Source organism: Camelus dromedarius, chromosome 26, assembly GCF_036321535.1.
Source record: "Camelus dromedarius isolate mCamDro1 chromosome 26, mCamDro1.pat, whole genome shotgun sequence".
Classification (NCBI taxonomy): domain Eukaryota; kingdom Metazoa; phylum Chordata; class Mammalia; order Artiodactyla; family Camelidae; genus Camelus; species Camelus dromedarius.
In genome coordinates this window covers 28,956,772-29,025,489 of record NC_087461.1, presented here as the reverse complement: position 1 = coordinate 29,025,489, position 68,718 = coordinate 28,956,772, and the positions used below count along the sequence as shown (strand labels likewise).

The 68,718-nt window shown below is 41.0% G+C and overlaps 1 protein-coding gene and 1 long non-coding RNA gene across 2 annotated transcripts; both read left to right on the top strand.

The window, feature by feature from the left end:
* The first annotated feature begins 9,054 nt into the window (after positions 1-9,054).
* Positions 9,055-30,751, top strand: LOC135319388 (serine/arginine repetitive matrix protein 2-like). The gene is made up of 13 exons (XM_064479351.1): positions 9,055-9,082; positions 9,171-10,627; positions 12,125-12,200; positions 12,482-12,601; positions 12,707-12,788; positions 14,079-14,144; positions 14,943-15,006; positions 16,326-16,393; positions 18,356-18,557; positions 19,836-19,943; positions 21,810-21,924; positions 22,310-22,372; positions 24,237-30,751. The coding sequence occupies exons 1-3, from the start codon at positions 9,055-9,057 to the stop codon at positions 12,131-12,133; spliced, it is 1,494 nt and encodes a 497-aa protein (XP_064335421.1). The 3' UTR covers positions 12,134-12,200; positions 12,482-12,601; positions 12,707-12,788; positions 14,079-14,144; positions 14,943-15,006; positions 16,326-16,393; positions 18,356-18,557; positions 19,836-19,943; positions 21,810-21,924; positions 22,310-22,372; positions 24,237-30,751.
* A 4,165-nt stretch (positions 30,752-34,916) lies between these two features.
* Positions 34,917-43,761, top strand: LOC135319418 (uncharacterized). Its single transcript, XR_010378005.1, has 3 exons — positions 34,917-35,325; positions 42,748-42,900; positions 43,658-43,761. It is a non-coding gene; the product is annotated as an uncharacterized LOC135319418 (long non-coding RNA).
* Positions 43,762-68,718: the final 24,957 nt, after the last annotated feature.

Genomic DNA, 68,718 nt, shown 5'->3' with positions numbered 1-68,718 from the left:
ACATCCCTGAAGTTTTAAACAGTCTAGACGTGTTTGCTTAAAGGTTGAGCAAAGGTTGAGAGGTTGACTTCTCAAGTATCTGCATATATTTTATTTACTACAAATATAAAAATTTCTTGTATAACAGAAACAGAATAGAAAGTGGTTCCTCAAAAATATGTTGGTGTATATTTGTAAAATATCTACCATTTATTGGACTATTACACTGTTCTGCACATATTTTAATTTTTCAAGAATTCAGATTTGAGGAGGAGGGTAGAGTTCAGTGGTAGAGTGCATGCCTAGCATGCATGAGGTCCTACTTTCAATCCCGGACCTCCATTATACAAACAAACAAACAGACCAAATTACCTTGTTCCCCACTCACCTCAAAAAAGATTGTGTTAAAAAAAATTCAAAATTTACATTGACACTAACAGGGAACTATTATCATGTTCAATTTCCTGTTGAAGAAAATGAGTTTCAGGGAGGCTTCCCCAGCTCATTTCAGATGACAAATGTCGGGGTAGGACTAGATCTGAGCTCAGGTCCACCGAATTATTCTGCTGTCCCACACAGTTTAAACCATGGCTTCTTTCAAAGCATGCTTGAGTATTCAGCAGTAGAATGTGGGTTTCTTTTACTGTGTGGCTTACTCTGAAAACAGTAAAAGCACATAAAATTATGAAAAAGAGGAAAGAAAACATACATTGCTTTTTTGTAATTTTTTTAAACTACTCTATATCATTGTCCTCCTCATCCTCTTTTCTATTGTCCTTTCTTACTTAATGGCTTCAAACTTTCTTATGCCCCTTCTTCATGTACTTTTTCATACTGTGCTTTGTTTCTTTGTGGCATAAGCCTTTATTCTTAGATCTACAGTCTTATAGTACATTTGTGAAAATATCTTATCTTTTTAAGAGAAAAATATATAATATATATATGATCATAGAATAGCAAACTTTATAGGACTCCTAAATCTATAATTTTATACAAATATTTTTGTCATTTTTAAGCTTATAATCAAAATCTCCATGTGAATAGTATGTTTGCAAATACACAGACACCAAATATAAAATTATATAATTTGGAATTTTTATATATTAAAAGCTATGGAAATAAGCCAGAAGCAAAGTGCTTATAATTGTTGTCATGGCAGAGAGAAAGTTATGTAGTTTACATAGCCTCAGAGCATCTGTTATCTGAATATGAACCAAAAACACTCTTTAAAAGATCCTGGGCACATTAATGGAATCATGATTTCCCCTAAAAGTAAATAAACCTATAGATTAATATTACAGGAAACTGTGTAAGAGGATATAGTAAAATATTTATTCAATGTTATTTAAAAAAAATACTACTTCTGTTCTACAACGTGAGGACATCCAAGTATCAAGAATTTGAGTGGAAAGAACAAAGGAAGAAAAAGAAATAAGTAGAAAAAAGGCTTGCAGTCAATTTTCCTAGAAGCAGTACCTTTTTCCTGGGCTTGGCACTTTATAAAATACAATTGTCTATGCCTGCTCTTCAAATAGAATCATTTATAAACATTGTGCAAATCTATATTATAAATTTCATAGCTCCTGCCAAAATTAAGGATATTTTCTTACTTTGAAAAACACCTCATTTAATTGTTTTAACTGCAAAATTAATGAAATTCAGAACATCTAAGAAAAATTACAAAACAAATGACTAACATATTTTATAGCACCTCCTATTCAAGAGATGGAATCTGCATCTCAGTTCTGTGAATCTGGGCTTGTCTATGACTTGCTTTGACCCAGAGAACCTGACAGAAGTAATGGTTATCTTTTTAAGTTGTTAAGTTTCCAGGTGTTTCTTTCATTCAACACAAAATAACTGATACAACACTGACCAACAGGAATTGGACAAAATTATTTCAATAAATTTTCCCTGACAAATTAAATATCAAGTGATATCTAGATATTAAGTTCACTATTCATGCCCCCTGCCAGAATGTGGCTTTCTTCACCTGTCTAGAAATTCTAGAGACCCTGAGCTGTGGTTGCTTCTTTCTTAGAAAGGATGGATGAGAGTGGACTAGCCTGCTTATTGGTCTTGTCCTCTGTCAGCCACATCTGAAGGTAGCTGCTCATCTAAAGGTGGGATTCTGCACTGTTCCTATTTATTATTTTCTCCAGAGCAGAAACTGTGGACCTATGGTTACATGTGATCACAATCCATGGAAGGACACATCACCATGGTCTTTTAAATAGATATAAAATGTCAACAGCCCTGGCTTATTAACACATACAGGTCCTTAATAAAGGCTTAGGTAAAGATTGATCTTTGAGCTTCAAAAATGAAACAAAGAGCTATTGGAGGTCATCAATGAGAGGATGTGACTTCAGCTGACTCATGAGCTGGACCCACCAATCAGAGGCTCCTCAACCCCTCCCCTGCCCTTGCCATGTACCTTCTGACCACCTTTCCCACAGCTGGAGCTGTTTTCAAGGACACAGCCTTGAGAGAGCAATGTATGATGCAGACCATCTGGAAAGTACATGTGACTGAATCCAGTAAAGGCCTGCAAATAAACTTTTAAGATTCTGGTGGGCAGGTTCAGAAGTCTATTTGTCCCACAGCCACCCAAGACAAACCTCATATGTAACTTCCCATGCTTATTAAACCTGCCACCTACCAGTCTGGAGTGGTTTGCCTCTTTCTTCAGGCTCTCTTTGCCCTCCATGCATGGGGTCAGTTTTTGAAACAACAAGAGCAGCTTCATTTCTCTAATGTGGCTATTAGCAGAAACCATAGATTGAATAAAGCACATCTGGTTACTACCTCCATCTACCTTAGAGGGTGGAGGAAGAGGGTAAAGGATAAAGGGCTCCTGACTTGAGTCCATGATGTTTGTAGAGAGGAGATTGCTCACTGCTTGGTAGTGAGTTCTTGAGTGCAGTATCTCAGCTTTACTACTTCAGACAAAGGCAGTGATTTTCGTAGGGAATGGGTGACAGCTGCGGCACTGATTCCACCAGGTATCCAAGGAAGAGAGGCTGAAGGATTATGCTTTCAAGTGGCCAGGTGGGTTGCTCAGAGTTTTTTATTTATTTATTTATTTTTTTAAGCAGTAGGTCTCCACCTGGAGTAATTCTTCCCTGGGACATTTGGTAAGATCTGCAAAGATTTTTGATTGTCATACTAGGAGTGCAATGCTATTGCAATCTCGTCTAAGATGCTGCTAAATGTCATAAAATGTACAAGTCAGCATCCCTCCTCACTCCCCCCTACCACAGACACACACACAAGCACAATTCCGTCCAAAATGGCAATAATGCCAAAGTCCAGAAACCCTGGTCTAGAGGAGCCAGGCCTTCCTTCCCAGATCAGGAGCACACAGGTAGTTTTTGCTCTCAGTCTTTCAAATTGTGTAATTAAATCCCAATGACACTTCTATAATTGAAACAGAATGGTTGTGCTTAAATTTAAACTACTCTATTATAACGAAATAATGTTATCCTATTTAAAATTTACAGGGAACAGATTTCAAATGATTTAGGGAAGAATCTGTTATTCAAAGGGAAACAATAGGCCCAGGTCCCCAGTGTGGGATTCCATGAAACAATCTACATAATACATTTACCATTTAATATAATAAACCCTCCCTTATTATACAATTTTAGTTTTATAAAGAAGCTTTCATGTACCTTGTTATTAACAATAGTCCCAAATCACTGCTTTAAAAACTCATCTGTTACCGAAGTTGTAAATGAATCATTTCCTTGTGATGTCAGGGATCTTGGGGCCCATAAAAGGAATTTTTTTAGTGTCTATCAGAGTACACTACAAAACAGATATCATTAAGCATATGAAAAGCAATATAATGCCCTTGCTTTTTGAGAAGACTTAGAAGAAAACACTTATTTAATGAGATCCTCACACTAAACATTATACAAAGATATGTGTAGCTTAATTAGGATTAAATTTAAGCCTTGTTTAAGTTGTAATTTAAATTATGCTTTTATGTTAACTTTTTTAAAAATTTATTTATGTGTATTTCTGAAATTTATTTGGATGGATATTTAGTTATATCATATTTACTCCTCTCATTCTTTCTAAAATAGAATCTAAAATAGGTTGAGGTTTGTTTATCATCTGAAAGTTAACACTCAAACTATAGATGATTTTTAGCTCCTTACGCCGTTCATTATTTCCTCCATTGTGAACTGGCCAAATGCTGTAGTTATTTAGAAGTCTTTTCCATTGTCTCCTGGAGAGAGTGAAAAGAAAAAGAAATGGGATAGGAGAAATTAGCCTAACGCATTGACTTTAAGAAGAAATAAATGTGAAATCTGTTATTGTACAGATTTGCAGTTGGATAACTATTGTATGAAGTGACAGAAAACCAATTTTTATAGAAGTTTTATACCATTAAATGTATACTTAATTTTTTTGAAATTCTTGTTTTTGCCTTTGTTACTTACAGATCAAAATTTAAAATGAGTGCTTTTTGTTATTTTTCCTTCTCCATGAAAGTCATTTTGATAATTAGTCCATTTATTACTGTGTTCCTTGATTTTAAGTTATTTCTGCTTCTTCATTACCTTGATTACATTATCTTATACAGTGACCCAAAAAACTGCTCTTACCCCTTTTATTTACTGATTGATAAGGCAGTGAATATAGTTAGCAGAAATTTTGTAAAAACTGAAGTGTCTCATGCATGTGGAAGAATTTAATTTTATTTTTCTTGAATCTATATCCTGACATTGATGTTGTCATTCAAAACTGCTTTAAGCATTGCTTTCTAAATTCTTACATTTATTCAACAAATATTGAATACATATAACACATCAGAATGTCCTTAGACAAAGGGATATAATGATTAAAACAAAATATGCCTGCCTCCATGAAACTTGCATTATAGCATCCTCTATCCTTCTGATTATGGTGTTTCTCTTGATTCTTTCTCAATCTATGCATTCATCTTTTTAACAAATATTTATGGTGTTCTTATGTGCTTGGCTTTGTTCTACATGTTTGGTACATAATGGTGAGATGATTACTATCTTCGTGGTTTTTAAATTAGAATGGGGAAATGAATATTATATAATAAAGGCAGACATGAATACAAAATAATGACATTTTAAGTACTAAGAAAGAGACAAGTGCTTTGTAAGAAAACAATCTGGGTAGCAGATTCTTGTATAGAATATGCAGCCCAATATTGTCCTTAAAGAACTAAATCAACCTGAGAGCTGAGTGAAGAGAAGGAAATAGCCATGCCCAAGAATTCAAATTCATGTTTTTCTGATAGAATATCATCACATTTAAGTACTGAGATGGGTAAAAGTCACAGTCTTCAGTACACCAGAGTCCAGTGCAACTGAAATTCAGTGAATAAAAGGAGAGAAAGATATTAGAAGATGCTGGGTGGTGGCCCTGATGCTGAAGATCAAGAAGGTGTTTTTTGGAAATATAATTATCAGGAATTGGTGATTTTTTGTTTGTGAGGACTAAGGAATACAGAAGTATCAAGGATGGCCCCTAAAATCTGAGCTTAAGCAGCAAAATAGGGGACATAGTTTATGGAAGGAGTGAGATGAGTTTGCAAAATGTGTTAGAGACACCCTTTCTGGCACTAAAGCAGAGATGTCAGGTGGAAAGCTGAGTATAGGTCAAACTTCAGAGGAGGTGATCAGATTGAAGTTAGAGGTATAATGAGAGATATCTTGGGCTGCAATTATAAGTCATAAAAACAGGTTCCCCAAAGAGTGTCTAGAGAAGATATTTCCAGTATAGATTCAATAGCAAGGTTTGAGTAGAGGAATAAAATCTGGGAGCATGCACTAGGAAGTGGAGATACAGAAAAAATAGAACAAAGCTTTGACTTCTAGGGGATTAAGGTCAAGCTGAAGAGATATACAAGTATCTGAATAGTTATATGATAAAGGTATGTACTAGCTACTAATGGAGCACAATGGAGGAAACATTTAATTCTACTGAGGGTAGTTCAGAGGAGTTACAGAAGGATAATATGGAGCAATTCTGAAAAATCTTCAAAATAAATAACAAGCTAATAGGACACAGGGAAGAACATTCTGAGCAAAGGATTTGAGATTAAAAAATTCAAAGCATTTGAACAATTGTAAATAGTTCAGCTTAATTACACGGTTATAGCTTGTTTCACAATTCAAGATTTAGGTTAACCTTCACTGATGTACCTTTCCACCTGCATTTTACATTCCTGTAGTAATTAACAAATTATATTGCTTTTGCCCTCTCATTGTCTGCATTAATATTTTCTCTCCTGACTTGTCTTTAATCTGCACACTAAAAAGAGGAGCATAATTCGTTTTTATAAGCAAATGCTCATGCAGTTCTATGCAAAGAGCAGATGGCCTACAAATGTATCATTTTCTAAACAACTGTATTCTTGTCCCTTTGTCCTTGGTGGAGATGGAGGTAAAACTTTTAATTAGTGTGAAAACCAAAATAACTGTATCCAAAATATTACAACATATCATTCTATCCTATCTGTGATGCCCTGATGTAAATAAAACAATTCAATGATCTGAAATTAACCTGTAATTAAAGTGTTGAGAATCAATCAGTACAATTTAAGTTTCATTAAATTCCAACACACTCAAAATTGAATCAATTTATTAAGCTTACTTATTTCCCAGCCCCAACAGACACAATAATACCAACATGTAACAAGTTCAGACATATAAACAGCTTCACTATTCCACTTACAGAAGTGAGACTACAACTTCCCAACTAGAATAAGGTACACTCTAAATGCAAATTAAAAGCAAGACAAGACACTCTAAATTGGAGATCTGCTTGCTGTTGGTGAGAATGCCTTGAAGTATTGTTCTTGATCTATATGCAAAAGTATAGGGACACACACTTGTCAAAAGAGAATACAAAGTTCAATCTAACTGATCCATATTGTGCAGATTTTCCCTTCATTCAGTTCAAATTTAAAATGTATAAATTATTTTGATCAGAATTCAGCAATAAAATCTTAACTCAAAAACAAAAACAACAGAAGTGTCTTGTTCACACAATGCCTGTGTGTCTTTGAAAAAAGAAAACTACCTGGAAGCAATCGTCTCTGTACCTCTCTGCCAATTTTGATTAACAGATTCCCTCTTCTTGACTTGGAGCAACTCTCTTAGAATCATAAATTGTGAAAATGAATTGCACATTAAAAGTTCTGGCACCTGAGGAACTTGAGTTTTCCAAATTATGTTTTTCAAGACATTTAACTAAATGCAACTATTGTGTAAGGAGATGGTAGTTGTCAATATGAACACTTCAATAGAGTAGAAGTAGTCATGTTGAATTTTTTGCATTCAATTATTCATTCTATTTTATGTGATAAAACATAATCTATGAATTATTTGTTAACTATCAGAATTAAATTTGTCAGTTTTTTTTTTTTTTGGTAAAACCACTACCAAAAACAGCAATGACTAAACATGCTTTTATAAGTATCAAGCAACCAATGCAGTTTAACACATGATCCATTAGAACCTCTCTTTTCAAAGCCTGGAGTTCTTTGACAGGTGGAAAAAATGTACATACTGTATACATTACAGAAGAGATCTTACAAAATTCTATCAATAAATATCCACAAAACTATTGCATGTCACTGCTAAAATTCAGTTTCACTATTCTGTTGAAAAAATTCTATTGGTTACATATCTCATTTAAGTGTTGGAAAGAATACTCCATGACTTCTAAGAAATGATGGACAATCTGAATTAAATAGCTAATTAACTTAAAATCAAAACTATAAGTTACATATTTGATAAAAGTAATCTATATGTGTGCTTATCACACTAATATAATTTAGAATAAGATGGCTATAATTGTGGAAGACTAGATCTACAGAGGTAGTAAAATGGTCCTGCTAGCTAGTAAATCTGATTATTAAAATCAGGAAGGAATAAGAAGAAAGTAGGGAAGAGAGGGAGAGAGGAAGATGAGAGGGAGTGAAAGAGAAAAAGGAGGGAAGGAAGGAAGGAAGGATTTGTAGTCAAACTGTTACATGTCAGGCCCTAAAATAAATTCTTTCCTTAATTCCATGAATTCACTTATTACACAATATTAACAAACTACTTAAAGAATGAATCAAAACCATATAAGATATTATTTCTCATGTAATGGAAAAAATAATACGATGAAGCAAATTAAATCTAATAGTGTTAAAATATTCAAAGCCTTTCTAATGATAAAAACTTTAAATATAAAGTATTCTACTTCAAAAATGCTTTCAGAGATGTTATCAATGGTGAGAGGAAGTATATATCATATATAGTTTTCTGTTTATGAATTTGATTATATTATAGCAATGGAACAGTGTAATATTAAATTTAAAAAATGCATATCAATTGAAGATATAAATTAACCTCAAATTTGGGTTGTAAATAATTTTATATTTAGCTTTCAGTTTTCTTTATGTTTTTATATAATTTCAGGAAAATAATTATCATACATAAATGTACAGATCTGAGTCTTTATCTAATATGTCTCAATCTCAAGAGTTCTAAAACTCCTCAATTTCCTTCTTTCCTTTCTTCTTTTCTCCCTTCTTTCCTATTCCTTTATTGGTAATTTGGGGTATAAAAGTTAATTGTTGGCAATATTTTATCAGAACTTATAATGTGAATGAAGGATGAAAGATATATACATATATACACAGACACATATAGTGATGATCCAACTTGGAATAAATATTTCCATATTTCTATGAAAAATTGTGAATGAATTTAACGATAGTATGTTATTCCTTAACATTTTTCATAATATACAGTATATGTACTTACAACTTTATACTGTGAACTTAATTGTTTAATATCTACCTTCATGCATGGAAGAGTTTTTATGTTATTATAAAGCATACTTTAATAATGTGATAAAGGAGAATTACATGGTGTTAAGAAATTATGTTAATGTAATGGGCTTTATGAATTCACAAATTAGCTGAGCACTGAGAGTGATTGGAATTAGATAGGCAAATCTCTTGAGGGGAGTAGGGCATTGATGTGTAAAAGATTATTTCTGAGAGTGAGAATAGCATGTGTATGGCCCTGTAGCATGAGGGAACATAGTAAGTACGAGGATTGTAAGACGTATATCTATGGTAATGATCATGAAGGTGAACAAGGAGTGATTTGAGGCAACTAACAAGGGTAAGGCCAAATATATAACAGTCAGCATATTACAGCAGGCTGTCCGGCGAGCCGGCCCTCCGCCCGCGCCGCGGGGTGGGCAAGCGCCCCGCGGGGGTCTCGGGCTCCCAGCCCACTGCCCCGCCTCCCTGCCACCCGCTAGGCGTCGTCCGGGGACGCCCCTCGCCGAGAGAGACCCTCAATCACAAGTCACCCCGCCCTCCCCACCCTCCTCGCCGTGCCACGCAACCCCGCCCCCGAACCGCCCTCCCGATCTCCGTGCAGTACCCCTCGCCCCTCGCCGGGAAGAATGCAGTGACTCCAGCAGCCCTGGCGTCTCTTTGGGCCCAAGGGGCGGGCGCGGCAGCCATTGGCGGAGGCCGCTGCCTCCGGCTGTCAATCCCGCGGCACGGCCCCGCCCCACCGGCGGAGCGTGGCAGGACGCAGGGCCGCGGGGGCTGTCGGGACGGCTCCAAGATGGCCGCGCGCTTGGGGTCCGCACCTGCTGGCGGCCCCGAGCCCCGTTCACTGCCACCGCTGCTGACCAGAGCCGCCGGTCGGCCCGGCGACTCCGGGGGCTGACCCCGCGGGGCGGGAGGCCGCCATGGCGACCCTGGAAAAGCTGGCGAAGGCCTTCGAGTCCCTCAAGTCCTTCCAGCGGCCGCCACCGCCGCCGCCTCAGCCGGCACCGCAACCGCCGCCGCCTCAGCCCTCTCAGCCGGACCCGCGGCCTCAACCGCCACCGCCGCCCGCCCAGCCCCCTCAGCCGGCACCGCGGCCTCAACCGCCACCGCCGCCCGCCCAGCCCCCTCAGCCGGCACCGCAGCCGTCGCCGCCTCAGCCGGTACCGCCGCCGCCTCAGCCCCTTCAGCCGGCACCGCAGCCGCCGCAGCCTCAGCCCCCTCAGCCGGCACCGCAGCCGACGCCGCCTCAGCCGGTACCGCCGCCGCCTCAGCCCCTTCAGCCGGCACCGCAGCCGCCGCCGCCTCAGCCGTCTCAGCCGCCGCCGCCTCAGCCGGTACCGCCGCCTCAGCCGGTACCGCCGCCGCCGCCGCCTCAGCCGGTACCGCCGCCGCTGCAGCCCCCTCAGACGGCACGGCCGCCGCCGCCGCCTCAGCCCCTTCAGCCGGTACCGCCGCCGCCTCAGCCCTCTCAGCCGGTACCGCTGCCTCAGCCGGTACCGCCGCCGCCTCAGCCCCTTCAGCCGGCACCGCAGCCGCCGCCGCCTCAGCCGGTACCGCCGCCTCAGCCGGTACCGCCGCCTCAGCCGGTACCGCCGCCGCTGCAGCCCCCTCAGACGGCACGGCCGCCGCCGCCGCCTCAGCCCCTTCAGCCGGTACCGCCGCCGCCTCAGCCCTCTCAGCCGGTACCGCTGCCTCAGCCGGTACCGCCGCCGCCTCAGCCCCTTCAGCCAGTACCGCCGCCGCCTCAGCCGGCACCGCAGCCTCAACCGCCACCGCCGCCCGCCCAGCCGTGGGTCAGGAGCCGCTGCACAGAAGGTGAGTCCCTGCGGGCCCCTCCCCAGCCCTGCGCGGGTCTCCGTCCCTCCCTTGGCCTCCCCTGTAGGCCCCTGAAGGCCCCGAGGCGGTCCGGGCCCTAGGCCTCTGCTTTCCAGGCTGCGAAACTCGGGAAGGAACGGGGCTGTGTTGTGATCCGAGGCCGCGCGTCCCGTTCAGCTTCTTCTAGGCCACTCCCACCCCTCTCCTCCTCCGGGCCAGGTGTAACATTTTGTCTTCCCTTTTCAACTGACGGTTTAAAACAGTGTTTCAGATAACTGTCAAAACACTATGCATGCAAAACCCTAGGTTAACTTAAGGGAAGGAGTAGGAGAGAAGGGGGAAAGGAGCGAAGTTCACCGGTCACTTCTGTGGGGGTGGGTTAGATGGTCACAGGGGTGAACGCTTAACTGCTACATGGCCCCCTGCACTTACCATCATAGTCGTTACTGTTACTAACCCCGGACAGCACTGGTGTTAAGGAGGCATGACCACGGAACAGGTGCTCATTGAGCTTAATTTTACACAAACAGTAAGATTTCCAAGGAATCAAGACAGGCAGTAAACGCCAGCTGCAGAGGACAGCTTGTGCAGGGTTGGGAAACAGCATGGCATGATCAGAACTTTAGTTTGACTGGCTTGAAATGTAGAGGGAAAGGGAAACTTCACACTGATGAATCAGAGAGGAGATAGCTGTTTTTATTAAACTAAAATGGTTAAATGAGACTTGTTGGTTAATGATTTGCCTTAGCAATGTGAATTTGGATTCTGCAAGTATTTTATAAGTTCTGTAAGAAGCTTGTTTTAAAATTTCAGAACTCTTAACGTATTAGAAGTTCAGTTTTATTTTATAAGAATTTTTTTTAAAAAGTCTTTATTTAACTCAACTAGAATGGAGTTCCTTTAACATAGGAGACTTTATTATCTCATGTATTAATACCCGCTAGAGGTACACAATGACAAATGTGATTTATAAACAGACACATACAGACACAAGTAAAACAGAGCATGTAGCTTCAGTAACAGTTTAAGAGAAAAGTCAGAAACAGAAATTTTCCCTGGTCAAAATATCAAAAAAAGCACCTGGGGCTTATATCCCTTAATTGACTTGAGCTCTAAATGGACAAATACACATTTTTTTAAAAAAAAATTGCTAAGAGCAAGATTCTTTTTCACGTTGAATAATAATTTTGAAGTTTAAATAAATACCAACAATAGAGCTATGAGGGAGGAAAAATATAAAATACTGATTTTTTTTTTTAACTTCACCGTAAGGTGCATTCTTAAATACATAGGAGAGAACTGTCATGATTTGCGCAACTCACTTGCAAATAGTTCAACAGTATTAACGATGATTGAATTTAGGTGGTGGGCATATGGGAATTTATCATCCTATTAAACAGTTTTCTGTACTTCTGAGACTTAAAACAAAACATTGAAAGGAACCTGTTAGACATAATGCTGTATGTGAAGTAATTTGTTCCCTTTGTGAAATTCTAGGAAGGTTAAAATAACATCAAGAAAATCACAAGCATTTACGATGTAATCAGAACTACCTGAGGATCTGTGAAACTTGGTGAGTTGGTGAATTTTTTAAAATGTCTTAAAACATTTTGTTTTTACAAAGATTACAGGAGTAAGAGAAGATAAATTTTAATAAACTCTTAATATTTTTTTCCTGGTTGATGTGATATAATTAAATGTGGGGAAAAAAAGGTAAATTCTAAAAGGAGACACTACCTTGATGGTTTTCTATGGAGGAAACTCAAGCAGGAGGAAGTTTAATTTAAAAACATAAATTACTGCTCTTTGTAATACATTCTAAGTTGTCATTCTTTTGAATGCCTTCCTTTCCAGACAGGTGTGTTATTCTGGGAGATCATCAGGACTTCTGGGTATTTGGAGGTATTGACCTAACCAGTGGAACTGCTGATTTATAAGAAGTTGTCCAGAATTTTGGAAAACTGATTAGTAGAGGTAAATAATGTTTCCTTGGCAAGTGATGACAGAAAGTTACTTGAGTGAATTTTCCTTTGTTTTTAGGCAGATGTACCTAACCATGTATGTTAACAATGATTACAGGCTGGAGACCGAGAAGAACTACCATTTTTGCCGGCTGGGATGAAGAAAAAATTGGACTTCTGGGTTCCACAAATGGGCTGAGGTAACTAAGACAGAAAACGTATCTTCTTGGTCAACATGTAACTCAGGGTAATCACAGATGTGTTCCATTACCTGATATTGTTTTAATTTGGATAAATACTCAAGAAAATTTAAGAAATAGAGTTTGTTTTTGCTTTTACATCAGTTTGGCAAAACAGAACAACCTCTTAATTATTAAGTACAAACCAATTTTTTCATTATTTTTAAAATATTTTAGTTTCTGTTTATATTTGTTTTGTGATAAGTAAAATCTGTAAGCTCAGAAAATAGTCAAACCTAGGAAGCTGCTTCTGACAAGTGAATTAGCTTATTGAAAATCTGATATAGATCCTTGGCATTAATTTTCAAGTTTTTACAGTTTCCTTGGATTTCTTCTATCTAGGAAAACAACATGCTCTTTTAAGATGACTATGATTATAGTCTCTCCTTTATGGATTCCATACTAAATTGTAACCATACGTATATGTTACCATTTACAAAAGTGCCTGATTGGGAAGTATAATACATTGATTTTGTAAATTGAATTACTCTAAAATTTCAAGGATTTACTTTTAATTCAATTATGATTAATTTTCATTTGTCACTGGCTCTTAATGCTTTATTTTAAAGTGTCTCTCATAGGCCCCCTTCTTTCATCTTCTTCCCTTAGGCTCTCTGTCCAGTAACTCTAAGTTCTTACATGTTCAAGGTAGGCTTGTGTATTTTTTTAAAGGCAGGTGCACCAAAAAGCACTTTCCTGTGACTATCCTCTGTTTTGTTCATCATTTATGAGTCCAAATTTTATAGAATTGGTTTAAAGAATATCATATCTTTCTTATCATTGTGTCTGGTTTTTAAAATGCTTTCCTTCTGACTCATTTCCGCATACTTTAAAATAATAATATGAATCAAATAAGTATGGGAATAAAATCACAGTTACTTGTATCGCATTTGATTCCATTTATATTGCAAAGTCTTATTATTATGTTGGTGTTATGAACATGCATTTCATTATACACTTATTTACATGAATCAGATCTTATTCATTAAGGTCATTTACTTTTAGAAATATGTAATTTCTTGTGAATACATGTATATAGAAATACATGTGTCTTTCTATAATTTAAGCAGCTTAGAATACAGACAAAATAAATCCAAGATACAAGATAATATGCCTTGCATTAATTTAAATTCATTTGAGTTAAAAGACAATTTGAATATTGTTTCCCATTTTCTACTAGCTTCTTGATCATATTCAGCAGCACATTTACCTTTACATAAAGTTAAGAAATCTTTTTTATTTCTACTGTAGCTCTGTCATAATGGAAACTCTGCAGTAGAATCAGCTGTCATCTATCCCATGTGGCCAAGTGCAGAGGTGAGAATTCTCATTTGTGGGATGACCACTCACAGCTTTAAATGTTTTTACTGTAACTGCTCTTATAAGGTAGCAAGCTAGAGAGAGAGAGAGAAACAGAGAGAAGAAAAGAGCTCTCTCCGCATATTCCCATGTGTATGATGGCATTAGTCTTCTTCTGCTGTATTTTTCTAGAATGTGTGTGCGTGTGTGCATGTATGTGTGAGAGAGAAATGTCTTGTCTTTGTCCTAATAGCCACTCTTCTCTCCCTCTAGTTTTTTCTCTATCCTCCCCTCCTTTTTCTTTTTCATCAATATCTTCTCTTTCAAAAAATTCTTGATAAATCAAATTTCCAACTTCCTCACTTTTAATATGGTAAAGTTACTTGGATCCCCAACGTCAAGGGATCTCATACTTTAATGTCTGTAAGGATTGCCAGGGACACCTTTTAAAAATACAGATTTCCAGGCCTTACTTTGAGCAGTTCTCTTCCAGTAGATCCAGGGTGAGGCTGAGCATCTCCGAGCCTTACCCCTTCATATTATGGTGCAGGGGATCAGGGACAGTTTTCCTCTGGGTCTCCCTGCTGTTGCTATGAACAGTGGCTACAGCATCACTAATATTTTTCTTTCTTGTTTTAATTGCATTAATATTAAGCAGTTAATGGCATTTTCTTAAAATTATGGTCAAAGGCATAGGCATTTGATTTATAATGGTATCTGCAAACCACTCTTTTACTGAATTAATTTGTTTGTTTTGCTTGTATTTCCACAATTGTAAATGCCATGAGTTAAGTGACTGCTTTGCTTCAACTACAGGAGAATGTGAAAACACTCCAGGAGAGAGAGGTTGCATATATCAATGCAGACTCATACACAGAAGGTAAATTTTATTTCAGATTGTCATTAAATAGTATACCAGTATTTAAGTCTATCAACTCCAACTCATAAACTAGGATTATCCTCTTTCTATGAGATGCCTCAATAATACCTCCATTTCTCCATTTTACCAGAGAGAACATTATTATGATTCAAATGAATCAGTATGATTCATAACTAAGCTATTGATCCTAATTTCTTTAGTATATTTACCATTGGCCTATCTTGGATTACTACTTAAAACTTTAGTACTTTTGACATTCTTCCTGTGGAGCTATTTTTAAAAGTTGGGCTAAAGTATTTCATACAGAAATAGTTCCTGTATGTATTGGAACAACTCTGAAATAAGCACCCACTACAGACTTCCTTTTGACCCTGACATGTGGAATGTGCATCTGTAGGCTTTCATCGTGTTATGGTCATTTCTAGGTAAGTGTCACAGGACACATGTTAGTTACTGACACGCTCTAGTTTAATGTCTTGATATTGAATTGAATGAATGAATAAAAATGTGAACATTATGGCCTTACCACTTCCTTTGCCAAAGACCCCTAGGTACTGCTGCCGTAATGAGCAATGGCCCTTACTGTTACTGCAGGAGCTGCGGCCTTAGCAGCAGAGTCTGCCTCTGCAGTCTCCTATCCCGAGTGTGTGCTGCAGCCTCTCTGGCTCCTGAAGAGTTATTTCCACCTTGTGTTTTAGTTTTAGCCAGACTGTCTGTCTGTCTATTTATCTACCTACCTATCTATCTATTCTAAAATTTTATTTATTTGTTTTTACTGAAGTACATTTGATTTGTAATATTAGTTTCAGGTGTACAGCGAAGTTACACAGTTATATACATATACATATACATTGTTTTTAGATTCTTTTCCATTATAGATTATAAGATACTGAATATAATTCCCTGTGCTATACAGTAGGTCCTTGTTGTTTATCTGTTTCATATATAATAGTGTATATCTGTTAGTCCTGAACTCCTAACATCTCTCTTCCCTTCCCCTTTTCCCCTTGGGTGACCATAGTTTCTTTTCTATGTCGTGAATGTATTTCTGGTTTGTAAATAAGTTCATTTGTATCATTTTTTTGTTTGTTTACATTCCACATATAAGTGATATAATTTGATATTTGCCTTTCTCTGTCTGACATACTTCACTGAATATGATAATCTGTAGGGTCCAACCTATTTTTAATTCTCCAGGAATGATGCCTTCAATTTGAAATCTGTTATATCTTGTTTATAATTAGAAAATAAAGTTAGAATTAAATACAGGCTTGAAGTCCATTTGGAGGTATTAAAATACTCTCTTATTTATTTTGCAGGCAATTATACTCTCAGAGTTGACTGTACACCCCTTCTTTTCCAGTTGGTATATAAACTGACAAAAGAGGTATGTAAGTAGATCTGTCATAATGTTTTTTGATGAGTGGATAAATCAATAACTTTTGTTTTCTAAATTACTAAAATTTAAACTGGTGACAGACATAGCTGATTTGTATAAATAACAAATCAGAATGAGCTTTAATACACTACTTATGTGACATAACTATGAGAACAGTAGTGCTAGTCTCTGTTCTAGTAATAGTTCCTAATAATTGTATACATTTGTTAAAATGTGCAGGGTCTATTGTTTCATGGGGCAGAGTCTCTTTGATATAACAGAAAGAATACTGAGCTGGGATGGGGAAGCCTTGGCTGTGAAGATTGCCTTGGCTATTCATTCATTCAGTCATTCATTCAGCAAGTATTTATTGTGTGGTTACTATGTATCAGGTCCTATGAAATGAATTCTAGCAGCTACAGTGATAAAAGCACAAGGTTTCTGAATCCAAATACTTTATAATCTAGATAGGCCACAGACCTGTAAATGAGGACTCATACTTCACTTGAATATTGGATACTATATACAGTGGAGGACAGTTGTGGAAGAGAGAAGTTAAAACCCTGGGGTAGCTGGTGAGGTTGGAAAGCATTAGAAGGTGTTTACAGAAGGATTAGTGGTTAGGCTGTAAAATGGAAGGATGTGAAAGTGGGGAGAAGGTTTCTCCTCAGAGGACACAGGACCTAATAAAGACATGGATGTGTGAAAGAACTTTTCCTGACCTCTGGGTAATGCAATATAACCTAAATGTAAGGTGTTGGTGAAAAAGCTGGCAAGAAATGGGGCCTGACACATAGGCCTAAGTGTTCATAAATCTGGTGATGGAGAAATTAAAGAATCTTTAACAAGGTTGTATATTATCATTTTTATTCATTAGAAAAATTACTCTGTATCAGTGCAGTGAATAGGTTAAGCTGTAGTAAGTCTAAAAGCAAAATGGAAATAATTCCACATAATTATTTAGCGCAGAGGAATTTATAAATACTAGTTATTGATGTAAAAAGTACTCTGAAAATGCTAATGCACTCTGAATCTCTAAAAATTATGTGATCTACTCATTGAGTATATGTGTGCTTCATTTAAATAACCCCCCATTATAGAATTTAACTGTAAAAATATTTCTTTCAAGTAGGTATCACTTAGATGACAGTGGGAAGTAGATGTCACATCTCTGTGGTCCTGTTTCCCAATCGCCCTTCATCTTGCCCTGTCCTTTTCACTGTTAGTGTCTTTAACATCTCATCCTCCCAAGTGAGCATCCTCCCATGCCCATCACAACTCCCACCATACTGGGAAGCTTAGGTCCTTGATCCTTTTATTGAAATGTCCCATAAAAACATCTTATCTAAAAGCATGCTGTAAAGACAACCCTTGTTGGGGAATCCTTCTCAGGAGATACATTTACACTCTGTCCTACAGAGGAGGCTCCTGCCTTTATAGGAGGGGTAGTAAGAATTTTAGGGCCAAGAAGGAGAAGCTTAGGTCTATCCCCTTTGTACATTTATTTAATAAGTATTAAATGTGTAAGTGGTTACCATAGTGACAGGATAACTCAAACATAGATTCTGCTATTAGTGTGTTACCTGTGTAGCCAGGAGAGACTATGATCAGGAATTTTCAAATCCAAGATAGAGGTTAAAATCACCAAAGTGAATACAGATAAAAGTGTGGGAAGCAAAAAATAAATATCTTAGTTTATTATTTTACATGTTGGAATTAAACAGCCTGCTTAATGGGAAATTGCAAGTTTTTTTCCCATTTTAAAGCCTCTTTTATGTTAATTTGAATTTAATTTTCATGCCACTTTATATACAATATATTTGTCTTTCAGAGTTTTTGTTTTAGGTAGTTTTTTATTAACAGTTTAACTGGGAAATTAAAATGTATCTTTAGAAGTTACATTATCAGGATGAACTAATTAATTGTCCAGAAGAGAAGAGTGAGATTTTATAATCTTGTTTGATTTGTTAGTGGAAGAATGAGACATCATTCATCTGGAGAAATGCTATTGGTTGCTGAGGGCTCAATCCCGAACTGGATGATTTGATTTAGAGACATTTGGCCCATTGGCTTCACCACCAATTTGTCCATCTCTGAGTGAAGGTGGGAATCCTATTTTCTACAAATGTTCTTTGCTAAACACGTGAGCCTTGTTCCACCTTTGGAGCCTTGTGTAAGTTGGTTTACCTTTCTGCACCTGAATATTCTCATATATAAAATCGGTTTGACCAAGAAAATAATTATGAAACTGCTCCAGTGTGGTGCCTCAGCATCTGGTGCAAGGTCAGGGTGGTGGACACTGAATAGGCAAAGCTCTAGCTTCCACACATGACCCCACCTCTTCCTCAACTGAGTAGTGTCTGTTGTATTTCTTTTATATAGAAGAAGGTTCCACTGCTGTATCCTTCCCCCACCCTTAAAAAATTAAGAAACCACTGGACTAGACCACCTCTAAGGTCCCCACTTAGCTCTAAACTTTTCACTACTATATATATATATATAGTATATATATATATTAAATGAGGTTTACAAGGAGTAGTTGTGGCTGATAATCACAAAAACTGTATTTGAAATCTGAAAGCTTGGGTTCTGCTTCTGATTCAGACCTTTTTAAAAAAATTTCTTACTTTTAGCAAGTCATTTAACTACTTCTTAGCTTCAGTTTTCTGCTCTTTGAGGGCACAGAATTAGATTCTTGAAATAGTCTGTATTCTTCAGGTTTCTAGTGTGTTTTAGAAATATTTGTTAGGGGAGCTAGAACAGACAGGGCTTCCACTTCAGCAGTGCAGTTATGTTTTTACCTTTTTAGAATTAGAGATTGAGAAATCATTTCATTTGAAAACAAAATGATTCCATTTATTTTTTATGAAAAGTTTAAAATCCACAGGATTAGATTATAAATTGCCCTTTATTTCTGAAATTTAATATATTTATTTATACAGATTAAGTGGTACAATGAAGACTGCAGTACAGAATTTCTTTCTCTTATAGTGTGTTAGTTTTCTTTGCTTCACGAAGGAGCTGTATGAAGCTTGTTAATAACAACACAGTATATCTTTGATAGAGTTCAACTTTTCTTCTTTTTTCCTTTTTCTTCTTAGTCTTTCCAAATTAGGATAATTGTGGTCTCTGACTTTTTTCCAGTTACATTTTTAAAATATACTTTTATTTTTTACATTCTACAATCACTTTAGACTTTTGGAATTAATATAAGATAGAGACAGGTAGGCAGACAAAACCAAACACTAAATGATAGTATTTTCTTCTAGGAAGTTAAATTTTGGTTATAATTTTGCCAGGGGGCGAAAAAAAAACTTCCTAAGACAGTGGAAACTACTGATAACTTTTAAAAACTAAGTCAGTTTATGCGAGTCATGCCTCCTTTCATAAGCATGTCATTATTAACAGGAAGTTTGTTGGCTGTGATTTATTCTGTGTTCCTATTTTACAGGTTTATTTAACGCTTTTGGTGAAAATCATGACAGCCACATAGATTTTAAGGAGATATCCTGTGGGTTATCAGCTTGTTGCAGAGGACCTCTGGCTGAAAGACAGAAATGTAAGTGAGTTAAACATCACAAAATTTGGAAGCTATACAGAGAAAAAAATTAGCATCCATTCATGTAAAAAATCATCTGATTAAAGCTTGAATTTTCATCCCTTTGGCAAATAGCAATCTCTTGCTGAGGTTTTACTGAGGTCAGTGTAAAGGTTCAATCATCTGTTCTTTTTTACTGTGGAGTAATTTAAGATCTTTGTTATTAATAATGGTTGATTTTCCAGATGAATGTACAATTCATGATAAATGAACTACATCATTCATGATGTGTTTGAAAATGTTAAGCATATAGAAAATATTTTCTGGTAGTCTATATAGAAAATTTGTCTTGCTTAACTTGAATTCCAACTTATTTTCTAGCACTGTGTATATTGATATTTTATTAGCAAAATTAAATTTATGATAAAACAATTTTATTAAATACTAAATTTATCTTTTAAACCTAGCTAAAATATTATAGCATAATTTATAAGCATATTACATTAATAAATCTTAAACATATTTGGTTAGGAAAATGCAGCAGTTTACATTTAATTGGAACCTAATTCTTATATATTCACTAGGGTCATTATCTCTGCATCTTTGTAAAATACAGCTTCACAAATACTGCATATTTTGGGTATGATACTTAATAGTTCAATATTCTTTAGTAATGTTGTACTGTGATGCACTCAGTTAATTTAATAGCATAATTGTTACACGGGTGTGTGAAGTAGATAATTATTTAATCTTAAAACTTTAGATTTCTTTTATCTTCCCTGATAGTATACCATTACTCTAACCTGGCTTTGTGATAGATTATTTGTTCACATTAAAGTTCTGGTATTAAAGAGGCTGAAGTCTTTGTTTCTCAATTGAGGTTAATTATTGTCTTAAATTTTTTTTTAAATTTATTTTTTGCCAGTGGACTAGTGGAAGTTAACCAACTAGACTAACTAGCAATTTTGCTGATATTGATGTTAATTAGCCAAGTGCTGATATTTTGGATTTTTAGCTTGTTGTATATAAACTTCATTGAAGATTTGAAATTGTTAGGCAAAAATATTGGGTGCACATTAATTACATTGGAGAGACAAAATCTTTATACAGTCATCTCTCATTATCTGCTGAGGATTGGTTCTGAGACCCCCTCAGATACCAAATCCATGGATGCTCAAGTCCTTATGTAAAATGGCATAGTATTTGCATATAACCTATGCACATCATCCTGTATACTTTAAATCATCTCTAGGTTACTTGTAATACCTAATACAATGTAGTTATTTGTAAATACAATGTAAATGATATGTAAATAGTTGTCAGTGCATAGCAAATTCAAGTTTTGCTTTTGAGAACTTTCTGGGAAAGTTATATATATATATATATTTTTATATATATATATTGTTTTGATCTATTGTTTATACCTGTGAATGCAGAACCAATGGATACAGGGGGCTGACTGTACCAGCTTTTTGTTGATTCTTAATGTAGATGGAATATTTTCAGCATTGTAAGAATCAACTCTGAAGTGATCAGTTTTAAATATTAGAAATTAATTTAAAAGCTTGAATTACCTTCTCAAAATCTGTGAGATATTGTATAGTAACTTGGCCCTTTTTCAGTTTGCAAGAAATTTAACTTTAGATTTAGGTGAAGGATAGAGTTCTTTAAGCTGGCTAATGCTATAAGGAGAGAGACTTGTGAAGTGTACAGGAATTCCTACAAGTTCAAAGGACTTTAAGGGCACAGTGTCCTCCAAATAAGAACTTAATCCAGAATGTAGTTGTTTGAGGAACTAAGTAATTTTACTAGGGCAGCTTGTAATAAAATGTATTATACTTCAGAATATGAAAGTAATTTCTCTCCATAAGAGTTCCTTTTCTTTAGTTTGCTTCAAGGTATTTGATGTTGACGGTGATGGAGTTCTTTCTAGGGTTGAACTGAGAGACACGTGGTTGCACATTTAGAGGTCTGGAAGGACAACTGCACCGATGATACCCTGGTAAAGTCTGATTGCATACATCTTCTTGCATGTAAACTTCCAACAGGAACATAGAGTGAAGAATTTTTTAAAAGAGGTTGAGAAAAAGATTTCTTACTACTTCTAGGTTCTATATTATGCTACTCAAAATATTCATAGCCAAAGATGCAAAATTGGGAAGAGAATTTGCCTTAGAAAATTTAATTAACTGAATGTATTATGTAAAAAAAAATGAAACCACTGGAAAATTGTCATAAATTTTTAAGGTAAACAAGCAATCTATTTCTGTAATTAAAAAAAAAAAAAAGAAAAACCTTGACCGAAAATACTTTATACTTCAGCTACTGGCTAATAAAAATGATACCTTCTCTATCCTAACTACTGATTTGGGTTTCTGGTTTTAAAGGAATTACTTGTGGATCTATCCTACATTGTGGAAGACACATAGAATGCACATGACACCACAAAGGTGAGTCTAGCAGAGACTAATTTATTCTTTTCTAAAAATACATTATATTCTGAATTGGTGTACATACCTTACATATACATACTTGAATCTCTTCTACATCATCCCTGCTAAATGCTTATTTGGACCTGTGGTTACAATACCTCCAAGTTGTCCCTAAGGAAAGCCCATTCCACCTTTAAACAACTCCATTAAGTGTTATTTACATAAAAACATTATATTTTATAAGCTAGGCATTTTATAAAAGTTAAGTAGAGACAGCCCTTGCCATCTGTAGTTTATAATCTTTACTTCTCCTATTTTGATACATTATGGTAAGACAAAACTTATATTGAGCAAAAGAAGCCACAGAATAAAAGAACACATTGTACAATTCAATTTATATGAAGTTCTAGAACAGAGACAGAACTAATGTTAATAAATGTTAAAATAGTGATTTTGGAGATGGGTGATTTAACTGGGAAGGACCATAGGATATCTGGGAGATGGAAATTATTTTTTATCTCAATCTGGGTGGTGTATATTGTTTAAAAAAATTTATTTTTCAATAATATTGGTGAGGGTCTGTCCTAAGTTCTTTAATAGCAGCCACAATAATTGTATAATAGCAGAAACGAGCATGTAATTTACAAAGAATAAAGCCTTGAATTTTTTTAGTTTCACAACATTTATTAAAGATACTATAATAGGTTTGTCTTAATGTCTATGTATCCCTGTGAAACTGAAGATAATCCATATATGTGAGACACATATGAGTTAATTTGACCCTTTCTATTCAAATGTTGACATGTACCAAGTAGCAGATGGTAGGATGTAGACCATAGTGGTCTTATACAGGCTTAGAAAAATAAGTAACATTTTTTTTAATCACAAATCCAGAAGAAATCATCATAGTCTTATTAACTGACACTCAATAGAAATAAATTACCCATATTCACTGGTGACTAGACTGTGACAATATTACCCATTATTTTGTACCATTACATTGGTATTAATATACTTTAATGGAAGTTGCATCATGAAAGCCAGTAAGTACCATCACAGTGCTTTAAAATCTTTTCTTATAATAAATGGTATTATATATTGAATGAATACATGAATATCATTAATAATAAATACTATTAAGTATCATTAAATAATAAATCATTAGATAATAAAAGTATAATTAAGTAATAAAAGCTAAGAACATTATTATTCATCTAGGATTGTTAAGGTGATTGTTTAAAACATGAAGTAAGAAACATTTGGTTATATTTTTGCCTCCCAAGAAATATTGTCTACTGTATATAAATGTAATTTTTGGTACACTTTGACACCAAAAAAAAAAATACTGCTTTACTCAACTTGTGAAAGTAATGTTAAATTTTATTTTGAGGAAATGTTAATATAGATACTCATTTATTATATATATTTAGTTCTTTTAAATCTCTTAAGAAGTCTAATAATATTGCCAGATGTTTTAAAGAAGATCTTAGAAAATTGTTAGGGTTAAAGGGCATAATCCAGAGAGTTTGGAAAAATGCTTTCAAAGTTAGTAAATAATCCTTTTTCTCTACCCAGAACCTTTTGTGGGTTCTGTTAGTAAACTTCAACTTGAACCAGAAGATACTGTGAGTTATTTCCCAGGTCTTACTGGAGGAAGATTTTTGGTGATAAATTGCCCACGTTATGACTCACTACTTCAGAGTTTGGTTACTTTTGAACTTATTTTTGCTGGCCTACTTTTAGATGAACACATAGCATCTACATTAAATCATTAGTTTTCTTTCAGGCAAATGACCATTGCAAGTTTAATAAAACAGATTTTATTCAAATAATATAAGAAAATGAAGATTTAAGATGTTCTTAAATATTGTTTCTCTTTCAGAATGGCCATCTTAACTCTAGAAGAATATCAGATCTGGAGTATGAAAAATGTTCTTGCCAATGAGTTTTTGAATCTACTTTTCCAGGTATGTTTAAGGTAAATGACAGAGACCGAGGGCAGTGGTACCAGTAGTTCTACATCTTTTCCATTATGTAGTAGTTAGACAACTAGACTACAAACCATATATTGTTGAAAGAACTGCATTAACCTGTACACCACCTGCAGATGGTAAGTTAGAGCGTGCGTGCTTCTCAGAGTCACAATGTGCATGATAGGAAAGTAGAGTATAGCTGATAATGTTTATCTTAATAACTCATGATAGAGCAGATTGTAAACACATAGAAAAGAATTTAAAATGTAAAAGCCATTATAATTTGCTATTTTTCTTTACTTTTTTTTTTTTTTAAGACCCTTCCTAACAAGTAAGGCAGTGTGGACAGAGACATAGATCATAAGTTGGCAGCTGTAAATTTTTCACAAAGTATACAATCTTTCCAGTTAGGAGGTTATTTTAGATGCAAAGCTGTTTGTTAATTTTCTTTTTTTTCTTTCTTTCTTTCTTTTTTTTCTTTTTTTTAATTTAATTCTTTAGAAGGCCCAAAAAAGATTGAAGGAGAAAGGAGGAAAGAAAAGCTGTCAGGGGTGAACATGAAATCATAAAACTTGCCAGATTTTAACTATTTTCCCAGTTAAAGTAGTTCTCTTTGCTCCAATTTAAAGAAACAACTCATAGTTTCCCATTTTTCATAGTTCTTCATAAATATATGTTGATTTAATAGTATTTTACAGGGGGGAGGGGTGTGAGTAGGGACAGACTGGAAGTTCAAGATTTGTAAATACTGACTATATATAGAATAAACAAGTTTATACTGTATAGCACAGGGAAATATATTCAAGATTTTGTAGTAGCTCATGGTGAAAAAATATGAAAACAAATATACGTATATTCATAAAGGACTGAAAAATTGTGCTGTACACCGGAAATTGACACAACATTGTAAACGGACTATAACTCAGTAAAAAAATAAAAATAAAGATAAAACTGTTAGAACACTATAAAAAAAGTAGTATTTTAGATTTTTCTTATTTTATTCTCCTTTTCTTATAAAAGCACCCCTATGAAGATCAATAAGGCTTGATATCTTTATATCTATCATGATCCTCCATTGTAAATACAGAGTAACCTGCCTGTGACACAGCTATGTTAGAATAAATGAAAGTTGAACTCTTCCTGACAGCTAATAACTAATGTATATTTAAAGCATATGAAATCTGATAAGCCTATGATACCCATTTAAATCAATCAGTTGCTCTACTGTCAGTTATCAGCCAGGATCTAAGTTGATGTCTTTATAAAACATAAATACATATAAAAATAATATAAACCTACTGTAAACAGAAATGACTTGCTTAGTAATATGAAAATGGTGCAGCTATTTTTTATCTCATTTAAAATGATGTCCTCAATTACTTTAAGTTATCATTAATTATATAAACATTTTGACCACTTAAGTTTGTGTCTGAGTCATCTTGCAGCTCTTACATAGCAAAGCATTTTGAACTTTTATATTGCCTTTCCTATTTTCTCATGCTTATCAGGGACTTGCATAGGCACTATTTTTTCTATGACTCTATAAACAGATGTATGCCTGAGATTTTCTTTTGTGTCTCAGTGTCTCTAGCATTATATTACTGACAGATTTTTTGTTGGTTATCAATCTAATTTTTTTCTTGGTATATATAGTCCTTTCAAATATATATATATGTAGTCAGTTTACACTGTTGTGTCAATTTCTGGTGTACAGCACAATGCTTCATTCATACATGAACATACATATATTAATTTTCATACTCTTTTTCACCATAAGTTACTACAAAACAGTATTGGATATAGTTCCCTGAGCTATACAGTATGAACTTGTTTATAAATTGGGAGTTTGATTTGCAGGTACTAAATATTAACATTACATTTTATGATGCTCACTTTATCCCATATTCAGACATGCTTTTAAAACTTTATGTTCACTTAATATATAAGTAAGCAGACTTACTCTAAATTGTTTTATTTTCTGTCTGTTTCTAAAATAGAATTAGCTAGTAAATTCAGTGATAAAAGCTTGAATTATACTTTTATTTTATTTGCCAAGATCCCACTCCTGGCTGACCATTTTGGGTATTTAAGTATAAAGTAAGTAAATGTCAGTAGAATTAGGAAACCATTCCTGTGGTAATATTATTTTCAGTCCTTTCAAATAAACTCAGTGCCCAATATTTTGCAGAGGAAGCATTCTAAACATGATCAGGATCTTCTATCTTGTACGTTTGTCAGAAAGTGTCAAATGTTAAACAGTTTTATAAACAGAATAGTGCACCACACTGACCCCTACCTATATCCATGCTCTAATCCTGAAATCTGTGAATATGTTATTTTACATGGCAAAGGGGATTTTGCAGATGTATCAGGTTAAGGACTCTGAGACAGGGAGATTAGCCTGGATTATCTACATGGGCCTAGTCTAACAACCGGAGTCCTTAAAAATTGAAAATCTTTCCCAGCTGTGGTCAGAAAGATATGAATTTGGAAGAGGGATTAGAAAGCTGTAAAGCTGTTAGCTTTGAAGATAGAGGAAGGGCCATGGGTAAAGAAGTGTGGGTGAACTCTAGAAGCTGAAAAAGACAAGGAAATACATTCTTCCTTTGACCTACAGAAGGGCATAGTGCTGCTGACATCTTGATTTTTAGCCAAGTGATACCTGTTCCTGACGACCTACAGAACCATAAAATAGTAAGTTTGTGTTGCTTTAAGCTGCAAAATTTGTGATAATTTGTTACAGCAGTGATAAAAATAAGTATAGGGGAGATAATCCAAATTTATGGATTGGAGGGCTCAACATTTTAAAGATGTCAGTTCCCCTTCAACTGATTCAAAGATTTATATGTGCACATCAAAATCCCCAACAGTTAATTGTTGTTACTGTTTTTTTGTAGAACTTGACAAGCTGATTCTAAATACATAGAGAAGCGTGAAGGGCCAATAGCCAAGATGATATTAAAGAACAATATTAAAGGACTTATTATAAAACAATATTGTCTATGTGATAACTACCTAAAGTTAGACATATAGACCAATGGAACAGTATTGAATTAAACCCTGTACCATACATGAACAGTAATTTTAGATAGATTATAAATCTAATAAATTTGAAACATAAAGCAAAGCATCTGGGGGAGGGTAAAGCTCAGGTGGAATGTGTGCTTAGCATGCATAAGGTCTTGGGTTCAACTCCCAGTACCTCCATTAAAATAAATAACCTAATCCCCCACCAAAATAAAGCATCTAGAAAATAGTGTAGGAGATATTTTAATGACTTTGAAGTGGCAAAGAGTTCTTAAACAGGACACAGCACTAAACATAAAAGAAGAGTTTTAAGTTGGACTTCAGTAAAATTAAGAATTATTTTTATCAAGAGATACCATTAAGAAAGTGAAAAGCTAAGCCACACGGTGGGAAAATATATTTGCTATACCTATATCCAACAAAAGACTTGTATCTAGGGCATATAAAGAACAAAAACCAGTGGAGAAAAAGGCAGAACCTCAACATTAAAATGTGCAAAAAAATTGAACAGGTGCTTCACAAAAAAAAAAAAAAAAAAAATCCAAATAAGCTATGAAAAGAGGCTGACCTGTTTAGTAATAATGGAAATATGTACTAAAACCACACTTGGAACACCATTAGACATCCTCTAGAATAGTTAGTTGTTAAGTGATATGAAGCATTGGTGAGGGCAACAAGCAATGGGGACTCTTACACATGGCCAGTGGGAATATAAATTCTTACAAATACTTTGGGAATAGGCTTTTTGAATGAAAGTTATATATGTATATGTGTGTGTATATATATGTACACACACACACATACACACACACACACACACACACACACACACCCTATTACCAAGGGTAACCCATGTGTGTACCCTTCAGAAACTTCTACATCTGAGCACCAAAGGACATCCAGAAAATTCTCATAATCACTATTTATTATAGCCCCAAATAGAAAATGACCCAAACACCTGTCAACAATAAATACATAACCATAAGTGGTGGCACATGCATACAAGTTGTATACTTTAAAGCAATAAAAATAAATATACTAGTTTACAGAAAACACTAGTGGATGAATCTTACATAATTTTGAGTGGAAAGTATGGGACCAAAAATTTCAAAAGCAAAAAAGCCAATCCATGGTGGCTGAATTTAGGATGGTGAGTCCATCAAAGGGGTGCCGTAGTATCTGGGAAAAAAACCCAAAGTGGAACAGCAATGTTCTGTTTCTTGACTGGATGAAGGTTACATAGATGTGTTTACTTTGTGAAAAATCACTGAGCTGCATACTTAAGATGTGTTCACATTTAAGCATGTATATTATATTTACATTTTTTAAAAAAATGTTTACTTGCAAAAAGATATCCAAAGCCTAAGTATTTATCAGTAGGAGGATGGATAAAACAAATGATAGTATATTCAAACAATGGAATACTATTCAACAGTAAAAAAGAATCAACTACTGATACAAGGATGAACCTCAAAAGCCTAATTTATACATTTCATTGTCAGGTAAATTTTAACTCAGAAGGTAAACAAAACTGTAAACAGGCATGTGCCCTGGGGGGAGGGGTGCTGTAGCCTTTGTCTCCTCAGACCTGTGCCATTACTGGCACATCCCGCAAGAAGAGAGGCAGGGCTCAGCCACAGCTACCATCTCCTCCTGTGCATGGTGCCCTGGCGGGGGTGGGGCTGAGGCCTGAATCTGCATGTGGGGGCTCCACAACCTCCTAGGCAGGACTGAGACTTGTTTATAGCCTGAGGCAGGGAGGATCTTTCTACCCTGACACCTCAGAGAACTTGTGCTGCCAAGAGAAACAAGGAGCTCAGATTTGGCACAGAGCGTAGGTGGGGCTGTTCCGTGGTCTTCCCCGAGCCCACCTACAGACCGCCTACCCGAGGCAGAGCAGGCAGCTGCACAGAGCAGCAGAGTGACCAGCACCAGGAGAGGGCACAGCACCTGACCACGGTGCTGGGATGGGGTGTGATCTGCCCACCTGCCTCCCCCTGAGCACAGCATCTGACTGTGGCATCAGGAGGGGGAGTGACCTGCCCACCCACTGGGTAAGAGCTCAGCTCCTGACCTAGTGTTAGGAGGGGGCACAATCTGCTAGCCAACAGCCACTGAGAGCAGCACAGATGAGGGCGCCAACAGAAGGCCTATGAAACAGCAAGCTGAGTTCGCGAAGCAGGGCGAAGACACAAAGACCTCTCGATAAAATCATTAAGGGCACACCATCTCCAGGTTAAGTAGGTAACTGATACTCCTTAAGCCACGGTGCCAGAGAGATATGAGCAATGTGAAGAAGCAGAGAAACCACTCCCAACTAAAAGATCAAGAGAAATCCCCTGAAAGCATGATCAAGGAAATAGACATTGATGGCCTACTAGATCAAGATTTCAAGAAAAGAGTGATCAAAGTACTGAAGGAACTAAAAGAAATAGGGTTTAGGGATATAAAATATGTCAAAAATGAAATAGAAACTATAGAGAAGAACCAAGTAGAATTAGTAAACTCATTGGCTGAGATGAGAGCTGACCTAAAGGCTGTGCAAAGCAGACTAGAAAATACAGAAGAACAAATAAGTGACCTAGAAGACAGGACAACAGGAAGCACCCAATCAGAACAGCTGAGAGAAAAACAAATAAAAAACAATGAAAACAATATACGGGACCTATGGGGTAATATAAAGTGTGCCAATCTATGCATAATAGGAGTTCCAGAAGGGGAAGAAAGAACAAAGGGGATTGAAAAGATATGGGAAGGACTCATGACTGAAAACTTCCCAAACCTAAAGAAGGAATCATATCCAAGCACAGGAGGCTCAGAGGGTCCCAAACAGGAAGAACCCAAACAGACCCACACCAAGGCACATCCTAATCAAGATAGTCAGAGTCAAGGATAAAGAAATGATCCTAAAGGAAGCAAGAGAAAAACAGAGTGAGTTACAAGGGAACCCCCATAAGGTTTTCAGCTGATTTCTCTACACTGTTTACAACAGCTAAGACATGGAAACAGCCTAAAATGTCCATCAACAGATGACTGGATAAAGATGTGGGATATTTATATGATGGGATACTATTCAGCCACAAAAACTGACAACATAACGCCATTTGCAGAGACATGGATGCTCCTGGAGAATGTTATTCTAGGTGGAGCAGAACAGAAAGAGAAAGAGGAATACCATATGAGATCACTCATGTGTGGAATCTTAAATATATGCAAGATCTTGTGGTAAATCACAGCAAAAAAAAAAAAAGTGACAATGAATATATGTACATTCATGTATAACTGAAAAATTGTGCTCTACACTGGAATTTGTCATAACATTGTAAAATGACTATTACTCAATAAAAAATGTTTAAAAATAAGTAAAATAAAATATAACCTTTAAAGTACTGTATAATGAGAGGTGTGATGTTCTAGTATCTGTTCTAAGAAGTACGTTAGACACACAAGAATAGCCAATGGTCAGAAAGATCACATGTTATCAGCTACCACCCCATGCAAATTAATGGCATTTAGTAGATATTCATATATGTGTGTACATATATAAAATGTGTATTAGTATATATGTAAATCAGATAAAATAATTATATTATAATCTAATGTAAAATCATATCAGCAAGCGCACTGTGCTGACATAAGTGTCTTGGTGTAAACAGATTACAATTTTTTATTGAGTTGTCATAATGGGATAATATTGTGAACCAAGTGGAAATTGTAAAAAAATGTTATCCAAAAAAAAAAAATCCTGACTACATGAAAAGATGCACAGTTACTATAAGGGCTCTCCCCTTATTTACTATCAGTGTCAGAAAGTCTCTTGGAATAAGTTAGCAGAATTAAAAACTCTAAAAAGACACAAGAATGCACTCTCTGTTAAAGAAACCAAAAGAAAAAACAAATGAATGGACAATTAAAATCCTACAGATAAAAATACCAATTTTTATGGGAAATAGCCTTAAAATAAAAATAAGGAGATTATATTCTAATTTCACTTTTTGAATAAAGATATACAAAATTTAGCTGAATACTTTCGTATTTTGCACTTATGAAGAAAAAATGTATTTGCAATGAAAAAGCAGCCATTATCCTGCCTTTTGAGTATTCTAAAGTTTTAGGTTTGAATATATTTCATCTTAAATGGTCTTAAGCACTATGCACTGGTTGGTGTTTTAAAAATACCAGTGTGTGTGGAACTTCTAAAAGTGATTCAAAAAATTTTATATTTTTGTAATAATTTAGTAACGGCCCGGATATTATTTTTAACAAGACTACTCACCATGGAATGCTGCAAGATTTTTTCAATGAGTTTATATTCACACATGTTGAAGATTGTCACTATATTATGAGAAAATGTCAACCATGGCAGTATTTTGACTTGAAAACGAGATAAGCTGAGAAGCATATTTTAAGTATAAAATAAATGATTGCACGCCTTTAAAGACAAGAAAGTAAAAGCATGATAAACTCTGACTTTGACACACTTAAAATATAAAAATTAACATAATGTGATTTTACACACTTCTCTTTAACTCTTTCAGTACTTTCTCAGCCCCTTTCCCATTACACCTGCGTCCCCGCTCCTGACCTGCGCGGTGTACACACCTCTGTTCACACGGGGAAGGGGGACCCGGGCGGTGAGGACCAGGGGCGCGGACACTCACCCGCTCCCTGCGGGCGAGGAGAATAGTCGAAGCGGGCCCGCCAGCGCACCCGTCCACTCCTGCCCAGCCGGCCGGGGCCCCAGCTCGGTCAGGTCCACACACACCCCGGCAGGAAGCGGGCGCAGGCAGTGGGAAACCGGCGTAACTTCAGACAGCGGGCGGGGAGCGTCCTCCTCCCGCGGACACGCAGGTAGCGCTGTCCCGGAGTCTCCATGGCGCCGCCCGCTCAGTCCTTAGGAAAACAAGCTCCGCCCCCAGGGAAGATGCTGGCTGCTGATTCGGACTGCGCATGCGCACCGCCACCTAAGACACGCTGGCTTCGCGCGCCCCCTGCAGGTCCTCGAGGGTGGTGCAGGATACTCAGAACTCACTGTAGAACACATGACCCCTCCCAGCCAGGATGCTAAATCACTGGAAATCTCAGTGCCCTGGCCTCTTTGTTGATGGCACTGGCGATGCGCTCATCCAGCCATGCCTGCTCTCTTGCCTGGCACATGCCTCAGTCCTTGGAATCCCGCCTGAATCAGATTCTGTTCTGGAGGAAGGACAGGTGCAGAAGAATCTCAATATTCCAAACTTAGAAGATGATCAGGAACCCAAACTCAACTCTGTCAACTCCCTGGGGTCCCCTGAGGAGTGTGGTTTTCTCAGACCATCTGCCCTGTGTCAGGAGCAGACCAAGCCTCAGGTAGCTTAGAGAGACTATCATGCAGCACATGCTTTGGACGGTTCTCAGTTCTGACCTGCATGATCTTGAGACCCTTTTGTAACTCCTAACACTGTTTTCTCATACCTATAGTGATGGTTATTGATGACTGAGTTAATCCTCTTACAATGCTGAGGTGCTGTTGTTCCTTGGATAACCGAATATTTTGAAGGGATCAACTGTTTATCACTTCCCCCTAATTAAGTATGTTTTTAAAACTAGAAATGTTTCAGGGGGCACTCAGGTCCTCCTCTTGCACCAGTTCCTGGTGTTGGCAGTTTCTGCTCTGAGCTCCAGATCCTGATCCTGCCGGTGGTCTATGGTGATGCCAGTGTGTACATGCTCTTCCTTGTGCACCGGTGTGGAAAGGAGGCAGCCCTTCCCCTACATGAGGCTGCAACATGCTGACACTCAAAGCAGGCACAATGAAGAATCAGCTAGAGTTCCCGGTACCAGCTGTCCCAGGTAGAAACATCACCTTCACCACAGTGTTCCTGTGCTCCTATCAGGCCTTCACTACTCCCAGCAGGCCATGCATGAGCAGTGTGACAGGTGACTGCCTGTCCCAGCGCAGCATGGTGGTGATGATCCCACCTTATCTGTTTGTCTTTGGAGTGTCCCCACGCCTCTCTGAGCTTCACTTTGCTCTTCTCACAGGCAGGCTTGTACAGGCATGAACCTCACAGGATTATGGTAGGTAGTCGTGGTAGCTGCTCACCCAGTGGCAGGCTCTGCAAAGAGGGCTGCTGGGAGTGCTGTGTGTCTTCACACTTGTCCTTCACTCTCCCCAATGAAAACACTCTTGGCCTTATCCTTCCCTGGCCTGTGGCCTTTCTGTGTTTGCAAAAGAAGATGGAAACAATCTGTTTGCAAAGAAGTTTTGAGGTTCTGTCCATCTGGTCCAGAAAATGCTGACTCTGCTAGATGTGCTGTTGGGTGAGCTCTCATGGGAGAGGCTTGGGCAGGACTTCCCTTGGCAATAAGCTGCCCCACCCAGGCCTTTCCATGATCCAGACTCCTGGGACCAGGGTGCAAATCCCCAGCTCCCCACTTGTCAACAATGTGACCTGGGCAACTTTCTCAAACCCAAGCTTTGTCCACCCAAGGTCAGCAGAGATGGGGGATTACAGGATGTCCTGCACAGAGTGTCTGCAGATTAAGTGAGGTAGAACAGACAACAGTGGTGGGGCCTGGCCCATTGGTTGGCAGAAGGGAGCTCACCATGTGCAGCAATTTCCGCGGGTCACCCAGAAATCTGCCCAGAGGCTTAGCCACTCCATCACTATCATGTATCTGAAGTCCACTTAACCACATGGGAGAGAAACAAACACATATTCTGAGTGTAGCTGCCACAGGAAAAAGTGCATCTGAGCGGGGAGTAATACCAGAGGGTGATCAGGATGGTGGAAGATGCCCCCTGGGGTTGAGCAGAGTGGAGCTGCCCTCTGGAGCCTGGGGTTAGTGAGGATGGGCTTGTAGAAATGCCTCTCTCCTTTACCCATCAATGCTAGGTCCTGCGGGTACTGAGTCCCACAATCGGTGTGCTGCTAGTGCCCTCAGCACAGAGAAAAACCCAGGGGTTCCCACAAGGCTTCGGCCATGTCCTCTGCTTCCTGAACTCCCATTCTGGTGACCCCACCTGGGATGCAGAGATGAGGTGAGGCAGGGGCTTGTGCTGTCAACACCACTGCTCTACCCTGGGAATCTGACACACAGTAGGTGCTCGGTAAGTCATTGTTGAATGAACATCAATACTGGGTCAAGTTTCTGTGGGTGTCTGTGCCCCCAGATCAGGGACCCCTCAGGGCCCACCTCTCAAGTGACATGAAAATAATAATGCCACCAGGAGCAATAACAGTTCCTCAGAATAAGTGGGCTTTTCCAAGCACTCTCCACCTGTTGCAAAGGCCTCCCAGCGGGGAAGTGGGCTGTCAGGGGCAACACTGCACTCTCCACTGTAACAAGGAGAAAGCCAAGGGCCACAGAGAGGAGTGCCTTTCCAGTGTCACTGCTCACTTTCCCACCTTTTGGGAGACTGGGAGGCTTTTCTACTACATTCTGGCTCTGAAGCCCCAATACTGTTTGGACATGCGTCCCTCCCTGGAGCAGGGAACCACTAAGTGACCTGTCACTTGTCACCAAGCAGACAGGCTCATTTCAGCTCATTGTGCCACCTGCAATTTGTGGTAGTAGCAGGATCCTCTGGGAGACATCACACTCTCCCAACCTGAAAACAGGTGAACAGCTCACAGGTTTCCTGGAGAGGATGGTCACATGGCCTTGATCTGGCCAATCAACATTTTCCATCCTCCCTGGCCACGGTGATTAGCTAAGGGCTGGGCACCAGCCCAATCAGGCTCCACGGAGGTCAGGCCTTGTTGCTTGAATCCTGGGAGCAGAGAAGTTCTATTTCAGTTGGGAGTTGAGGGGTGGTGATGTCAGCCTGTGGCAGTTGGTGACTATCTTGCTCTCATAAAGGCAGAGCCATGTGAAGATGACAACAGTGGCAGAGCCCAGAGGTGGGGAAGGATGACTTCTGCTGATGTCACTGAGCACCAGGTACAGCCCTGCCTGAAGCTATCTCCCTGTGGATGTCTCAGTTAGGTAAGTCATTCTCTCCTGCCCTGTTTGCTTCTTTAAGCCACTTTGGTTTTCTGTCACTGGTTTTAAGAAAAAGTTTGACTATTCCTTCAAGCTGGCTAAATGGAGACCCTGGAACTGCAACAGTGTGGTGACAGGCAACAATGTGGCTAATAGACTCCAGAGGCCTCTGTTCAAACAGGGGATTGTAAATGACAAGGGAGAGTACACATGGCCTCAGTGAACAGATTTGCTAGTGGTAGCTCGCAGTTCCTGGATATTAGAGTGCATGCACTCAGCCAAGTCTCAGCCCTGCTCTCACACCTGCTAACCCATACATCTCCTCTCCCACCTGCCCGGCCTAGGGGCCTGGACACCCCCGGGCACCTGAAACAGCCCAGGGCTTTGTGTTGTAATTTACACAGGCTGCCCCCACTTCTGAGGGTGAGGGTGACTGGGTTCCAGTTTACAGAGAAAACAGACTAGACGGTCTCACTGGTGAGCTGTGGAGGTGGGACCCCAATCTACCATCTGACCTATGACTTCAGAGTGGACAGCCTCCCCACCCTCAGCCAGGATGCTTGCTAAGCCTAGGGGCTCAGGAGTCCTGCTCCCTCCAGCACCCCTCCTGGAGGTGAGAGTGGGGGGGGGCTCTGCCCTATACAACATTCACCCCTGCAGGGGCACACGTGTGACCTCACAGTCTGTCATCCCTTCCTTATGACCTGGACCTCCTTGGCAGGGCATGAGAGGTGACTTGATGTGTGAGAACTGCAGTTCATGGGTGCACACGTGGGCAGGTGCACCATGACTGAGAGGACAGCACCCCAATTTAAGCCCCCTCCATGCTCAGATGATTACATCCTGGAATTGAGGGGTTCCCAGGGGTCAGGTGGCCAATTCTGGCCTTAGGGGCAAATTCTTATCACCCAGGGGGCTAATTTTTAAATTAAATTACACATTTACAATTCAATAGTCAAGCCCCTTTCTCAGCAGCCTTGTTGCCTCTCAGCTTTTATCCCTCGCTGTGACCATGTCCTTAGCTTCAAATTGAATGCCATTATGGACATGAACATGTCCCTGTCATGTGTCACCTTCAGAGTAAGGGGCCACCCAAAACTCCCCTCCCTTCCCCTTGTCGATACCTCCACACAGGGAGTAGGGCCCTTTCGATGCAGTTGTGCAAATGTGTGAGCTAAGGGTTTAGAATGACCAGGCTAGGAGGGGTCTGCCCCACATAGCAGGGCAGGTGGGCTGGCAGGGGGTGATGGTTCACTTGTAAAACTCAGCTGGTGTCAGGCAGCGACAACAGACTGGCAGCCAAGGGCTCAGCTGGTGCAGAGTAAGCGGATTAAATGTGTTCACCCAGACGCCTCGGGGATGGCAGCCCTGGAGTAAGACTACAAGTGAGGAAGGTGGAGGGTCCCCAGTGCCTGGACCTCCACCTTCTAAAAATCAGGACTGAGATGTGGCTTTGAAATCAGAACACTGGGGTTCAAAGCTTCCCCCACCACTTGGTCAATAATTCAAAGCAAATGAGCCTCAGTTTTCTCATGTGTAAAATGGGAACATTGAAGCCTCTCCCTCTGAGGGTGTGGAGGGAAGTAAATGCGGTGACAGCAGAGCACAGGAGATGTCTGGGCTGAGCCTGCACACAGGCAGGCCGTTGTTGCTGCCATGACCACCGTCTTCCAGGGCAGGGTCTGCACACTCTCCCTGTGAAGGTCCAGACAGTAAACATTCTAGGCTTTGAGGGACCTACAGTCCCTGTCACAACTACCACCCTCTGCTGTTGGAGGGCAAAGGCAGCTCCTGCAGTAGGTAGTCCAGGCTCGCACCCCCGCTTCCTGGGATAAGTATTCCTGAGATACAATTGTCACATAACTTTGTTGGCTTTAGGTGTGCAGCATAATGACTTGTTACATGTGCATATTGTGAAATGATCACTGCATTAAGTTTACTTGATGTCTGTCATCACCCATAGTCACACACTATTTTCCTTGTGATCAGAAATTTTAAGAGGTACTCTCTTAACAACTATCAAATGCACAGTGCAGTGTTGTTAACTACAGTCACCTTGCAGTACATTATGTCCCCAGGACTTGTTTATCTTCTAACTGGAAGTTTGTACATTTTGATTATCTTCCCGAATTTCAATCACCCCCTGACTCACCTCTGGCAACCACCAAACTGATCTCTGTTTCTATGGGTTTCGGTTTATTTTGTAGATTCCACATATAAATGAGATCATAGGTATTTGTCTTTCTCTGTCTTATTTATTTCACTTAGCATAATACCCTGAAGGTCCATCCAAGTTGTCACAAATGGCAGGATTTCATTTTTTTAATGTCTGAATAAGATTCCATTATATATACATATATATGCGTCACGTTTTCTGTATCCATTCATCTGTTGATGGACACTTAGGTTGTTTACATATCTTGGTTATTTTAAATAATGATACAGTGAACGTGAGGGTGCAGTTGTCTCATTGACATAGTGATTTCATTTCCTTTGGATATATTCCCTGCAGTGGACTTTCTGGATCATATGGAAGTTCTAATTTTAAATTTTGGGGGAGTCTTCTTACTCTTTTCCAGAGTGATGGGACCAATTTACATTCCCACCAACATTGCAGAAGTTTCCCTTTTCTTCACACCACCACCATCACTTGTTATCTCTTGTATTTTGATGACACCCACCCTGACAGGTGTGAGGGGATATCTCATTGTGGTTTTGATTTGCATTTCCCTGATGGTGAGTGATGTTGAGCACCTTTTCATGTACCTGTTAGACATCTGTGTGCCTTCTTTGGAAAAATGTCTATTCAGTTCCTCTGCCCACTTTTTAAATCAGATTGCTTGTTTTTTTGCTGTTGAATTGTAAGAGTTATTTATATGTTTTGGGTGTTAACCCCTTATCAGATACATAGTATGAAAGTACTTTCTCCCCTTCTGTCTGTTACCCTAACCTCTGCTTTCTGGATGACAGGGGTCCAGGCACTTGGGAATCTCTGCTTCTCACATGTTTCCAATGGTGGGTGGGTGAGGGCTGTGTTCTGATAAAACTGTGCACAACCGTGGGTCACTACCCCTTCTTTTAGAAGGTGGGCTCTGAAGAGTGCAGTGTGGGCAGGGATGTTTCCCTGAAGTCATCATTTGGATGGTCATGTGCCCTGGAACTCACATCTTCTAGCCCGGATGTGATGGGGGAATTTGCAAAGGGAGGACCTTGCAGCTAAGAGACTGACCAGGTGTTCTTGTGTCTTGTTGGAAGCACCTGGAAAAAAAGTTGTGTGGAACAGGGACTCCTCCAGGTCACAAGGCTCAGTTCAGACTTCTGGGATGCAGAGACCTGCTCTGAGCCACTGTCACTGAGGAGGGAAGGGCCTCAGGCAGGAGGGAGGGGTTGCTGGATTTCACTTGCCCTGTTTGTCAAGTATCAGCTCTGGTGATGTGTGGCACATGGGCTTAGCTTTGGGCATGTAAGAGGAGAGGTTCCTGGGGAAGGGCTGGCTTTTTCCTCTGATTGAGGTCCTACTGTGTGCCAAGCACAGCAGTCCTCTGAGTCAGAGCTGGAAAGCCAGGCACAGAGAGGTCAGGGAGTTTCCAGGTCACACAACATTAGGGGCATCATTAGGGTCTGATGCAGACCTGACGCCCAGCCTACATTCTCTCTCCTTTCCCAGGACCATCATGATCCCACATGTCAGCATCACCCAGAGAGGCCCAGGTATGGGCACTGGGACCTTTCCTGCCTAACATGCCAGGAGCCTTAAGAGGGAGGACAAGACACTTCCTGAGTCCATGATGCCCAGAGGCTGCTCTCAGCGAGAGGCCCAGCACACACTCTTGGATGAATCCTAGCTCTGTCCTGAGTCACTCTGTCCTCCCTGCCTCAGTTCTTCTGCCCACATGGGGCTGGAAACAGCAGCCACTTCACAAGGGTCTAAGGAACCTCCAGGATCCTGGAAGCAGCACCCTCACACAGGGGGCACGGTGGGGTCAGCCTCCATTGTCTCCTTAACTTTTCCTCACCTCTTTGCTGGATGAGGAGTCCTAGCGGGGCCCTGGCTTGTCCCAATTCTCACCCCAGATCAGGGTCCAGCAGGGGGTGGTGTCCAGGCTGGACTCTCCTCTGCCCCTTCTGGGCACCCTCATTCCCCACACCTTGGCTGCCTGGACACTGTCTTCCAGGGGCCACTCTGTGCCTCCCACACCTACCTAGCATCCACCCACCCTGGGTTACTCCATCGCCCTCTGGCCCTTAGACACACACCTACTCCATGTTGAGTGGAAATGAGGTGATGGACATGCTGAGCCTCCTGGACAGTCTGGAGGAGCCTGATATCCTCATCCTGCCCACCGCCCCAAGAGCCCAAGTTGGGGAGAGGGTGTGCCTCCATTCATACTCTGATTTGCTCAGATTCTCAGCACCTACTTTGCTGGGTGGATATGGGGGCAGAGGGATGATGTAAAAGCAGGAGACCTGGACAGCAGAGCATGAGAAGGGGCTAGCCCAGGCTGGTCTCATAACCCCCTTAGCCTTGGCTTTCTCATCTTTAAAGTGGGACAGACTATTGTGAGGTGAGCAGGATCCTGACCCATAGCCAGGCACTGTCCTACACGCATAAGAGATCACTGACTCCTCATGAAAATCTGTGGGGCAGGGACAGGCGTTATCACCCATTTCTGCAGAAGAAGTAACTGAGGCACAGAGAGAACAGGGGAGGAGACCACCCCAGATTACAGAGCCCAGGCCATCTGGTTCCAGTGTCCAGGCTCATGGTCAGTGCCCACTCTGGGTTTCCTTCCTCCCTTCACCCTCCACTGGGACCCATGGCTGCAGCCTCATCTCAGTGTGATTGTTCATGGGGAGCAGGATGGGGCACTGAGGGCCCGTTTCTCCAAGCACTGCTTTCCCAGAAGGCTCAAGGGGTTGACTGTATTCACTACTGGACACCCAGGCCTGGGCCCAGGCCAGCCACACTGCAAGGCCTGAATCAATGATTGTTGAGTGAGTACCTGAACCTCTGCATGTACCTGCATGTTGCTCCCATTTCCTCATCTCCACAGCTGGCTACCCGACCAACACCTCGTGTCATCAGGCCTCTGCCAGGGACAGTCAAGGGGACCAGAGCTGCTCATCTGGGGACAGGGAGCCTCAGGGGCCCTGTGTCTGTCCCAAGCATCTCCTGGGCCAATTCACAGGGAAGCCCAGCCAGCTTCCAGGAACAGCAATCAGGTCCCAATCCCAGGGGTGTAGAGTAGGTCTTGAGGGGTGTTTCCTGAGACTGACTTTGTGTATGAAGGGGTCCTGGGGGTCAGGCTGCTTTCAACCTCCATTCCAGGCCCACACCCCTGCTGGCAGCATTGAGCTAGTAATAAAGGACACAGGCCGTGGGGCCAAGGCTATAGCAGGGCTCTGCTCCCTCTCTGTGGCTCAGTGTCCTCATCTGTAACAGAGAACTAGTAACAGGGCCATGGGAGGGCTCACTGAGACCCTCCTCTGTAGCTTTGGTTGGACACTGCCCTCTCTCTGCTCAGTGCCCTTCTCTGTAATAGAGAACTAGTAACATTTTTCTAAGCCCCTTATGGCCCCATTTTTCTGAGTCTCTTTCCACATTGGGCCCAGGGCTTTCACAGAGATCATAGACTTGGGAGGTAATCAGAGTGTGGTCTCAGCCCTAGTGGTCCCAACTGAGGCCAGAGGAACTTCAGGAGGGGTGGGAATCCAGAAGTGCTTCATGGAGGAGGTGAGATCTGAGCTGTGTCCCCAAGGATGAGCTGTCATCTAGCTGAGGCCTGGCACTGAGCAGGACCCATGTACATGGTGAATGAGGGTGTGAATGAATGAATGGGCACCCCTCTAACAGAGAGTGTGGGGGGGGAAGTCCCCCAGGCCAAAGCAGGAAACAGGGCACCCTGGGGGAGCAGAGGGCGGGGCTGCAGTGTGATGCCTGCCTCACCCTTTATGGGTGTCTTGCCCCCACTTTAGCCTGTGTTCTGGTGGATTGGGAGCCCTTGCCTCTCCTCTGCTCCAGGATCCTGCTCTTCATTCCCAGCAACACCCGCCTGTGTCACCTCAGTGTCCCCAAGTGGACCTGGACTTGTGGGAGATTGTTAAGAGGGATTTGGTGTGCAGCCCAAGACTGAAGTGGGAGGGAGAGGATAATAGGGACCTCCAGAGGTGATCATGGGCTGGGGGAAATCGGAGGGGTGGGGAAGGCAGAGACTCAGGGCTGAAGGATCCTGCTAGTGGTGGCTCCTTCACAAGGGGCTTCACAGGGAGGAAGCATTCATGGGGTAAAGGCAGAGCTCAGTTTGGGGCTCGCTGACATGGAACAGCTCATCACAGAGACGTCCAGAGGAGCTGGATATAGGGAACAAAGGTGCCACTGATGTCAGGGTCAGAGCCTGAGACCCAGATGAGGTGGGGCGGTGGTGCAGGGGAAGGGGCTTGAGGATGTCAAGATGTTCATTCATTGGGGTCCTCAGGGTGGGGACCTTCATGTTCATTTCACAGCCACCTGGTGCCTGACAGAGCTAGGCTTAGGGAGGTCACTGAGTAGACACGTGCTGACAACCTAGATTCTCCTGTTTTCACATAAAGTTCCTGGTGTGAAGCCAGGTGGCACTCTTTACAGTTATACACCCTCACCCCTGGGCTCTCTGTGTGCCTAGAGCCCAGTGGCAACTTACCTCCCACTCTCCACTGCAGGACCCTTTGCACACCTGCATTTCCACAAGCTATAAAACATCTTCTCTTGCTGTGTGTTTACCCTATGAAAACTCATTGCCCCAGGAAGAGAGGCCTCACATCCTGCCCTTATTAAAGTGGTAAAGCCTGTTGTTCAGAGAAGCCCCTGACAGATCTCACAACCAACCAGGTACCTGTGCATGAATTGATTATGCAGCCCCCTCCTCCTTTTGTGAACAGCACCCCCCCAATAACAGACCACACACACTCAACCTTGGCGCTCGTGTAGGCACCTCTTGCCTGTGTGGCCTGATGTTGTCTATAGCAGTGTCCCTATTAAACTTTCGTAGACCCTTCTCAGACGCTGGTAATTCTTTACCAACCCAAGTAACTAGCCCGCCATTGTGCCCACAACACCTGAAACAGAATTGGCTAAATTATGCAGATTGATGATGCAGTTTAATTTGCTATAAAGGTGAAATCAAGGTTTACAAATAAAAGCAACATACGTACTCAAGGCAGGACTAAGAACTCACACGGATAACTAAGACCCTCCACGCGCATCCCACTGTGGCCTCAGGGCCTTTGCGCTGGCTGCTCTTTCAGCCAGGATCTCTCTCCGCCTGCTTCTTGAACACCTCCAGGAATCTGCTCAAATGTCCTCCCTGACCTTATTTTTCTCCATGGAACATATCACCTCCGGACATTGTGTATATTTTACTTAATTTTCTCTGTGTCCCCCACCAGGCTGTCTGCTGCATGAGAATGGAGACCTGCCTGCTTCACTCCCTGCTGTGCCCGGTATTTGGAACCCGCCCAACACACAGTAGGACCTCAGCGAATGTGTGACGGGTGTGTGATCACTGTAGGCCACAGACAAAGGTCTTCCCAGCAGTGATGGTAAGAGTCATTCATTCTCTACTTACTGAGCCCTACTGTGCACTGGATACTGACCTGGGTGGGAGGCATGCAGTGGATGAGACACAGTGAGCACACACAGCATGTTAGGAGGGGCACGTGCTCTGGAGAGCACACAGGGCTGGGGGAAGTCAGGAGTGCAGGAGTGGAGGAGAAGAGGGCCAGGTGGAGACAGTGGTGGCAGAAGAGACAGAGAGGTGGGGCCCAGGTCGTGCAGGGCTTGATGGCTCCTGTGAGGGCTTTTCCTCAGGGCAGCGGAACCATGGCTGGGCGTGGAGCAGGGGCCCGGTTCCTGAATGCTATGCAGGAGATGGAGCAGGTGTCTGCTGGGGAGATGTGCGTGGAGGAGGCTGTCCCTGTAGACTGTGCAGGCAGGGAAGGCTCCTCTGAGGGGGTGACATCTGAGCTGAGCCCTTGTATGGACCATGTTTCCACCTTCTGTAGACTGGATGCTTTTGTCTGCCCTGCAGGCCTATGCAGGACACACCCTGTTCTCAGTCACCTGGACTTGGCCTCCTGCCTCCATTATGGGCCTTCCCACCCCAGAAGGAGTCCTTCTAGATCTAACGCACTACCCCCTCCACTGGACTTGGACTCACACTGAGCCACTGTCCACCTGCCCAACTCACCCAGAGTCAAGTCCAGACACTTGGAGGAGCCCCTCCACCCCAGAGCCCATGAACTTACTCAAATGGCCAGTCCTCAGCCTGCTCACATGCCTCACCCTCCCCTCCTGCAGAAACCCTGTGACAGATCCTGTCCACAGCACCCTGCTCCTCCGATCCTGACCCCAGGCTTTCCCATGGGGTGTGACCCCGCATGGGGTGCAGTCCCCTCCTCCAGTCTGGTGAGTAGAAACTACCTTTTCTTTTTTCTTTTGTTAATATATTTATTTTTAAATTTTTATTTTATTGAGTTATAGTCAGTTTGCATTGTTGTGTCAATTTCCAGCATAGAGCATAATTTTGTCAATTGTGTTTACTCTTTCAAGAAACCATCTCTTGGCTTGATTTTGTCAAATGTTTCTAATATCTCTATTTTATTTATTTCCTCCCTGATCTTTATTATTTCCTTCCTTCTGCTTACTTTTGTTAATTTTTGCTCTTCTTTTTCTAATTCTTTTAGGTGGTAAGTTTGAATGTATATTGCAGTTGTTCCTCTTTTTTGAGGTAGACCTGATTCTCTCGCTATAAACTTCCCTCTAAGCACTGCCTTTTCTGGATCCCATAGGTTCTGTGTGGTTGTGTTTTCATCATCATTTGTCTCACTGTGTTTTTTTTATTTCTTCTTTGATTTCATCATCCACCCATTTTTTTTAAAGTAGTATGTTGTTTAATCTCCATGCTGTCATTTATTTCTCCTTTATTTTTCTGTAGTTAATTTCTAGTTTTATGGTATTGTGTTCAGAAAAAGTTGCTTCAAATATTTTCTATCTTCTTCAAATTGTTAATGCTTCTTTTGTGCCAAAGTATATGATCTATCCTAGAAAATGTGGTTCGTGCACTTGGGAAGAATGTATATTCTATTTTAGGGAAATATAATGTTCTGAAAATATTAACCAAGACAAATTGTTCTATTTTATCATTTAATTTCTATGTTGTCTTATTAATTTTATGTATGGAAGATCTGTCCAGTGATGTTAATGGATAGTTAAAGTCTTCTACCATGACTGTATTCTGATCAAATTTTCCCTTTTTATCTGTTATGTATTTAGGTGCTCCTATATTGGGTTCATATATGTTAATGAGTGTAATATCTTCATCTATGACTCCTTTAATCATTATAAAATGTCCTTCTTAATCTTTCTTTATAATCTTTGTTTTAAAGTCTATTTTATTTGAAATCACTGTTGATATTCCTGCTTTCTTGTCATTTCCATTTTTGTGGAATATCTTTTTCAATCCTCTCACTTTCAATCTATGTGTGTCCTTCTCCCTAACGTGGGTCTCTTGTATACAGTGTATTGTAGATACTTGCTTTATTATCCACTCTGCACTCTATGTCCTTTGATTAAAGCATTTAGTCCATTGACATTTATAATAATTATTGATAGATATGTGTTTATTATATTTTGAACTTTGTTTTGCAGTTGATTTTGTATTTCCTCTTTGTTCCTTTCTTTTTCTTTTTGTGGTTTGATAATTTTCCTTTTTATTATCTTGGTGTCTTTTTAGTTTTGTGACTCTATTGTAACTTTTTGGCTTGTGGTTACCCTACTTTGTTCATATATTAACCCATTACTATATCTGTTTGTTTTAAATAGATAGTAATATAAGCTCAAACTCATCCTACCAAGAACAAAAGAGAGAGAGAGAGACAGAGAGAGAGAGAGAGAGAAACCTGTACATTTTCTTGCTCACCTCCCCCACCCTTAATGATTTAGATGTCCTCTTTTATGATTTCATGTTTATTCTGTTGTAATTCATTGTAGCAATCACCTTTCCAATCATGGTTTTCTCCTTTTTGTAGCATCCTGTTTCTTTTCTGTTTAGAGTAGGTCTTTCAATATTTCCTTTAGCATAGGTTTAGTGTTGCTAAATTCTTTTAGTTTTTGCTTGTCTGTGAAGTTCTTTATCTCTCCTTCTATTCTAAAGGATAGCCTTGCTGGATAAAGTATCGTAAGCTGCATCATATTTTCATTCAGGACTTTGAATATTCCTTGCCCCTCCCTTCTGGCCTGTACTGTTTGTGTAGAGAAATCAGCTGAAAATCTTATGGGGGTTCCCTTGTATCTCATTCTTTGTTTTTCTCTTGCTGCCTTTAGAATCATTTCCTATTCTCAACCCTGGTCATCCTAATTGTAATATGTCTTGGTGTGGGTCTGTTTGGGTCCTCCTTGTTTGGGACGCTCTGTGCTTCCTGTACTTGGATATCTGATTCCTTCTTTAGGTTTGGGAAGTTTTCAGTCATGATTTCTTCAAATACCTTTTCAATCCTCTTTGTTCTTTCTTCTCCTTCTGGGACCCCCATTATGAGTAGGTTGGCATGCTTTATGTTATTCCATAGGTCCCTTATATTGCTTTCATTGGTTTTTATTTGTTTTCTCTCAGCTGTTCTGTTGTCCTGTCTTCTAAGTCACATATTCATTCCTCTCAATTATCTAGCCTACATTTTACAGACTTTAGCTCAACTCTCATCTCAGCAAATAAGTTTTCCAATTTTCACTGGCTCCTCTTTAGAGTTTCAATTTCGTTTTTTGACATATTCTCTGTCTCTATAGACAATCTCTTTTAGTTTCTTCAGTACTTTGATCACTCCTTTCTTGAAATCATCTAGTAGACTATCAATGTCTATTTCATTGATTGTTCTTTCAGGGGATTTATCTTGTTGTTTTAATTGAGAGAGGTGGCTCTGCTTCTTCATCTTGCTTATATCTCTCTGGCACTATGGCTTATGGAGTATCAATTATCTACTGTGGTCCTTTAGGAGTTTATTTATTTATATAAAGTGGATGCAGAAATAAAACTAAGCACAAAGAAATTAGTTTTAAAAGCAGTATAATCAATAACAGAAGAACATATTGAAACAAGATAACAATTGAGTTGGGATGAATTTTTAAAATATTAAAGGAAGAAAATATTTGAGAACAGAGTATAATCATAACAGAAGAACAAAACAAAGATAAAAATGAAATTGGACAAATTGAAAGATAATAATATAAGTATTTTAAAAGAAAATTTTAAAAGGGATTAAAAATAGAAATGTAAAAATTATTTAAGAAGTAACATTTAAAAAGTAAAAGAAAATGGAACAGAAAAAGAAGAGAGTATGTTCCCGTGAAGATTGTGTGCCCTTAATAATTTTATCAAGAGGTCCTTCTTAAATATGTGTGGTTGCCAAGTTTTACTTCTGTGCCTTTTGCCTGTTATCCCTTTGGTTAGGGATGTGGCCGTTAACATGTTAACCAGAGCCTACCCTGGTTATTGAATGGGGTCTCCTATTTGTTTTGTGGTTGTCACAGCTCCTGCCCTTGCCTTGCTTCATGAACTCAGCTCGTTGGTTCCAGAGACCCTCTGGTCACACCCTTGGTCTGTGCTGCTCCCAGTGCCTGTAGGTAGACATGTCACATCTCCTCCCAATGCTGCATCTTGGTGCTGCTCTCCTGCATGGTAGGTGGGCAGGTTGTGCCCGTTCCCAATGCCATGTCCAGGTGCAGCAGTCCTGCACAGTAGTTGGGTTGGTTGCTCCCCTGTTCAGTGCTACTCCCCACTCCACATCTGTTCCACACTCTGTAGGTGGGCTTGAGGCAAATGGCCACACCAGCCCTAGTCCCTGCTCTTTGCCAGAACTCTGCTCCTTGTTCATTTGTCTTAGAGGTGTGAGTTCTTAGAGGCACCAGGACAGAACCTTCCTATATGTCTGGGGATGTAAACAAGTCTGAGTCCCACCTATGAGGCTGCAGAACTGCCAGGTACATATTCAGGTTTCAACCCCACCTCTGCCTGGGTGGGTATGATGGCTGTGGCTGAGCCTCATCTCTCTTCTTCTGAGAAATCACCAGTTATGTTGCCATGGGTCAGCAGAGACAAAGGCAAAACTCCCCTTCCCCCAGGCAAGCCAGCAATGTTGCTTTGCTTTATTTTTTTCTTATTTTATCGGGGTCCCAGGCTGTTCTGCTCTGTATACAATCCAAGCAGTTGTCCACAGCACACTGTAGTCCCCCAGGGTTACCTCTGTACAGTCAACCAGAGTCTGCCTGGATCCAGCAACCTGTCCCTTCCCATCCCTGATTCACTTCAAGGTTTGGGGGTTGTTGACACACTTTGTGCCCATTTAACTTAATTCTGTCAGTCAAGGGTGGTTCTGTACACATCTGAGCCTCAGAGGTTCCCTGTCCATCCTGCTGACCTCTCCGTTGGAAAGGGGGAGACCCAGTCAACCAGCACTATCCCTCCTTTGCTGCTCCCTCTTCAAAGGACCAACCCCAAGCCATTTTGCATTTTCTTCCTTCTTTTTTCCGTTTCTCCTACCAGATTGGTGGCACATTTTGTCTTTTGAAGATGGCAATGTTTTATCAAAGTTCAGCAGATGTTCTGAGTGGGTGGGTGTGTCTGTGAATGTCACTCTTGGCGTATTTATTGGAGAGGATAAGATACAAGTATCCTTCTACTCCACTATCTTGTCCTTTCTCCAAGAATATGCACTCAATAATTTTGTCATAAGGTTGTTTTTAATTATGGGTGGTTGCCAAGTCTTCCTTCCATGCCTTTTGTCTGTTATCCCCTTTGTTGGTGGTGTGGCTAGTGTTCTGGTGGCCTGAGTCTGCCCTGGATATTGAGCAGGAGCTCCTTTTTTTTTCCTGTGGTTGTCACACTCCTGCCCATATCCTGCTGTGAAAACTCCACTTGCTGGTTCCAGAAGCCCTCCAGTCGTGCTCCTGGTCTGTGTCCCAGCATCAGTAAGTGGGTGGTCTGCACCCCCACCAGATGCCTGGTCCCAGTACCACACTTGTGCAAGGTAGTTGGCAGGTAGCTCCCCTGCCGCATTAGGTCCATGCTTCATAGGTGGACTCAGAGAAAACAGCTGCACTAGCCCTCACCCCTGCTCTGTTCCAGAACACTGCTTCTTGTCCATTTGTCTTAGAAGATTCAATTCAGAGAGGCATCGGTGTGTAATGGTCCCCTCTGCTTGGGACTGTAAACAAATCTCAGTGCCACCTATGAGGTTGTGGAGCCCCTAGGTAGGGATTCGGTTTTTGACCCCTCCTTCACCTGGGAACCATGAACCAGAAAATATGGTGGCTATGGCTGAGCCTTGACTCTCTTCTCCCAAGAAGTCTCCAATAATGGCACTGTGGGTCTGTGGACACAAAGGCTACGGATCCCCTTCCCCCCAGGGCAGACCAGCAGTGTTGCTTTGCCTTTTTTTTTTTTTTTTTTGGATTTTATGGGGGACCCAGGCTGTTCTAATCTGTATACTCTCCCAGCCATGGCACACAGAACATTGCAGTCCCCCAAGGTTTCCTCTGTACAGTCAGCCCGAGTCCTCTGCTCGACTCAGACAGCCTGTCCCATCCCACATCTGCTGGTTCACGTCTAGGGCTGGGGATCGTTGGGGCTCTTTGTGCCCAATTAACTTAGTTCTGTCAGTCAAAGGCTATTCTGTACAGATCCGAGCTGCAGATGTTCCCTCTCCATCTTGCTGAACTCGCCATTTTAGTTGGGTAGACCCAGTGTATTAATGCTATTACTCCTTTGCAGCTCCCTCCTCATTGGAATGGTCCTGAACTATTTTCCTTTTTCTTCTTTTCTCCTTTTCTCCTACCAGATTTGTGGAAAATTTTATCTTTTGAAGAAGGCAATATTCTGTCAAAGTTCAGCAGGTGTTCTGGATGGTGGGTGTGTCTGTGGATGTCACTTTTGGTGAATTTGTGGGAGAGGGTGAGCTCTGAGCATCTTTTTTACTCCACCATCTTTCCTCCTCCTTCACTTTTTCTTTTGATTGGAACACTTAGTCCATTGACATTTATAGTAGTTATTTTATAGATGTGGTTTTATTGCCATTTTGAAATTTGTTTTCCAGTTGATTTGGTATTTATTATTTGTTTCTTTCTTTTAATTTTTTTTTTATTTTTGTCATTTGATAAATTTCTTTTCTATAAGCTTGGTTTCTTTTTGGGTTTTATGACTCTTTATATACTTCTGATATGTGGTTATCTTGTCTTTCAAGTATGGTAACCCCTTACTTCATCTGTTTGGTTTTAGTTGATAGTCATGTAGGCTCAAGTGGATCCTAAAAAGAAAGAAGACAAAAAGAAAGAAAAAAAAAAAAAGAAAGGGAACAAAATCTATATTCTCTTGCTCTCCTCTTTCACCTTTTATGATTTTTCTATTCTCTCTTTCTCTCTTTCTTTCTTGCTTTCTTTATTGACTTGCTGACTTATTTATATCTTCATGTTTTCCCTTGCAATTCACTGTATTTATTGCATTTCCAATTATGGTTTCCTAATTTCTATAGCTTCCTGTTTATGTTTTATTTAGATTAGAACTTTCAATTTTTTTTTTAGCATAGATTTAGTACTGCTGAATTCTTTTAGTTTTGCTTGTCTGTGAAATTTTTTCTCTCTCTTTCTGTTCTAAAGGAGAGTCTTTCTAGATAGAATATCCTAGTTTTCAGCCTTTTCTCATTCAGGACTTTGTATATATCTTGCCACTCCCTTCTGGCCAGAAGTTTTTATGTAGAGAAATCTGCTGAATGCTTATGGGGCTCCCTTGTAACTAACATTTTGTTTTTCTCTCACTGCCTTTAGAATATTTTCTTTATCTTTAACTTTAACCATTTTAATTATAATATGTCTTGGTGTAGGTCTGTTTGGTTTCTTCTTGTTTGAGACCCTCTGTGCCTCCTGTACTTGGATAATTCTTTCCTTCTTAAGGTTTGGAAAGTTTTCAGTCATGATTTCTTTAACTATCTTTTCAATCCCCTTTTCTCTTTCTTCTCCTTCTGGGACCCACTATTATGCATAGGCTGGCACACTGTATATTATCTTGCTTTAATTGGTTTTTATTGGCTTTTCTGTCTGCTGTATTGGGTTATTTCTTTTATCTTGTCTCCTAAGTCATTTATTCATTCCTCTGCATTATCTAGTCTGTTTTTGATTGCCTGTAGTTGAATTTTCTATTTTTAACTAGCTCTTCTTTATAGTTTAAATTTTCTTTTCAAAGTTTTCTGTCTCTATTGATAGTCTCTTTCAGTTCTTTCAGTGCGTTGATCATTCCCTTTTTGAAGTCTAGTAGACTATCAGTCTATTTTACTGATTGTTCTTTCAGGGGATTTCTCTTGTTCTTTTAATTGAAAGTGGTTCCTCGGCTTCTTTATTTACTTATATTTCTCTGGCTCTATGTATTTCTTCTAGACCCGTTTCTGAGCTGTGGTGTGTAGTAGGCAGTGTGGGAGCACTTCAGTTGTGAAGAAAAATAGGCAGGAGATGTCCACTGGGGAGTTCCCTCTGTGGTGTTGTCTTTCACTTGTTATGCAGACTTACAAAGTACTATTTGTTGATGTTGGCTTTATCTCTGCCTTAGCTATGGGAATGTCAGCCACCTACTCTGGTGCCCCTCAGGTTCTGAGCCCCAGGAAACATCAGTGCAGATCCAGCAGTGTCAGTCCCTTGGACCTGCCTTAGCAAGTGTGTAGTCACACACATGAATTTGTGGTCCACTACAGGTTCAGCTCAAACCCCAATCCCGCATCCACATATGGAACCATACACCACCCTTTTGTAAATACCCTCACTGGCCACCCTTCTTGAGTCAGAACTTCACTCACTGCCTGTAAGTCCCAGAGGTGTGGATCCACAAAGTGACCCGAGAGAGCAAATCCACCCTCTCTGCCTGGGGCTGTAAACAAATCTCAGTCCCGCCTGTGAAGTTGCAATGGCACAGGATATGGATTCAACATTCAGCTCTGCCTTTGTGCAGCAGTGTTGGCTATGACCAAGCCCCATTTCTCTTCTCATGAGAACACACCAACAATGGAGCCAAGTGGAGAAAGTGACTTTGGCACAGCCATGCGTCATTCCTCCCCCATTATATCAACATTGGTGCTTTTTTATGAGGGTTTCAGTCTGTTCTTTTCCACACACACACACACACACACACACAGCCAGAGCTCACACTGCCCTCTAGTTTCCTGATGCTGCCTCTCTGCAGTGTGACCCAGCCCTCTGCCTGGGCTCTTCACTGACTACAGTAGCCAGTCCTGGCTCATCCCTGCTAGCTCATGTCTAGGGCTGGTCATCACAGGGACCCTCTGTCAGTATTCCCCAGTTCTGCCTGCCATGCAGTTGCCACTGTCTCCTTCAAACCTTGGAACCTCTGCTTCTTTCCTAGCTGATCTCCCAGCTAGAGAGGTTGTGTCCCAGTGTGAGGGTGCCTTTCTTCCTATGCTACTCTTTCCCTGCAGGATCAGTCCTGCACTGAATTTTTCTTTTTTCTTTTTATTCCTTACCATATTTTGTGAGAATCTTCCTGTATTTCAAAATGAGAGACAGTCTGCCAGAGTTCAGGAGGTTTCTGTGCAATTCAATGTTTTTGTAGATGTAATTCTTTGTGTATTTGTGGGAGAGGTCAAGCTGTGAGTCTGTCTACTCTGTCATTTTGGCTCCTTCAAATTTTAAAATAGGGCTAGGTCTTTCTTAATTACTCTCAACAAGCTGTTGTAGTTTCCAGCGTACATGTCTTGTAATTTTTACTTGCCTCTATTGGATGCTGATTCAGAACATACACAACCTTCTGGAGAAACCTGTCCCACCCTGCCATTTGCTGCCAACTAGCTGGCCTGTGTCTGAGTCACCAAAATGTTTTGTTCTTTATCTGATTTTTAATTCTTTAGAATTTATCATTTTACTCTCATAAATGCTGATTGTACTTGTAACAAATACTTTAAAATAAAAATAATAAACTTTATGCTGTGGATGCAATATGAATGAATCTCAAGTAACATATGCTTTAAATACCTTAGAATTAGTAAAGCAATATAGATACATTATGAACACTTGAAATGTTGCCTAAAGGAAAAGTGCAGAGATTTGCAAATCCCACCCCCAGAAGTGACCGTCATGAATGGCTTGGTGAACGTCTCTCAGTCTCTATCTTTCTTATTCTCTCTGCCTCTGTCTCACACACCACAAGATTCATTTACATCTATGATGATTTGACACATATGTGGTCATAGATGGCATCTGGGATGTAGATGATGGATTAACAAGCATCCAAACTGAGGGCTTCCTTGACATCAGGTAAAGACCTAGCAGTCATTTTTCCAGCTGCACAACAATCATTCCTCCATGTGAACCAGAACTGATGAATCCCACCCCCTCTCCATGAACATTAGTGTTGCTTCCAATCTCCTACTAGTTAAACCAGAACTGTGATGAACATCCTTGAAAAGACATCTTTGAAAAATTGTGCAAGAATTTTAGTATGATCAACACTAAGCATCAGCACTACTCGGAAAGGGGTGAACTTGTGGAACTGTAATTCATCCTGCATACTGTTCTCCCAGAGAGGAGTGTCTGCTCACTCTTCCCTCCAGGGGATCTACTGTGGCCTCTGCCTCCTCATGTTGTCACTAGAGCTGGTTGTCACCAGGCTAAAGTCCTGCCAGTGTGATGGTGACCAATGCTGTCTCCAAAGTGTGTACATCTGTGTGCATCCTCACTTGAGAGGTCAAGCACCTCTAATATACACTGGCCACCTGCATTTCCTCTTGTTGGAATTGCATGTGTTTGTTCTGTTTCTGTTTAGAACACAGTGTTTCAAGAAGTTTTTGGACCACAGGGATGTGAAACCTTTCTCTGACTTTCGGTTATGAAAAATGATTTTTCCAGGTTGTGGTTTGTCTTTCATGGCTTTTGAATATTATTATTTTTTATTTTGTAGGTTATGTTTTGCCACAGGAAGAGCTAAGCATCTCCCTTCTGGCTCTGTTTTCACACATAGAATAGCAGTGCCTATCTCGGGATTATGCACATAGTTACTAAAAATTTTCATTTTGTACATCTCATGTTTAATCCACCTGGGTTTCCCTTTCAAATAACCAAAATGCTACTTCAAGTAAAAAAAAAAAAAAAAACCACCAGTCCCTTGTTAAAATATGAGAGCAGACATATTTTAACATGTCATGGGAGGGAGAAAAGAGAATGTGTGCTTTGGATACAGGGTTTTATTATGAGGAAAGAAACAGTCTGAAACTAGACAGTGATGATGGTTACACAGCATTGTGAATGCACTTAATGCTCCTGAATTGCACAATTTAAAATGGAAAAACATCTAAATTTTATTACTGTAAACTTAAAACATAAAAATAGATGATACTCTAAATGACATGAAAGAAAACAAGGAAATTACAGAAAAAACAAAGAAAAATGATGCCAGGAGAAATGAAGTAAAGTTTGGGTCTGGGAGTGGGTTGATTCTGAGAATTAGATGACAGTGTTGGTGTTTGCAGAAGCATCTCAGCCCGTAGGGGTGGTGATGCCTGAATTGGCTCTGGGTCTCATAGAAGTGTGTGTGTAGGTGCAGGAGGAGCTACAAGATCAGGCTCAGGGTCTCCCTGCAAGACTGGTAAAGTAACCTGTCTCTAGGTCTCCTGTAGGGCTAGTCTTACAGTCTCCCTGCAGAGCTGGTGGGATGTGTTTTTTGCAGGTGCAGGTTCGGGTTCCCCTGCAGGGTTGGTAGAATGGGACCCAGTCCTGTGTCTCTTGCAGGATCCAGCTCAGGATCTCATGCAAGACCAGGCTCAGGGTCTCCTTGTAAGGCTTGTGGAATGAGACCCCATCCTTTTTCTCCTGCAGCAGCAGATTCATGGTGTACCTGCAAGGTTTTGCAATTTCACCCTACTCTGTATCACCTGCAGGAGCAGGCTCAGACTGTCCCTGCTGGGTTGATGGAATATGACCCATCTCTGATTCTCTTGCAGAAGCAGGCTCAGGGTCCCTCTACAGGGCTAGTCAATTTTGTTCCAGTCCTAGGTCCCTTGCAGGTGCAGGATTGGGGTCTTCTTTCAGGGCTGGTGAAATGTGACTCAGCTATTTGTCTCCTGCAGAAACAGGCAGAGTTTCTCCCTGCAAGCCTTGTGGAATGAGACCCAGTGCTGGGTCTCCTACAGGAGCATGCTCGGGGTCTCTATGCAGGGCTAGTGGAATTGGACCTGGCTAATGGTCTCCCTGCAGTGCTGTTGGAATTGGTCCAATTCTTGGGTGTCTTGAAGGTGCAGGCTCTAAGTCTCCCTGCATTGCTGGTGAAATGTGACCCAGTTGTGGTTCTCCTGAAGGAACAGTCTCAGGGTTTCCCTGCAGGGCTGGTGGATGGGACATAGTCCTGGGTCTCCTGGAGGAGCAGGCTCTGGATCATTTTAGAGCTGTTGCAATATGACCAATCTCAGGTTCTCCTGCAGGAGTAGGCTCGGGGCCTTCCTGCAGGGCTAGTGGAATTGGACACGGCTCATGGTCTCCCTGCAGTGCCATTGGAATTGGTCCAATTCTTGGGTCTTTTGAAGGTGTAGGTTCTAAGTCTCCCTGCATTGCTCATGGAATGTGACCTGGCTCTGGGTCTTCTGCAGGAGCAGGCTGATAAATTACCTGTAGGGCTGGTGGAATGTGACGTGGCTCTTAGTCTCCTGCCAGAGCTGATTCAGGGTCTTTCCACAGGGCTGGTAGAATTGGCCCCAGGCCTGGGTCTCCTGCATGTGCAGGCTCAGGTATCCCTGCAGGGCTTGTGGAATGTGACTGGGTTTCTATTTCCTTCAGGGGCAGGCTCAGACTCTCCTTGCAGTGTTGCTGGAATGGCACATGGCTCTGAGTTTCCTGTAACAGCAGTCTTATGTTCTTCCTACAGGGCTAGTGGAATATGACTCAGACCTTGGTCACTTGCAGGAGCAGGCTAGTTTTCTCCCTGCTGGGATGGTGGAATCAGACCCTGTCCTGGGTCTTCTGCAGAAGCAGGCTCCAGGTCTTCCTGCAGGGCTGTTGGAACATGACCCCATCACTTGTTCTGCTTCAGGAGTAGGCACAGGGTCTCCTTGCAAGGATAGTGTAATTGGACCCAGCTCAGGGGTCACTACAGGGCTGATGGAATGTGACCTGGCTCTGTGGTTCCTGCAAGTGTAGGTTCTGTGTCTCCCTTCAGGGTTGGTTTAATGGGACCCATTCCTGGGTCTCCTGTAGAAGTAGGCTCAGAGTCTCCCTGCAGGGCTGATGGAATGGGACCCATCTCTGGGTCACCTGCCAGAACAGATTTGGACTCTACCTTCAGGCTGGAGGAATTGGGCCTGTTCTTGCATTTCCTGCAGGAACAGGCCTTGGGTCTTCCTGGAAGAATACTGTAATATGACCCATCTCTGGTTCTCTTGCAGGAGAGGCTCATGGTCTCCCTAGAAGGTTAGCAGAATTTGTCCCATTCCTTGGTCCAAGGCTCAGGGTATCCCTGCAAGGTTGGTGGAATGGGACCTAGTCCTGTGTCTCCTGCAGCAGCAGGTTCTGTTCTCTTTGCAGGGCTGGTGGAATGTGACTCCACTCTGTAGTATTTTTTGCAGATGCAGGCTTAGGGACCCCACCAGAACTGATGGCTCTTAGTCTCCTATGGGAGCAGGTGAGGGATTCCCTGCAGAGCTGGTGGAATTCGTCCCAGTCCTCGGTCTCTTGCAATTGCAGACTCAGTGTCTCCCTGCAGGGTTTGTGGAATATGACTTGGCTGTGGGTATCCTGCAGGAGCAAGCTCAGTGTTTCCGTGCAGGGTTGGTGGAATGAGATCTAGTTCTGGCTCTCCTACAGGAGGAAGCTGGGGTTCTCCCTGGAAAGGCTGATGGAATTGGACTGGGATGTCTGTCTCCTGCAGGAGCAAGCCTAGGGATTACCTGCAGAGCTGGTAGAATGTCACACAACTCTTGTTCTTCTGCAGGAGCTGGCTCATGTTCTCTGTGAAGGGCTTGGTCTCCCCCAGGAGCAGGTTTGTAGTCTCACTACAGGGCTGGTGTTATGTGACCCTCTCTGTGTTTTCTGCAGATGCAGTCTCAGTGTTTGACTGCAGGTTTGGTGGAATGGGACGAAGTCCTGGGTTTCCTGGAGTAGCAGGCTCACAGTCTCCCTTCTGGGGTATTGGAATGTGACCCAGTCATGTGTTTCCTGATGAAGTGGCCTCAGGATATCCCTGCAGTGCTGTTGGAATTTTACCTTGCTCTGTATCACCTGCAGGATCAGGTTTGTGCTCTCCCAGCAAGGCTGGTGGATTTGGACCTATTCCTGGGTCTCCTGCAGGAGCAGGTTTTCAGTCTTCCTGCAGGGCTTCTGGAATATGACATATCTCTAATTTTCCTGCAGGATCAGGCTTGTGGGTCACCCAGCAAGGCTAGTGGAATTGGACCCACTTCAAGGTCTTAGTGCATGTTTGATGGAATGGGACCCAGTCCTGGGTCTCCTGCAGGAATTGGCTCAGAATCTCCCTGCAGGACTGGTGAAATTGGACCCATTCCTGAGTCTCCTGCAGGAGGAGGCCCTGCATCTTCCTGGAGGGATGGTGGAATATGACAGAGATCTGGTTCTCCTGCAGGAATAGGCTCAAGGTCTCCCTACAAGGCTAGTGGAATTGGACACATTCCTGGATCCATTGCAATTGAAGGCTTGGGGGTCTTCCTACACAGCTGGTGGAATGTGATTTGGCTCTGAGTCTCCTGCAGGAATAGGCTCAGGGTCTCCTTGAAAGATTGGTGAAATGGGACACAGTGCTGTTTCTCTTGCAGTAGCAGGCTCAGGTTCTCCCTACAGTGTTGGTAAAATTGGACCTGGCTCTAATTCAACTGCAGTAGCAGACTGAGGGTATATCTGCATGGCTGGTTTAGTGTGAAGGAACAGCAAGTCTTAATACATTGGCCCACTCCTGGGAAAAGTATAAACAGGGCTTGGTGCATGGTCTCTTGTATTGTCTGAAAAAGCCCCTTGAGATGTGTTGATTCTGATGACCTCTTCCAAGAACTTGAACACTTTTAGAATCTCTGCCAACTCATCTTGTTTAGACTGAAGGAATCTGCCTTTCATCAGTTCTTGGACTAGAGATCAACACAAAATGAAAGAGGGAAGAAAAAATTACCAATCTATCTATTGAGAAATCAGCTGAAGACATTAGAAAGTTCTCTTGCAATGCACTTGTTTCTATTTTGGTGCACTTAGAATCATTTCTTTATTATCAACTTTGGCCATTTAAATTAGAGTATATATTGTTGTAGGCCTACTGGTGTTCATTATGCTTGGACCCTCTGTGCTTCCTGTGTTGAGATAGCTGGTTCTATCTTTGGTTTAAGAAAATTTCAGTCTGATTTCTTCAAATATCTTTTCAAACCATTTGTCTTTCTTCTTTTCCATGTAGGATCCCTATGAGTCATAGACTGGTATGTTTTCTCTTATCCCAGGTTTCAGTTGCATTGCTTGCATTGGTTTTCACTTGCTTTTCTATGTCGTGTTCTGACTGAGTGATTGCGGTTATCCTGCTTTCGAAGTCACTTATTTGTTCCTCTGCATTATCTAGTCCGATTTGGACTGTCTTTAGCTTAGCTACTCTCACCATTGAGTTTTCTGATTATATTTGGCTCATCTAAATTGTTTCTCTTTCCATTTATACTAGCCTGCATTTGTATTCGTAGACTCAAGATTTCCTTCAGTGTTTTTATGTCCTCCCCTTTCAAGTCATGTTCTAGTAAATTTTGGTGGTCTAATACATTGGATGTTCTTTCAGGAGACTCCTGTCTTTTGAAAATTTGGAATGGTTCTTTTAACTTTATTATATCTCTCTATCGCTATGGGTTAAGGATTATCAGTTATCTATTATAGACTTGAACAGCTTTTGTAAGTGAAATCATTTCTGTGCACATTTAGTATTAATGCTGTGAGGATTGTTTTTGGTATGTAATGATGCCATGCATTCCTTCTGTGTCTGTTGCCTGTTATATCTATGATTGCTAGTGTGGTTTTTGTTGTGGTGAATACAACCTATTCTAGTAAAGTTAGCAGAGTGTCATTTTGGTTAAATGCTTATCATAGCTCTGACAGTGCTGGGACTAGTAATTTTTGCTGGAATACAGGCTTCCAAATGGTTTCTGGGCTGCCGGCTGGATATGTGGATAGGGAATGGTTTCAATACACTCTCATGAAAGTGCATTCGTCCTTACTATTGCCACGGAAAAGTCAAAATTTTATAATGGGTTCCCTCAGGTTCTCTGCAAACAAAAACAAAAGTGGAAACAAATCTAATGATGTCACACATTAGAACCTGTTGAAGCATGCAGTGCCACAGTTGGGTCCTTAGTGTAGTACTGGGTCAGCACCACAACTATTGTTGCATTAGCATGTGGTAGTCAAGGCTGATGGAAAGGCTTCAAATTCACCTATTGTTCAGCAGATCTCTGCTCCAAGAACTCTTGCAATGAGGCATTGGAACTCAAAGGCAAGCATGGGGCATTTCAAAAACCTCTGCTTTGGACAATAAGAAATTTCAATCCTGCCTATGAAAATTGCAGATCCTTGGGCTATAGAATCTGATTTCAACAATAAATTGCCCTGGATTCTAGAAACTAGATGAAGATGGCTCTGAATGAGACCCATTTCTCCTTTATGGAGAAAATGAGCAATTATACCGTGAATGTGGAAAGACTGTGACTAAGGCCCTGGGTTACTAAGCTAATCCACAACACATATGCCAGCAGGTTTAATATTAAGAGAGGACCCAGGCAGATCTGTTCTCTAGATAGTACCAACCACAGCCCAAAACAATCTCCAAACCCCTGGGAATAAATTTGTGACATCAGCCACAGCCCTAACACAGATTCCACAGGCACTCCTAGCTCAAAATTAACAGGTGGAGTATTGGTCTGGGAATGAATTGCAGAGAAATTTTGTGATTATTGCTTTCAGATATGTCAACCAAACGTCCACTATGCACTCTTTTAACCCTCAGCACATTGTCTTCCATCTCAAATGACCTGTCCACTTTAGAGTGTGCATTCCAGTAAAACACAGTTTCCCCTTTACTGCTCCCTCACCAAAGGTCAGGTCCTGCACTGATTTCCATTCTCTAATTTGCCTTCTACTCTTTCCAGGTTATGTGAGAATTTTCTGACTTTTGAAGTAAGAGATGTTTGGGCATTTTTCAGCAGGGTTCCTGAGCCAAGGGCTGGGAGAGTGTATGTTTATCTAGCTGTATACATGGTAGAGAGTGAGCGAAGTTTGCACTGGTACTCTGCCAGTTTGGCATGGATAAATTAACACAATTTAGTCATAACTCACAGACACTTGATTCTTGTTTAGCTATTTTTCTGTATATCAATTGTGGGAGGATGAGTCCGAAAACTCCAGGTCTGACAATGTGTTCATACCTCAGTTGCAGACTTTCAAATAATAAACAGAATTGAATTACATACATGGGAAATGTATCAAAATAAAGACAGTTTTAGAAACATACTAAATCTAACTATAAGACAGAGTTGCCAAATTTAGGTACCAGCTTGAAATATCCAAATAAGAAAAATGCACAGAAAATATAAATTAGCAGCCAAAAGTCATGAAGGAGGCAGGTCAACAGTTTTCTCTTGGTGCCTCCAGCACTAACAGAAACAATGAAATAATTCTTAGAACCATTAACAACCACAACCCTAGGTTTCCATTGTGCATGTGGTGCCCTTTCCTAATAATGACACATACTGGTCAATGTTGGCAATTCAAGGGGAAAAATTATTATTTAGGAAACCACAAAGAAACCCAAACAATGTATTTTTACATAGGCTTGGTTTCAATAGCACTTAGAGATATTATAGATATGAGAACACTGCCGCAGCTTTGCTAAGCTATTGAGAATCATGTGCTCGTCTATAAAAGATGAGAATGTTTAATCGACTAATTATGTTGAGAAAAGCAATTTAACCCAAAAAATACAGCAATCACATTATATCCTGCTCCTGGGACTTGACAAAAGGGAAAAGATGGTCCACAAAAAAAGTGTCACTACATATCTATCCCAACAATTACACTTCATTTCAATAACTGAATTATCATAGTTACAAATACTGTTTTGAAAAAATTAGGATAAATAAATATCCAAATTCAGGCAAAAATTTCACTCACTTACAAAACTCCCTTCACACCAAAGTAGACATAAGCCCAGCATTTGCTGAATCTAGGGGAAGATCATCATTTCAAGTTGTGAGCAAAGAATTCAATACCAATCTATTTTAGTCGAGAGTAGTTGACAAAGGAGGAGTTCACTGTTGTGCACAGAATGTGAAAGAGGAGGAACTCTGATTCTAGGAGGGGCTTGCACTTCTCCTACTGGCTTCATTGCAACTCAGGTTCTGATCCTTTAAAATGGATGCCTGAGTGGAGGGGAGGGAAGAGCAAGTGCTTGATAGCAAGGCCCAAACCTGGGAAAAGGCTTACCTGGGCTTGGTGCATTTTGGTCTGAATGGTTTGTAAATGCCCCTTGGGACCTGTGGATTCTCATGACCTCTTGCAAGAACATGAGCGCTTTTATCATCTCTGCCATCTCTTCTCTTTTAGACGTCAGGAATCTTGGACCCGTTCTTGGAGCAGAGAATTGAGTGACTTTCTCAAGTGCACGTTGACACTCCGAATGTTTCTGCCAGTTTCAGCGAGGTTCAATATGTCTCATGAATGACTTTCGAGCCTGGTATTCTCAACAGAAGTCTCCATGCCAGTATTCTCCATTGTAGCAGAACAACTCTCATCAATGTGTTTGCATCTCACCTCAATTCGTGCAGCCAGCTTTTCTGCCAGCTTCCTTCATGTCTCCTATAAAGTCAAATTCTAAAGGACAGGGCAAGTCTGAAAGTACCTCGGAGCCTCACCTGTAAGCTGATGACAGGCAGATCTTCCACTGTCTGCCCTTTCAGATTCTGGAAACTGACCCGTGAACTCAGGCCATTGCGCAGCACGAGTATCTCGAACTTACACAGATTCCAGAAAAAGAGACTTAAGCCAAGCTCCATAGAGGGCGGTACCGCCTCCATGACACTGATCCACCCACAGAACTCTACCCAGTTACTTTGGATCCAACAGCCACAACAATCCTGGTGGAACACACCAAGATTCCACCTGGAATCCAACCGGTAACTACCATCACCAATGGTTACTGATCTTGTCAGTGTTGGGGGAGGGGCTGCATCAAACGAGAGGTTCCTAAGGTAAATGTGATTCTCTCCATTAGTGTCCCATGATCCGTTTTCTCTTCCCTCTATCCTTTTGTACAGATCTGTATACACAGTACAAATGGAGGGAATTCTGTCCATGTAAAGTTTATGGTTTCACACGTCTTTAAACTTTCTAACAGTTAACATTACACAAAGACCCACTATAAGAATCTTTTGTTTGTGTAATATCCATTCACCCACAATGCATATCCGTCTGTTGCTTTTCTGCTGAAATACACACAATATCAGAACATGGATCCAATTGTTTCATGGGGGCTGAAATTCCTAGAAGTGAAACCAATCCCAGTGTGCACTTTACTGTCTCTCTCGTTTGCTCTTAGTACAGTTTTGCAGAGCTACTTGTCTTTGTTATAGGTGTATGCCATTTATTCTCTACGTAGGGTTGAATATGCCATTCATTGATCCTGTTGGAAGACTTGTAATACTATCACGGACTATGACTCCATCTTATTCAAAGTCGGCATTTGGGTTAGGTCACGATATGCTCTTACGAATCAATATTTATGAAAATTAATTCATGCATCTGTTTTCTGAATACATGTGTGTTGATTACATGCAAGCCTCGATACTGGGTCAATGCAGGGTGAATGATCCTTGATATCACTTTGAGTAATTTATTTTGAATTATCATGTTTCATTTGGATAGATGTCAGCCAACCGTACACTTTTTGTGTTTATTTGTTCGATTGTTTGTTTGTTTGCTTGTTGTTGGTTTTGCAAACACATTAGGCCATGCATCACTCCGTTTGCTTCAATCAGAGAGTCATATTTATGAATGACTTTAGATAGTGCTTAATATCACCTATGATTTCCTGCTACCCTCTCCCATCTTATGGCTTTGATGTCCTCCTTGCCTTCTTCTTGTTTCTTGTTTGTAACTCAAGCTCTTCTTGCATTTCCAATAATGGTGTTTCTTATTTCCATTTCATCTTGCTACTTTTCTATTCAGGGTAGAATTCTCAATCTTTCTTTTAGGATAAGTTTTGAACTGCTGAATTCTTTTAAGCTTTGCTGGTCTCTGAATTTCCCTAGCTCTGCCGTTATTAGAAATGGCAGTCATGTGGCATAGGCTACCCATGATTACAGCTTTTTCTCCTTCAGGATATGGCCTATGTCCTTGCACTCCTCCCTGTTCTGCAATATTTCTGGGGAGATATGAGCTGAAACCCCTCTGGAGTTTCTGTAGTGACTAAATTGCTTTCCTCTAGATGCATTTTAAATCACTGGGGTGATCATGAACGTTGTTGATTTGAATCATACAGCTGCAAGTAGGTCTATTGGGATTCCACCTCCTTTGGACGCTGTGTAGTCCCTGAATTCATATAGATGATTCTTTCTTGTCTTTCAGCAAGTTTCAGTCTGACTTTTCTACAAATATCTTTTCAGGCTTTCTTTGTTAATCTTGCTTTTCCATCTGGGACTCTTACGAATCATACTCTTTCATGCTTTGTCTTACTCCAGGCTTCAACAGCAATGTTTGCATTGGTTTGCACTTCTTTTCCTATGTCTTCTTCTGGTCGAGGGATTTCTGTTCCCCTGCCTTCACAGTCTTTCACGAGTCCGTCTGCATTATCAAGTCTGCTTTGGACTGACTTTAGCCCTGGTATTGTCTCATCCTTGTGTTTTCTGAAAGTATTTGTCTCGTTTTTAGTGTTTCTCTTCCCCTTTCCTGGTATACTGCCTTTTGTGATTCTGAGACACTGTTGTACATCATGTTTTCCTCACCTCAGTTTTCAATACTTGCTCTGGTAGCGTTTTGCAGTCTAGATGTTTGAAAGCCTATTTTTGGGGCCTTCAAATTCTTTGGAACTGAAAATGGTACTTCCTGTTTCTTTTACTATACTTCTTTATCTCTACTGGTAAAGTAATATCAGGTATCTATTATAGATTTATAGGGATTTGCTAAGTGAAAATTTTAGGCCATTGCGTGTAGAAAGTTCCATGATATTTCTGTGAGGATGATTTTCCCTAGGCATTGATGCCATGTCCTGTTCCTGTGTGTGTTGTCTGCTACATCTCTAACTGCTGGTGTTGCCTTTGTTGTGATGAGCACACCATATTATTTCAATTAGTAAAACTTCTTTTTATTGCACTTACCTCACAATTCTGAAAGTGCAGAGAACACTTCCTCTTCTGGAAATGAAGCTTAATGGTTTTCAGCTCGGCATTCTGCTGTATGTCATAATGGAGTCTTTCCAAAACAGCAACCTGAGAGTGCGCTTGTGGTTTCTATTGCCATGGGAAAGTCCCAATGTTACCAGTTCTTCCCAGAGCTTCTCTGTCTTCAGAAACACCAGTGGAAACATATGTATGGATGTCATATATCAAGGCCTGCAGGAATGATCCCGCAGACAGATCTTTGTGTCCTCTGGGCAGTACATGTCAGTGCCATCCAAAATGCAGCATCTGCATTTGGGAGATAATGCTGAAGGATATGCTTCAACTTCTCACATTGTGGACTTTGACCACTCTTCCTTGATCACTCATCCTTGGGTCATGGGTGCACGAATGCAACCACAGAGCTGTACCGAATTCTCTTCCTCAAACCAATCTGTAATCCTTGTCCAGGTTAAGACTGTAGCAGTTCCTAAAGCTTTTAATACTGATTTCAAACCCAAAGGCCACTGAATCCCTAGACCAGATGCAAGGCATCTCTGGTTGAGCCCCACACGTGCTCTATTGGCAAAATGCCAAATGGATCCTGGGCCTGCAAGATGCAGTGGATGTGGCCATGGCACATATCGAAAAACTCAACCTCACACGCCAATGTGGTTGCTTTCTTACTGGGGTATCAGGTCAGTTTGCTCTCTTGATAGAACCCACCACAACCCACAACGATCTCCAGATCCCTGAGACTCAGCGTGTGCCATTATCTGTAGCTCTATACCTCATTTTCCGCTGCCTCTGCTAGCTCAAATTTGGCAGATCGGATCCTGGTCTCAGAATCAATTGTGGGGATATTTTGTGCTGATTTTTATGAGTTATGTCACCCAAGAATCTGCTGTGCACTCTTCTAAATCTCAGTGCATTACCTACAGTCCCATGTGTGCTGTCCGCTTGAGAGTGTGCGTCCAAGTAAAGCAGAGTTTCACCTTTGCTGCTCCATCAGCAGAGGTCAGATCCTGCACAGATTTCCATTCTCTACTGTGCCTTCTCCTGCTTCCAGGTTTTCTGAGGCCTCATCCAGTCTTTGGAAGTAACAGACCACTCTTCGGAAAGTGTCCTGTGCCAAGGGCTGGGTGAGTGGAATTTTACATTGCTGTGTACATGGGAGAGAGTGTGTGTAGGTTGCACTGATTCTCTGCCAACTGGGCATCGATAAATCAACACTTTCCAGATGTAATTCACAGAAATGTGATGTTTGTTTAGCTCTGTTCTCTATAAAGCCATGGTTTGAAAGATTCCCCGAAGACCCCAATTTTGACATTGGGTTGATAACAGAGTTGCAGATTTTTAAGAAGGTTAATAGAATTGATTTACATGTTTTGGGATTTATATGAAAATGAAGTTAGTGTTTTAAACGTACTAAATTTACGTAGAAGTTAGACTTGTCAATTTTTGTAACATTATGTCAGCTCTAAGAAAAATATAGACAGATAGAAAATAAAATCTCAGTCCAAAATGTTGAAGGGGACATGTCAACTCTTTACTGCTGAAGCCTCCAACACCAACAGGAACCATGAAGTACCTATTGAAACCGTGAAATAACCGAGAACCTGGGTTTCCCTTATGCATGTGGTGCCCTATACGCCCAATGAAACATACTGGCCAATGTTGGCATTTCAAGGGGTAACATTCCTCTCTAGGAAAGTACAAGAAAAACCAAACAAAATATATACATATAGGCTTGATTCCAAAAGCACATACAGGCATTTTAGCTATGAGAACCCTGCTGCAGCTATGCTAGGCTATTGAAAAGCAGGTGTTCTTCTATCAGTGATGAGAACGCTTGATCATCCGATCATGTTTGGCAAAGCAATTTAACACAACCAAGTCTGCACCCCCAATAAATCGTGCACCCTGTGCTTGGCTGAAGAGAAAGACGGTCCACAAAAAATGTGTCTTTAAAGTCTGTCACGACTTTTACCGTTCAGGTCACTATCTGACATAATATTTACCTATACTGTCTTAAAAACCTGAGGCCTAGTACATATTCAAGTTCAGTCAAAGATTCCTCTCACTTACCACACTCCCTTCACCCCAGACAAGACATAAACCCAGCATTTGCTGAATCTAGGGGAAGGTCATCATTTCTTTGTGTGAGCTAAGTATTCAAATCCTAACTATTTTAGGCGAGAGTATTTGACCTTTAAAGAGTTCACTGTTGTTCACAGAGTGTGATGATGGAGGAAAACTGATTCTAGGAGGGGCTTGATCTTCTCCTACTGGCTTCATTGCAGCTCAGGTTCTGATCCTTTAAAATGGATGCCTGAGTGGAGGGGAGGGAAGAGCAAGTGCTTGATAGCAAGGCCCAAACCTGGGAAAAGGCTTACCTGGGCTTGGTGCATTTTGGTCTGAATGGTTTGTAAATGCCCCTTGGGACCTGTGGATTCTCATGACCTCTTCCATGAACATGAGCACTTTTATCATCTCTGCCATCTCTTCTCTTTTAGACGTCAGGAATCTTGGACCCGTTCTTGGAGCAGAGAATTGAGTGACTTTCTCAAGTGCACGTTGTCACTCCGAATGTTTCTGCCAGTATCACAGAGGTTCAGTAGGTCTCATGAATGTCTTTCGATCCTGGAATTCTCTATAAATGTCTCCATGCCGGTATTCTCCATTGAAGCGGAACAACTCTCATCAATATGTTCGCATCTCTCCTCAATCCGTGCAGCCAGCTTTTCTGCCAGCTTCTCTTCGTGTCTCCCATAAAGTCGACTTCAACAGGACTGGGCATGTCTGAAAGTACCTAGGAGCCACACCAGTAAGCTGATGACCGGCAGAGCTTCCACTGTCTGCCCTTTCAGTTTCTGGATACTTACCCGTGAACTTAGGTCTTTGGGCAGCCGCAGTATCTCGAACTTACACAGCGTCCCGAACAAAAGACCTAAGCCAATCTCCACAAAGGGCGGCAGCCCCTCCATCACACTGATCCACCCACAGAATTCTGCCCAGTTACCTTGGATCCACCAGCCACAACAAGCCTCGAGGTACACACCAAGATTCCACCTAGAATCCAACCGGTAACTGACATCCCCAATGGTTGCTGAATATTGTCAGTGTTGGGGGAGGGGCTGCATCCAACGAGAGGTTCCTAAGTTAAATGAGATTCTATCCACTAGCGTGCCATTGTCCTTTAATCTTCCCTCTTTCCTTTGGTTCAGATCTGTATATACAGTACAAACGGAGGGATGTGTGTCCACTTTTAGTTTATGGTTTCACACGTCTTGAAACTTTCTAACAGTTCACAGTACACAGAGACCCCACTAAAGGAAACTCATGTTTGTGTAATATCCATTCACCCAGAATACATATCCGTCTGTTGCTTTCTGCTGAAACACCCACGCTCTCAGAAAATGGATCCATTTGTTTCATGGGGGCTGAAATTCCGAGAAATGAAACCAATCCCAATGTGCACTTTACTGTCTGACTCGTTTGTTCTTAGTACAGTTTTGCAGAGCTACTTGTCTTTGTTATAGGCTTATGCCGTTTCATCTCTACTTAGGGTAGAATATGGCATTCATTCTTGCTGTTGGAAGAATTGTAAGTCTATATCACGGACTATGACCAAGTCTTATTCAAAATCGGCATTTGGGTTAGGTCACGATATGCTCTTTTGAATCAATATTTGTGAATATTAATGCACGCGTCTGTGTTCTGAATACAAGTGTGTTGAGTACATTTAAGCTGCGATACTGGGTCGATGCGTGCTGAATGATCCTTGACATCAATTTGAGTATTTTGTTGTGAATACTCATGGTTTCTTTGGCATATGTCAGCCAACCGTACCCTTTTGGTGTCTGTTTGTTTGTGTGATTGTTTGTTTGTTTGCTTGTTGTTGGTTTTGCAAACACATTAGGCCATGCATCACTCCGTTTGCTTCAATCAGAGAGTCATATATGTGAATCACTTATGATAGTGCTTAAAATCACCTATGATTTCCTGCTACCCTCTCCCATCTTATGGCTTTGATGTCCTCCTTGCCTTTTTCTTGTTTCTTGTTTGTAACTCACGCTCTTCTTGCATTTCCAATAATGGTGTTTCTTATTTCCATTTCATCTTGCTACTTTTCTATTCAGGGTAGAATTCTCAATCTTTCTTTTAGGATAAGTTTTGAACTGCTGAATTCTTTTAAGCTTTGCTGGTCTCTGAATTTCCCTAGCTCTGCCGTTATTAGAAATGGCAGTCATGTGGCATAGGCTACCCATGATTACAGCTTTTTCTCCTTCAGGATATGGCCTATGTCCTTGCACTCCTCCCTGTTCTGCAATATTTCTGTCGAGATATGAGCTGAAACCCCTCTGGAGGTTCTGTTGTGACTAAATTGCTTTCCTCTAGATGCATTTTAAATCACTGGGGTGATCATGAACTTTGTTGATTTGAATCATACAGCTGCAGGTAGGTCTATTGGGATTCCACCTCCTTTGGTCGCTGTGTAGTTCCTGAATCCGTATAGATGATTCTTTCTTGTCTTTCAGCAAGTTTCAGTCTGACTTTTCTACAAATATCTTTTCAGGCTTTCTTTGTTAATCTTGCTTTTCCATCTGGGACTCTTACGAATCATACTCTTTCATGCTTTGTCTTACTCCAGGCTTCAACAGCAATGTTTGCATTGGTTTGCACTTCTTTTCCTATGTCTTCTTCTGGTCGAGGGATTTCTGTTCCCCTGTCTTCACAGTCTTTCACGAGTCCGTCTGCATTATCAAGTCTGCTTTGGACTGACTTTAGCCCTGGTATTGTCTCATCCTTGGGTTTTCTGATATGAATTGTCTCGTTTTTAGAGTTTCTCTTCCCCTTTCCTGGTATACTGCCTTTTGTGATTCTGAGACACTGTTGTACTTCATGTTTTCCTCACCTCAGTTTTCAGTACATGCTCTGGTAGCGTTTTGCAGTCTAGATGTTTAAAAGCTTATTTTTTGGGCCTTCAAA

Excerpts from the sequence above, each read along its gene's own strand:
- LOC135319388 (XM_064479351.1), top strand. The coding sequence starts at position 9,055 with ATGAGGGAACATAGTAAGTACGAGGATT. Across the intron at positions 9,083-9,170 it reads ACATAGTAAGTACGAGGATT|TCAGCATATTACAGCAGGCT; the intron begins GTAAGACGTATA and ends AATATATAACAG.